At 42.2% G+C, this 69843-nt stretch overlaps 5 protein-coding genes across 5 annotated transcripts; all 5 read left to right on the plus strand.

The window, feature by feature from the left end:
- The first annotated feature begins 12470 nt into the window (after positions 1-12470).
- LOC143477389 (olfactory receptor 4B13-like) lies at positions 12471-13409 on the plus strand. Its single transcript, XM_076975969.1, has one exon. The coding sequence runs from the start codon at positions 12471-12473 to the stop codon at positions 13407-13409; it is 939 nt and encodes a 312-aa protein (XP_076832084.1).
- A 9121-nt stretch (positions 13410-22530) lies between these two features.
- On the plus strand, positions 22531-23469 carry LOC143477390 (olfactory receptor 4S1-like). The gene has a single exon (XM_076975970.1). It carries the CDS (start codon positions 22531-22533, stop codon positions 23467-23469), a length of 939 nt encoding a protein of 312 aa, XP_076832085.1.
- A 4992-nt stretch (positions 23470-28461) lies between these two features.
- On the plus strand, positions 28462-29346 carry LOC143477391 (olfactory receptor 4E1-like). The gene has a single exon (XM_076975971.1). The coding sequence runs from the start codon at positions 28462-28464 to the stop codon at positions 29344-29346; it is 885 nt and encodes a 294-aa protein (XP_076832086.1).
- A 7326-nt stretch (positions 29347-36672) lies between these two features.
- Positions 36673-37563, plus strand: LOC143477392 (olfactory receptor 4B13-like). The gene has a single exon (XM_076975972.1). It carries the CDS (start codon positions 36673-36675, stop codon positions 37561-37563), a length of 891 nt encoding a protein of 296 aa, XP_076832087.1.
- Positions 37564-47617: 10054 nt separating this feature from the next.
- LOC143477393 (olfactory receptor 4S1-like) lies at positions 47618-48556 on the plus strand. The gene has a single exon (XM_076975973.1). It carries the CDS (start codon positions 47618-47620, stop codon positions 48554-48556), a length of 939 nt encoding a protein of 312 aa, XP_076832088.1.
- Positions 48557-69843: the final 21287 nt, after the last annotated feature.

Below are 69843 nucleotides of genomic sequence, written 5' to 3' on the forward strand. Positions count from 1 at the left end.
CTCATAACTGCAGATTCAAGAATTTAGATTGATTCAGCAGAAAATGGGGAAGTTTATACCCAGAGTGGAAGAGCTACTATATGGATTAGCATAGTTCAGTTGTTTAATTGGGGGGGGTGGGGGGGCAGTATGTTACAATAGAGAAATTGCATGGCTATTTAGCTAGACAGTGCATGGGTTAATGTCTTAGAGCACAGTTCATCATGTACTATTCCAGTAGCTAATCGCATTGTTATATGGCTGATAGTTGGGAAGTATAGGGGGGAGATTGTTTTTTTTTTAGTTCAGTTGTGTGCTCGTTACCCCTTGGTGTGGATCGTTTAACCTCTACCACTGACCTGTCGTGCTTGTAATTTCTGTTAGTCCAAGTCTTCAGTAAATTCTGGCCATCCAGAGTATTCCAAGTTGTTGTGTGAGTCATTTCACGCCTCCAACACTCAAAGACAAACACGACAATATTAAGGGGTAAATGTTGGTTAAGGGTGATGTGTAATGATACATCTCATATAGTTGGTATGGAAAAATCCACTCAAATCTCTCAAGTTGTCATTGGCTCAGAACGCATTGAAACGCAGTGAGCCAGTGCCACACACTGAAAGACTATGAGCCAATGAAAAGCCTCGAAACATTTTGGATCAATGATGCGCAAAGCAAAACACACATGGAAACGACCGTATATGGACAGACAAACACATGGACCCACCTGGAGGTGAGGAGCTGTACCAAGACACCAGGAAGACAAGGCACTGAGAAACACAGAGAATGGGGAACATCAGGCTACGTACAAAGACCAGCAAACAGGAAGACAAAACAGAGTTTAAATATGCAGAGAAATTAAGCAGGGAACAATAATGAGAGGCGGAGTTACAAATATAAAGGGTGTGACAACTGGAATGAAAACAAAAACACACATGGAATACCAAAACAGATGGGAGGGGCTAAACAGAACATGGCAACAATGACAACAAGACTGACAGGTGGGGTGGAGCTAAATGTGACAATTAGGCTAAGATATGATGAAAATGTTAATGAGAAACCTCTAATTGAGACACAACATTGCTGATCATCTGGTTAGTGGTGATGTATTTGTTTCAGTCTAAAATGCTATAGCCTATATTTTAACAATAACTGTAACAGGATGGAGTCAGCAGAAGGCAAGGTGGGAGCTGACATGTTTTAATGTCCACAACAATTCAAACAAAAGGCAGCTTACCAACAAAATGGAGGTAGTTGGGTGACTGTGAATGGGGAAGTGACGCTCTGGAGGTGTGTCTGGTTGTGGACGTCTCCCCTCCCCACGCCTACTGTGACAAGAACAATTGGCATCCCTAAAAAATGTTGTCTAAAATTAGTGTAATAAGTCAAGCTTGCTTGATTTAAGATCTGATGTGTGAATTCAGATGCACATTGACTAAAAGGTTAGGGTTACAAAAACACTAAATAAGTAAAAAATAACACAACCTGTAATTTGAATCTATTTTAATAGGAAGTAAGAGACTATTGAATTATTATCTATTTACTGAGATTCCTTCCTGCATTTCTGGTCTCCACTCTATATCCCACATTATTGAATCTATAATCTGGTATGAATCAGGTATACACTGAGGAAAGTGCATGTCTTAGGTCATGCATATTCAATAGCCTTTGTATTCACAAATTATTCTTTAGAAAAAGAGTGAGACAGATCAGAAAGTCAGGTCAAGTGATAATACACCAGCTAAAACATTTTATTTGTTGCTTGCCATCCTGGTGCCAGAAGCATCTTGGTTCCTGTCTGTGATCTGTGGAAGAGAGAACATTCTGACCAGAGTTTCAGATTAAACTTTTTTTTTTTATCCGGTGATGCAAAGCCAAAGTGTTTATATATTTTCAATCAACATCATTATGTATTTTAACTTGTAGTAAGCTCATCTGTAAATTGCATCTTCAGGGAGCTGCTACATCATTGTCAACATCATTAAATAACAACACTTTGGATATATAAGCAAGGGTACCATGCATGGAAAGCAACTGACTATGGGAAGTTCAGCACTGCAATGTCCCATAAATGAACATCAGTTGGTTGTGACCATGTTATGGAGATATTTGTACAATGGAAAATGTTCATTCAGAGCATTGTTTTTTATTTGATTCTTGTCCTTTTTAAGTGCTTGCCGTCTGATTTTGTATCTAAATGGACTGAGAACGAGTGATGGAAAATACATCCACAGAGTTCATATTTGTACTTCATGGACTGAATGACACAATGACAAACAAACAAATTTACTTTGCAATTGGTCTTATTGTGTACATAATTACACTGTTTGTAAATTTGACACTAGTCATAACAATTATTCTGGAAAAGACACTTTGTGAACCTATGTATCTGTTTATATGTAGTTTGTTTGTAAATGGAATATGTGGTGCTTCTGCTTTCTATCCAAAGATCCTTGCTGATCTTTTATCAGACTCATCGATCATTTCATATATAGCTTGTCAGACACAAACAAATGTAATTTTCTTTTATACTTTGTGTGAAATAACATGTCTAACAGTTATGGCATATGACAGGTATGTAGCTATTTGTAAGCCTTTGGAATATCTCACCATTATGACACACCAGAAGGTTATGAAACTGCTGGTGTTTAGTTGGCTCTTCCCCTTACTGCAGATAACCATCATGACAGTGATGATTGCCAGTTTGCCTTTATGTGGTAATAACATTGACAAAATTTACTGTTCAGTAGTGAATATTGTCATGTTATCTTGCACAGATGTTACTATGATTGATGTGTATGGGAATATTTTAATATTTTATCTTGTTGCTCAAATGACATTTATTATTACATCATATATTTACATAATCAGAAACTCTTTACAATCCTATACAGGAAGGGTTAAATTCATGCAGACATGTCTTCCCCATTTAATCACTCTCACAAACTTCATTGTTTCTCTACTCTTTGATATTACGCATTCTCGCTATGTCAAAAGTCAATCACAGCAAGCTCTGCACAATATATTGGGTATGGAGTACCTTGTTTTGCCTCCACTCTTAAATCCTATAATATATGGAATTAATCTGACCCAGATGCGGCGCCAGTTTGTGAAACTCTATGTGAGCAAATTTAAAGCACTGAGACAGGGCTGATATCTGTGCCAAAAAGCCTTCTGCCATAATATAGGCATAATTTTCTTATCATTACAGCAGAGAACATTGTATTGATTTTCTTCCAAAGAAAATGTGGTCACCCTTGTGTGTTAAAACCAATCAATTGGAAGGGAATAAAAAAACTATAAGATGAAATCAAGTCTCAACAGCAGAACTGCATGATGTTATCTTGAACAATTTAACACGTGTATTTCAATTCTGAATTACTCAGATACTCAGAAGTTGGCTTGTAGGACTGAAGAACTGTTAAATAACTGTTTCTAAAATTGTTAGAATTGGAAAACTGAAAAATCTGGCCTATATATATATATATATATATATATATATATATATATATATATATATATATATATATATATATATAATATATATGTGTGTGTGTGTTTCATAATGAGCTTAGTTTGTTAAACTTAGTTTTGGAAAAGTGTTTAAAATGTTTTAAGATATTATCTACATGAAATAAAACTTAAGGTTTTAATGCTTACAAAACAATTTTACTGTTATTTGAGAGATGATTTTCCTGCTGTCTCTTTGACAGTGATGTTCAACGTGCGATTAAACAGAAAAACCACTAGTATTACATTATCAAAGTTATTAAATTATCACTTTTATGGGGTTGTTTAAAATGACAGTACAGGCAAGTGCTTGGATATCTGAGTAGCTCCATCTTTGTTTTTTTATTTGTGTTAAGCAAATGAAACGTTTACAAATGAAAAGAGTTGCAGTTAAAGTTCAATTTAAGAATACACCACCTTTTTTGAATGAATTAAAATTTCATTCAAATGAAACAGCTCCAGTTCCAATTTAGATTATTAGATAAAGTGTTTTATTTTGACTGTGCTACCAATCTGAATTTAAAAGATTTAGTGTTACTGTTTACTGTAGTTTAATTAAATATAATGTAAATAGTTAACCCTTAGCCAACTGCCTACATTTTGGTATGTGTGGCACACCATGTCACACTCCTAAAGCATTTTGTAATGCAGTCGTGGTTGTAGCAATAGCAGAGAAAATACACATATGTAGATGTCTACTCTTCGATTGGTTATATTCAACACACAAAACAGTCTATATCAGATTCTAAATAGCAATAAAAATTATTTCTCTTAAAAGAGAACTACAGAACTACACAGATTTGCGATAACTCTATTGCTCTTATAGAGGTACATAGTTATTGTTAGTAGAACAGGCTAGCGTTAGTAATGTAGCTCAGTCACACAGGCTACATCAACCATTATGGTTGATTCAATGTGTTACAGCACTCAACCTTTGTTTTGGTCCAATAAAAGTTGAAGTTTGGACTAACATAGAATTAAAAAGAACTTCTAGAATTCCTCTAATTCTGTTATATTTAATTCTGTTCTAGTTCTCAACACCAGCCTGTCCACTAGCTTCTATATTTCCTTCAAGTGTAGCAGGGGAGCGACGTTACATATTTAAACTAACGTGGTAAGTTCTTCAGTAAATTATATGTTTAGGGAGCCTCCACACCTTCCAGATCACAGAACATTATAGGATATTGTAACGCTGAGGAAGGCAGGCACGACGAGGCAAGTGCGTTGGGACATACACACGTTTATTTCAGCGCGGATAGCGCACAGTAAACTTATACATGAAACAGGAAACGCAGACATTTGCTTCTGACAAAATGAGCACGGGACGCTGCACGAACGCACATTAAATAGACAAACTACATAAGCCCCGAGTGATCACGATATGAGCCACAGGTGAGACAGATGAACTCACTCACATACAACCACACCCACGGAAATACATACCCGGGCATAACCAGATGTAGACAACATGAACACACGCCCAAAAAGGAGAGGTCCGGAGCTGTTCCATGATATATAAGCAATAGTTTGAAGCATTGGAAGTAAATGACTATGAGAAAGTCAGCATTACAGAAATTCATAAATGAACATCAACTAGAGATATTTATGCAAGAAAAACATTCAGAAAGACATTAAGAAGATTTTTCTTGTTTTTTTGGAGAATGATACTTTTTAAAAGCTTGCAGTTGGGCCTTGAATACAAATTTCCTGAGGAGTGCTTGAAATTTCCACTGAATGTTTGTGCTTCATGGATTAAATGACACATCAACAGACATATTTACTTTGCATTTGGTCTTCTTTTCTTTATTTTTTCTGTAAAGCACTTTGAGTTGCATGTATGTATGGAAGGTGCTATACAAATATATATTTGTAAATATTATTATTATTATTATTATTATTATTATTATTATTATTATTAACAGCTGTAACAGCTTCATCCACCAGGCAGTCAGGCTCCTCAACTCCCAGAGACGGAACTGACCCACACCAACACTGATCTGACCCCAGACATGCACAAAAAGACTGCACTGAACCCCCAACTTCTGCCCCCCCCACACACACAGCATACAATGACTGAAATGTCATCCTTCAAATATTTTCTGCTCTCCCACAGGATCTATTAACTACCGCTGTGTTCATGTATGTTCCATATGACACACTATGTCACTCTTCATCTCTGACACCACTCAGACCACATTGCACTGTACCAGCACTACACTGTCCTGTCTGTCAATTGTCTCTGGTCTGTTGTATTTATTGTAGTGTTTTGTTGTGAGATTGTCCCATGCTGCACATTTTGCACATTATACTGTTACCCTGCCGCACTTTATGTCGTCTGTTGTACTGTTGATTTGTGTTGCACCACGGTTCTGGAGGAACTAAATTTCATTACACTGTGTATCTGTACTCAGATGTACTGACAATAAAAAGCCACCTGACTTGACTTGACATGGAATGAAAGTTACCCAGATGCAACGCCAGTTTGTGAAAATGTACATCAATAAATCTAAATCAGTCAGACAAGGCTGATGTCAGTGCCAACAAGTCCGGTCTTCTTCTAGGCATACGTCTCTAAGTTTTAAGAGAAGAGAACACTCACAATTTTCTTCCAAAGACAACATGGTCACCCCCTTGTGCATCATTCTCATTCAAGTGGGTAAAGGGGGAGATAAAAGCAGGTGGTAAAAAGCTTCAGGATGAAATCACAACAGATAGATATGCACACAGCCCTTTACAACATGGTTATAAAACTGCTGGCTTTTAGTTGGCTCTTTGCCATACTGCAAACAGCCATTGTGGCAGTGCTGACAGTCAGACTTCCTTAATATGGTAATGACATTGATATGCTTTACTGCTCTAACTGGGATGTTGCAAAGATGTGACTATGATGGATGCATATGGGAACATCCTAATCATTTATTTCCCAAGTCATTTTTGTCATTGTGTCATATATTTACATCATCAGAATATCTTTACGGTCGAAGACAGAGAGGGTTAAATTTATGCAGACATGCCTTCCCCAGGTAATCTCACTAACAATAATTATATATTCTTATTATGTCAAAAGTCAGACACAGCAAGCTCTGCACTGTCACGGTACGGCAGGCCCCCTACTGGTCGCCCCCATCTACAGCAGCAGCTTGTCCTGTGGGTGTGGTGTTGTGTTCGTCCCTCAGGTGGGCGGAGCCCGCGATCCGTCTCACCTGTGGGTCGTTTGTTTGCCTATATATGTCTTGTCTTTGTACCAGTTGACCACTGGTTAATATATCCTTAATTCGGATCAGTTCACGGGTTTTGGTTTGCGCACTTTACATATTAAACCATCCTATTTCCCTGAGACTTGGCGTGATCGCTTCCATTTAATTTCGCTCACCCTACCCATCACAGAATAACCAGCCACCCTTCGGAAGCCGCCAGTCTCCTTTACTTTCTCCTTCGTTCGTGGTCATGTCTCGTGGTAAGTGTTTGTCTGCGTGGTGTTTTGTTTGTTGTTGAAGAGCCCCGCCGTGCTGAAACATTGTGTGTGTGTGCAGCACGGCGGTGACCAGGGCAGTCGACCCCGGTCGGGCTCTTCGTGTTGTGTGGTCACACGTGTGTGTGTAGGTGTGTGTGTGAGTGAACGGACGTATGGATCAGTGTGCGTCGCTCGCTTGTGTTATTTGCCTCGCTCCCCCGTGTGTCTAGTGTTTTTTGTGGGGAGCGACTGCGAACTCGAGCGGCACGTCACCATTGTTTGTATAGAGCGCGCATGTGTGGAGCATGTCCGTTTGCCGTTTTGCACCGTTTGTTTTGTCTAGTCTTTGCGTGTTTGTTTTGTCCTACCGTGTTGCGTGATTTGTTTTGTTTTGTGTAATTCCACGCATGCTCCTCCCCTTAAATGTGTGTTTGGGGGGGGACTGGCTGTGGTCCCATGCCGAGGGCGTCGCTCCCGAGGGAGGCCCTGAGCAGGGTAGTGCGCCTGAGTGTTTTGTGTATGTAGGTGTGCGTGTGCGTCATGTGTTGCAGGTTGCTCCTGGCGGTGGATAGCGGCCCTCCTGGACCTTGTGGGATCTCCCAAGTAGGCAGGAGCCCCCTTATGTGAGGGGGTGACAGGAGCCCGGTCTTAAAGAGCGGTGGGGCTTAAGCGGCCTAAGGCCGGTTAGGGCGCGAGGGCCCTGTGACCGACCGGGGCGTGGTTTTGTCTTGTTGATGGCCCAGTCGGTCCAGGGTCCCGCCCAGGGAGGTGAGCTGTTTAATGTTGTTTGTTTTTGTGTTGCAGCTCTAGGACTATAGGGGGTGTGCCCCTTGTCCCTGCCTTCCTGCTCCTTTGTTTTGTGTACTACCGCTGTAGGCCGCACAGCCGGTGGAGGGGAGTGCGGTTTGAAGGGGGGATCTGTCACGGTACGGCGGGCCCCCTACTGGTCGCCCCAGTCTACATTGAGACTGGCATTGAGGCATTGAGACTGGACTGCTATGAAGTTTTAGAGGAGAGGACAGTGTCAGGTCAACACACCCTTCCCCGACTTGCAAGATGGTATCATGTATTTTAAATCTGAAGTCTAACCAGAAGTTGACCTGTATACTGTCTAATAACTGTATTGTTAGAACTTTGCTAGAATTCACAATGAACTATCTGACCTAAACTAGATTGTTAACCTTTATTTTGGAAAAAAAAACATATTCTTGTGGTTTCTGTGTTTAGTGTTTAAAATGTTTAGTGTCTACGTTTTTAAAGCTTAACAGAGCAGTTTGCTGGTGGTTTCACTGATTTTTTCAGAAGTGATATTATGCACCTGTGATGTGGGGATAGAGGCAGCATGAGACAAAGGCTGTGGACTAAACACTTTATTGTCCATGGTGCACAGAACAGAAATTCTCAGACCAAACGGTGATAATAGAGATAAGGGTAGCACTCAGCAATTCCAGAGAGGCAGTCCAGTAGTGTCGGTGAAGTTCCAAGGAGCAGGCTACTCGTAGTGAACGGCGAAGGCTCAACAATGTGCAGCACTGGACTACATGGCCTGTGGACTCTTTAAGCTGAGGGCATTAGTGATGGCCAGGTGTTAATAATGTGGTGATTGAGACTGGAGGATTAAATGGGTGTGTAAGGGTGTGTGGTGCCCTGAAGTGGGTGTCAGTGCACACGCGCACTATCTAGTGCTTCCAGGCTCGTGACAGCAACATATAATGATTGATGATTTTCCTATATCTAAATCTAATGGTTTATTATCTCTATTACCTTGTTCAATGTGCTGCTAAACAAGAAAATCTAAATTAACAGTATTAAATTGTCAGTTTAATACTTTTTAAATAAACTTTTATGGTGTTGCCTAAACGGATAATAATGGTCAATGCAAAGTTGATACAGGAGTAATAACTTCCACCATGTTTTTCAATTAGCATGCAGGTGTAACATACTGCTCCTCTCTCTGCCCCTGTCTTGTGCCATTTGCCCTAACCCTGCCTTGTTTCTCCATCTCCGTAGTTTCCCTTCTGTTTGTCACACCCCCGTCCTCAGTGTTCCCTCCTGTGTCTCGTTTTACTTTCCCCATTTCTGTGCTCTGATCTCTCTGTGTTTGCGTGCCTGTTCTTACCCGTGCCCCGGTTTGGTTTGTTCAGTTTTTCCTCCCATATGTTCTATCCATGCTATTCCTTGCCCGTGTTACTTCTTGCCTCCCGAGGTCATTGTTGGTTGCATTGGTTAGTTTAGTCGTTTTCCCCTGTCTCTTATTTCTTGGTCTTGATGATTCATTCTTAGTTTTATGCTTCCATTCCGTCATTCCTGTCTCCCATTAGAAGTGTTTATGTTTAGTTGTAGTGCTAATTTCATAACCCTAGGTTCGTGTGTGCAGTACCGAGTGTGGTTAAACCTTATGTTGTTTAGTTCCTTTGTCCAGTTTAGGTTATGTTGTATTTATGCTATTCATGTTGGTCGTGTATGTCCTTCTTAGTGAATTAATGTTCTGGTTCTAGTAGCTTATATATCGGTTAGCCTTGTTGTTGTTTGTATGTTCCCTCTAGCGTTTATTCCCTTCTGCCTATTTTCCTTTGTTCTGTTCGCTGTCTGATTTACTTAATAAATTATATTAAAACCTGCATTTGTGTCACCCCCGCCCCATTGAAATGTAACATAATGACTGACCACAATATGACGCAGCAGGCAAAGCCAGCTCTCGCTAGCCTCGCAATGCCCCGAGTTAGCAAACATTTCCAGGACAGATTGACCAATCTCCAGTCGTTTCTTGTGAGGGACCCTATAGGCAATCGCATATGCCTACCCTCTCTTGCTCTCACCCCTGAAGTATATAATGGAGAAAAAAACATACGGACATATGCGGACATAATTTTAGCCACCCATATAGACGAGGCGTGGGCCATGGAGGGATTCTGCTGGAGTTGCCGCACAGTTCTCACACCCAAGACTCTGTGGGACCCCCCACAGCTGTGCTCCCCAAGGAAAATTTTGGGGGAAGCTGTGTCCAGACACACCAAACCCTCAAAGCCTAACAGGCTGAGCCTAACAGGCTGAGCCCAACAGGCCGACCCCATCGGCCGTGTGGGAAAGATATGTGGCCTGAGGGCTAGTTCCTCCACAGCTATTACACCTTCCAGCGTCATCCAGACCTCCACGCTCCCCAGCATCGTCCAGATCTCCTCGATCCCCAGTGTTGTCCAGGTCTCCATGCTTCCCAGCGTCATCCAGGCCTCCATGCTCACCAGCGTCACCGTCATCAGCCCCAACGCTCGCCAGCGTCACCTCGCCAGCCCTAATCCTCCCAAGGGTCACCTCACCGGCCCCAATGCTCCCTAGTGTCTCCTCGCTGGCCCCAGTGATCTCAAGCGTCTCCTCACTGACCTCGGCCCTTACAAGCATCTCCTCACCTGTCGCGCCACTCCTGAGCATCTCCTCCCCTGCTGCACCACTCTCTAGCAACTCCTCACCTACCACAATGCTCTCCAAGGTCCCCTCTGCCGCAATGTTCTCTAATGAGCCCTCAGCATCATCACTTCCCAGGGCCTCCCTAGCAACAATATTCCCCAGGGCCCTTGAAGTCAACGCATCTTCCAACAACGCCGTCTCCTCGGCCACCGTTCCTGCCTCCACGACCCAGAAGGGATCAGCCACTGTTCCTGCCTCCATGACCTGGAGGAGGCCAACCACCGTTCCTGCCCCCATGACCCAGAAGGAGTCAACTGTCATTCCTGCCCCCATGACCCGGAAGGGGTTTATTACCATTCTTCCCCCCATGACCCGGACGAGGTCTGCCACAGTCCCTGCCCCTGCTACCCGCAAGGGGTCATTGGCCGCTCCTGCCCCCGCGAACCAGTAGGTGTCAACCGCTGCTCCCAATCCCACTACCCGGCGGGGGATGACCAAGGCTCCTGCCCCTGCAACTCAGAAGATTACCCACGGCCCTTCAGCCGGTCCCCACGGCTGTCCACAACAATTCAAATAAAAAGGCAACTCACCAACAAAATGTAGGTGTTTGGGTGACTGTGTATGGGGAAGTGACGCTCTGGAGGTGTGTCTGGTAGTGGACGTCTCCCCTGAACACTGGGACCAGCCTACAAGGACAATTGGCATAATAAAAAATGTATTTTATTTCTCTAATAAATGTTTTGTCTAAAATCAGTGTAACAAGTCAAGTTTGTGTTAGAAACAGCATGTGATCCATCCTGGGAAGATTCAGTTCACCTGCTACTCATTACCCCACCCCTTTCACGACTACTTATACTTCCACTTCACAGTTCCGGATTGCGATTTATTATTGCTATGCCACATATTAAGCATTCTACTCAAGCCATTGTCTCTCCGTGTACTGACCTCTGTTCTCCTCCTAGACCTCATTCCCTGCCTAGCCCTACTGTACCTTCTGATCTCTGTCTTCCCAGCGTGACCCTTAACCGGCGTGACCATCCTGACCTAGTTTGCAGCACCCCTGTTTATCGTTCTCTAAATAGAGTCTTTCATCAGTTTAAGTGCTGTATATTCGCTCTATTAATAAAAGCGGCTATTCTCCGCATTTGGATCCTTGACTGCCTAGTTAATACATTACAGTTTGTTTGATTTAAGATGGGACAAGTGAATTCAAATGAACAAACACTAAAGGAATTAAGCAAACCAACAAAAACACTAATTAAATAAACAATAACGAAACATGAAATTTGAATCTTTTAATTGGAAAGTAAGAATATTGATTTATTGACTGAAATTACTTCCTGCATTTCTGCTCTGCACTCTATAACCCACACTATTTAATTTATAATCTGGTATGAATCTATCAGGTATACAGTGAGGAAAGCACAGGTCTTAGATCATGCATATTCAATAGCCTTTGTTTTCACAATGGGGCAAAGAATTCCTGTAGATCATTAATCCACCACAAATTTCCAAAACCTAGAAAGTGGGTTTACATGGTAATTTATTGAGTCTGATGGAATTTAGGGTCATGGTTTCTTAGTCAGAAACAACATGCTAGAAGGATAATACTTTCCTAATCTGTGGACTTTATGGAACTTACAGTTTGACACCAGGTAAACCATTTCATGGCTTTGTTGCTTGACATCTTGGTTCCTGTTTGTGGGCCATGGATGAAGGAATGTTCACTCTGACCAGATCAGAGAATCAGATTAAAGCTTTTTTTTATCCATTCATGCAAAGCCAAAGTGTTCATAGATTTTCAATCAACATCACTATGTATTTTAACTCTTAGTAAGCTCATCAGTAAATTGCATCTTCAGGGAGCTGCTACATCATTGTCAACATCATCTAAATAACAAAACTTTGTATATATAAGCATGGGTACCACACATGAAAAGCAACTGACTATGGGAAAGTCAGCACTACAATGCCTCGGAAATGAACATCAGATGGTTATGTACATGTTATGGAGATATATGCAGAAGGAAAAAAAATCACTCAGAGCATTCTTTTTTAAATTGATGCTTGTACATTTTGAATGATTGCAGTCAGATTTTGCATCTAAATGGACTGAGAGAGAGTGATGGAAAATTCATCCACAGAATTTATATTTGTACTTCATGGACTGAATGACACAATGACAAACAAACAAATTTACTTTGCATTTGGTCTTATTGTGTACATAATTACACTGTTTGTAAATGTGCTGCTAGTCATAACAATTATTCTGGATAAGACACTTTGTGAACCTATGTATCTGTTCATATGTAGTTTGTTTGTAAACGGAATTTGTGGTGCTTCTGCTTTCTATCCAAACATCCTTGCTGATCTTTTATCAGACTCATCGATCATTTCATATATAGCTTGTCAGATACAAACATGTGTAATTTTCTGTTATGCTTTGTGTGAAATAACATGTCTAACAGTCATGGCATATGACAGGTATGTAGCTATTTGTAAGCCTTTGGAATATCTCACCATTATGACACACCAGAAGGTTATGAAACTGCTGGCTTTTAGTTGGCTCTTCTCCTTACTGCAGACAGCCATCATGATAGTGATGACAGCCAGTTTGCCTTTATGTGGTAATGACATTGACAAACTTTACTGTTCAGTCGTGGATATTGCTATGCTATCTTGCACAGATGTGCCTATGATTGATGTATATGGGAACATTCTAATACTTTCTCTTGTTGCGCAAATGACATTTATTATTACATCATATATTTACATAATCAGAACCTCTTTACAATCCAAGACAGGAAGGGTTAAATTCATGCAGACATGTCTTCCCCATTTAATCACCCTCACAAACTTCATTGTTTCTCTACTCTTTGATATTACGCATTCTCGCTATGTCAAAAGTCAATCACAGCAAGCTCTGCACAATATATTGGGTATGGAGTTTCTTGTTTTGCCTCCACTCTTAAATCCCATAATATATGGAATTAATCTGACCCAGATGCAGCGCCAGTTTGTGAAACTCTATGTGAACAAATTGAAAGCACTGAGACAGGGCTGATATCTGTGCCAAAAAACATTCTGCCTTAATATAAGCAGAATTTTCATATCATTAGAGCAGAGAACATTGTATTTATTTTCTTCCAAAGAAAATGTGGTCACCCTTGTGTGTTAAGACCAATCAACTGGAAGGGAATTAAAAAACCATAAGATTAAATCAATTCTCAACAGCAAAACTGCATGATGTTATCATGAACGAATTAAGACATGCATTTTAAATCTGAATTACTCAGATACTCAGAAGTTGGCTTGTAGGACTGAAGAAATGTTAACTGTTAGAATTGGAAAACTAAAATATCTGGAATATATATATATATATATATATATATATATATATATATATATATATATATATATATATATATATATATATATAATATTATAATACATATATATAATGTTTCATAATGAGCTTAGTTTGTTAAACTTAGTTTTGGAAAAGTGATTAAAATGTTTATGATATCTACATGAAATAAAACTTAAGGTTTTAATGCTTACAAAATAATTTTACTATTATTTGAGAGATGATTTTCCTGCAGTCTCTCTGACAGTGATGTTCAAGGTACGATTAAACAGAAAAACCACTAGTATTAAATTATCAAAGTTATTAAACTATCACTTTTATGGGGTTGTTTAAAATGACAGAACAGGCAAGTGCTTGGATAGCTGAATAGCCCCAACTTTGTTTTTTTTATTCGCGTTAAGCAAATGAAACATTTACAAATGAAAACAGTTACAGTTAAAGTTCAATTTAAGAATACACCACCTTTTTTGAATGAATTAAAATTTCATTCAAATGAAACAGCTCCAATCCAGATTTAGATGATTAGATAAAGTGTTTTATTCTAACTGTGCTACCAATCTAAATTTAAAAGATTTAGTGTTACTGTTTACTGTAGTTTAATTAAATATAATGTAAATGGTTAACCCTTAGCCAACTTCCTAAATTTTGGTATGTGTGGCACACTATGTCACACTCCCAAAGCAGAACATTATAGGATATTGTAACACTGAGGAAGGCAGGCACAATGAGGCAAGTGCGTTCGGACGCAAACACGTTTATTTAAGCGTGGATAGCGCACAGTAAATTTATACATGAAACACGAAACGCAGACATTTGCTTCTGACAAAGACAAGCACGGGATGCTGCACGAACGCACATTAAATAGACGAACTACATAAGCCCCAACACGAGTGATCACGAGACGAGCCACAGGTGAGACAGATCAACACACTCACAAACAACCAGGGGCAGACTGGGGAGAAAAAGTGGCCTGGGAGTTCCTGCCAGACTGGCCCACTATATCCCGACAGACTGGCTCACTATATATATATATATATATATATATGTATATATATATATATATATATATATATATATTGGGTTGGGAACTGGGTCAAAATGGGTAAGCAAACTATGATGACTTTCACCTTGATAATTTAGCTTGGCTGTATTCCTAACCAAATTGCACAGTAGGGGCGAGAACGAGTGTTCAAACCTGTGAATTACAAATCGTTCGTGTGTTTACATGGATGCAGCCACGAAGTCGCCAGGTTTGCTTCATGGAAAATTCATTTTTAAGAACGTAAAGTGTTACCAGAGCGGAGCTCGGAGCGGTCATTTTCTGCATGGTCCTAGCGCTAGATTCGTTGCTATTTAAATATTTCTTTTTAATCGTTAAAACAGCAGAGGACCAAAACCAGCTTTTGAAAAAGTCCCCCCCCCCTTACGTCCGTGAGGTTAAATGTACTAAATGTTGGCTTACATTTCAAATATCATGTTTAGCTGAATAAAAATGTTATCAACTGTAACGATCTGCGCAGGGCAGAACAGGTAGACGGACACAAACGCTGAGGAGAGCGAGATTTATTACAGGAAATTCCAAAAGCAGCGTCGATGTAACAGGCATGGGTCAAACCGGGCAGGCAGTCAGGACATGAAATACAGACAGACATAGCGAACACAACAAGGAAGACTCACGGAACAGCGGTACTAGGGCGAACAGGCAAAACACAGCAAAAAACAAAAAGACCGACAACTAGACCTGGGAGACACAGGGACTAATATACACAGGACTAAACTAGGGACAGGTGATGACAATGACACAGGGGCGTGGTAACAAACAAGGAATCATCAAAATAAACGAGCAGGGCGGGACAAACAGGCAGGGAACACAGACATGAGGGAACCCAGAGTGACAGCTACGAGAGGGGGCGTTGCCCTACGTGACAGAACCCCCCCTCAAAGCGTGCCACTCCGGGGCACGCAAGGGCAGACAGGACAGGGACAGCGGACACAGGACAGACCGGAGGAACAGACAAGGGGAAAGCAGGGCACGGAGACCGGGGCACGGCAGGGACAGGGGAACCAGAGACGGGCCAGGAGCCGGGCTGGGGCATGGCGATACAGGCAGGGACAGGGCGAGGCATGGGAGCAGGACCGGGAACAGACACAGGAGACGGGCCAGGGGACAGGGCAGAGGCATACACGGAGGCAAACACGGCTTGGACGACTGAGACAGGCACAGGCACAAGGTGGGTGACGACTTGGGGAACAGACATGGGGACGGGGACAGAGACGACACCACAGGAAACAGACACGGGAACAGGAACACAGACCTTGACAGACACAACCACAGGGACAGGAACCAAAACAAAACCAGGGATGGAACACGGGAGCAAGGGGGACACAGGCATAGAGGCAGGAACACGGGGCGGAGCAGACAACACACTGAGTCCAAGCCCACACGTGGGCAGCACAGTCTCTGGGGCGACAGGTGCGGCCGGGCGGCAGGCAGCGGGAACAGGCAGGGTCCGCTGGCGTGCAGCGGGAACAGGCAGGGTCCGCTGGTGTGCAGCGGGAACAGGCAGGGTCCGCTGGCGTGCAGCGGGAACAGGCAGGGTCCGCTGGCGGGCAGCGGGAACAGGCAGGGTCCGCTGGCGGGCAGCGGGAACAGGCAGGGTCCGCTGGCGGGCAGCGGGAACAGGAGCCGGCGTGGACGACCTCTCCCGGGTCGCGGGGACAGGAACCGGCGTGGACTGCCGACGGGCAGCGGGGACAGGAACCGGCGTGGACTGCCGACGGGCAGCGGGGACAGGAACCGGCGTGGACTGCCGACGGGCAGCGGGGACAGGAACCGGCGTGGACGACCTCTCCTGGGTCACGGGGACAGGAACAGGCACGGACTGCCTACGGGCAGCGGGGACAGGAACCGGCGTGGACGACCTCTCCTGGGTCGCAGGGACAGGAACCGGCGTGGACTGCCGACGGGCAGTGGGGACAGGAACAGGCACGAACCGCCTACGGGCAGCGGGAGCAGGAACCTGAGGTGAGGAGATGCACTCGGGGGGTGGAGCCACCAAGCCGACGTCCTCGGGGGGCGGAGCCACCAAGCCGACGTCCTTGGGGGGCGTGTACGCCAAGCCGACGTCCACGGGGGGCGGAGCCACCATACTGACGTCATCGGGGGGCGTGTCCGCCAAGCCGACGTCGTCGGGGGGCGGAACCGCCATACTGACGTCATCGGGGGGCGTGTCCGCCAAGCCGACGTCCTCGGGGGGCGGAGCCACTATACTGACGTCATCGGGGGGCGTGTCCGCCAAGCCGACGTCCTCGGGGGGCGGAACCGCCATACTGACGTCATCGGGGGGCGTGTCTGCCAAGCCGACGTCCTCGGGGGGCGGAGCCACTATACTGACGTCATCGGGGGGCGTGTCCGCCAAGCCGACGTGGCTTGTACTCCCCCCCAAAAAATACTTGGGGGTGTCGTGATGTGTAGCAGGCTGGATCAGCGGTGGTAGGTCCTCCTCCTCAGTGTCCTGGGTGAGCCTGGAAGAATACACAGACACAAAAGCCCCTCGGTGGCTCTCTCTGCGACGGCTCCGCCTCCTCTGAGGCGTCGGGAGCTCGCAGACGCCATCGAGAGCCAACCGAGGGTTAAGCAAATGCCAGTCTGTGCACTCAATCCGTCTGCCTGCGACTTGTACTATAGGTTTCTCCTCCCTATAGTGATCAAGCCGGGCAGACACGTAGTGCTCAACAGGAGTCTCGACGCGAAAGCCAGTCGAAACCGAAAGTGACTGGGCTTTCGTTGGTGCGCGTCGAGACTTCCGTGTTCCCACAGCGCCAGGGGAATTTCTGTCTCTGGTTCGTTCACGCTGCGATATCGGAGAGTTGAACTGGACCGAACCAGCCAACATCTCATCACAGCGATTAAACTCACCAGAGTCTCGCTCCCTCGCTGTGTCCTTGTAAGGTCGGTCTTTATGTAACGATCTGCGCAGGGCAGAACAGGTAGACGGACACAAACGCTGAGGAGAGCGAGATTTATTACAGGAAATTCCAAAAGCAGCGTCGATGTAACAGGCATGGGTCAAACCGGGCAGGCAGTCAGGACATGAAATACGCACAGATATGACTTAAACAAAACCAGGAGGACTCATGGACAAGGGAGGAACACACAGTAGTCACGGGGAAACAATGAGGCTTGTAGCAGGAACACGATGAACATGAAAGCACAAGAGAATGCACAAACTAACAGCATGAACAAAACAACCGATAACTAGACCTGGGAGACACAGGGACTAATATACACAGAACTAACTGGGAACAGGTGATAATGATGACAGGGGTGGGACTAACGGGCAAGGAAACTACTGAGACATGAGGAACAGGGAGACTGGAGTGACAGCTAGGAGAGGGGGCGGGCGTAGCCCTACGTGATAATATGACAGCTTTTATTGTCATATGGACAATATTACTATATTACTTCCAGCAATAATATGGTTACAAAGCCACATAGTGGCATAACAAAATAACTAACAAACTTAACAGCTTGACCCTGACAAAATACAGGGGAAAAACAACTGGAAAGCTACTGAAACCTACATTGTTCACTCAGTGAGTAACCTCTGCAGCTTTTCTTTTTTTCTCTCTCAGCTTTTCAGTGCCACCTTTATATTTTGTAGTTTGTTTAGACCCTGGCTTAGACTGCTCCATCTTTACGGAAATGCGGACTTATTTTTTAACGTTTCAGTAGTGTCAACCGTGTCGCGGAGGGATCACATGATCAGTTAGACCCTCAGCAAGCATCTCTCTCTCATGGGATACAAACAGGGAGATATAATTAATGTGGCATTAGTATGGACAAGGCTTTTCCAGTTCGTGAGTACTTGTATTAATAAGTGACACAGCTGATGTATGTTTTCGTAGTCCGGCCCGTATTTTCTGGGACAAGTTGGGTTTTTTTCTGATCTACACTGCATACCGTCAGCCTGCATCAGCTGGCCCCAGTCCGCTGTTTTAATAGAAGAGAACACTCACAATTCTTTCAAAGACAACATGGTCACCCCCTTGTGCATCATTCTCATTCAAGTAGGTAAAGGGGGAGATAAAAGCAGGTGGTAAAAAGCTTCAGGATGAAATCACAACAGATAGATATGCACACAGCCCTTTACAACATGGTTATGAAACTACTGACTTTTAGTTGGCTCTTTGCCATACTGTAAACAGCCAATGTGGCAGTGCTGACAGTCAGACTGCCTTAATATGGTAATGACATTGATATGCTTTACTGCTAACTGGGAGGTTGCAAAGATGTGACTATGATGGATGCATATGGGAACATCCTAATAATTTATTTCCCAAGTCATTTTTGTCATTGTGTCATATATTCACATCATCAGAATATCTTTACAGTTGAAGACAGGGAGGGTTAAATTCATGCAGACATGCCTTCCCCCTTGAAATGTTATATTCTTATTATGTCAAAAGTCAGACACAGCAAGCTCTGCGCAATATTTGAGTAAAGAGGTTCTTGTTGTGCCTCCTTTCCTAGACCCCAAAATTCATGGAAGCTAACTGACTTAGATGCGGCAACAATTTGTGAAAATGTACATCAACAAATTAAAGTGCACTGACACACCCACACACACCCAATTCAGTGCGCCACACACCCTTACACACCCATTTAATCTCCCGGTCTCAATCACCACATTAATATGCTGTTATTATATATTATATATATATTATAACACCTGACCATCACTAATGCCCTCAGCTTAAGAGTCCACAGGCCATGTATTCCAGTGCTGCACATTGTTGAGCCTTCGCAGTTCACTACGAGTAGCCTGCTCCTTGGAACTTCACCAGCACTACTGGACTGCCTCTCTGGAAGTGCTGAGTGCTACCCTTATCTCTATTATCACCGTTTGGTCTGAGAATGTTTGTTCTGTGCACCATGGACAATAAAGCCTTTAGTCCACAGCCTTTGCTTCATGCTGCCTCTATCCCCGCTTCACAGGTGCATAATATCACTTATTATATTGACTATTATATACAATAATGACTGACCATAATATGAGGCAGTAGGCAGAGCCAGATCTCGCTAGCCTTGCAATACCCCTGGTTAGCAAACATTTCCAGGACAGACTGACCCATCTCCAGTCGTTTATATTGAGGGATACTATAGGTAATTGCATATGCGTTCCCTCTCTTGCTCTCTGCCCTGAAGTATAAAATGGAGAAATGGCGTGGACCTTGGAGGTATTCTGTAATTTAATGCGGACTAGGTTCGCTGGAGTTGCTGCACAGTTCTCACCCCCATGACTCTGGGAACCCCCCACAGCTGTGCTCCCCAAGGAAAATTTTGGGGGAAGCTGTGACCGGACACACCAAACCCTCAGAGCCCAACAGGCCAACCCCGTTGCCCGTGTGGGAATGATATGTGGCCCCAGGGCTAGTTCCTCCACAGCTCTTACGCCCTCCAGCATCGTCCAGGTCTCCACGCTCCCCAGCATTGTCCAGGTCTCCACACTCCCCAGCGTGTCCACGTCTCCACGCTCCCTAGCTTCATCCAGGCCTCCACGCTCGCCAGCTTAACACCGGACTCCACACTCACCAACGTAACCCAGGCCTCCACACTCACCAGCATCACCTCGCTGGCCCCAACGCTCGCCAGCGTCACCTCGATGGCCCCAATGCTCCCTATGGTCTCCTCGCCGACCCCAAAGCTCCCTACCATCTCCTCACCGGTCCCGGCCCTTACGAGCATCTCCTCGTCTGTTGCGCCACTCCTGAGCATCTTCTCCCCTGCTGCACCACTCCCTAGCAACACTTCACCTACCACAACGCTCTCCAGGGCCTCCCCGGCCACATCACTTCCCAGGGCCTCCTCGGCAACAAGATTCCCCAGGACCCTTGCAGCCAAAGCATCTTCTGACAACGCCGTCTCCTTGGCCACCGTTCCTGTCTCCATGACCCAGAAGGGGTCAGCCACTGTTCATACCTCCATGACCCGGAGGAAGCCAACCACCGTTCCTGCCTCCATGACCCAGAAGGGGTCAATTGCCGTTCCTGCCCCCACGACCCAGGTGGGGTCAATTTCCATTCCTCCCACCCCAATGCGGAAGTAGTCCGTTCTTCCCCCCATGACCCGCAAGGTCATTGGCCGCTCCTGCCCACGCAAACCAGATGGGGTCAACCGCTGCTCCCAATCCCACTACCCGGTGGGGGATGACCAAGCCTCCTGCCCCTGCAACTCAGAAGATTACCCATGGCCCTTCAGCCGGTCCCCACGGCTGTCCACAACAATTCAAATAAAAAGGCAACTCACCAACAAAATGTAGGTGTTTGGGTGACTGTGTATGGGGAAGTGACGCTCTGGAGGTGTGTTTGGTAGTAGACGTCTCACCTGAACACTGGGACCAGCCTACAAGAACAATTGGCATAATAGAAAATGTATTTTATTTCTCTAAAAAATGTTGTCTAAAATCAGTGTAACAAGTCGAGTTTGTGTTAGAAACAGCATGTGATCCATCCTGAGAAGATTCAGTTCACCTGCTACTCATTACCCCACCCCTTTCACGACTACTTATACTTCCACTTCACAGTTCCGGATTGCGATGTATTATTGCTATGCCACATACCGAGCATTCTACTCAAGCTATAGTCTTAGACCTCATACCCTGCCTAGCCCTACTGTACCTTCTGGCCTCTGTCTTCCCAGCGTGACCCATAACCGGCGTGACCATCCTGACCTAGTTTGCAGCACCCCTGTTTATCGTTCTCTAAATCTATCGAGTCTTTCATCAGTTTAAGTGCTGTATATTCGCTCTAATAATAAAAGCGGCTATTCTCCGCATTTGGATCCTTGACTGCCTAGTTAATACATTACAGTTTGTTTGATTTAAGATGGGACAAGTGAATTCAAATGAACAAACACTAAAGGAATTAAGCAAATCAACAAAAACACTAATTACATAAACAATAACGAAACATGAAATTTGAATCTTTTAATTTGATAGTAAGAGTATTGATTTATTGACTGAAATTACTTCCTGCATTTCTGCTCTGCACTCTATAACCCACACTATTTAATTTATAATCTGGTATGAATCTATCAGGTATACAGTGAGGAAAGCACAGGTCTTAGATCATGCATATTCAATAGCCTTTGTTTTCACAATGGGGCAAAGAATTCCTGTAGATCATTAATCCACCACAAATTTCCAAAACCTAGAAAGTGGGTTTACATGGTAATTTATTGAGTCTGATGGAATTTAGGGTCATGGTTTCTTAGTCAGAAACAACACGCTAGAAGGATAATACTTTCCTAATCTGTGGACTTTATGGAACTTACAGTTTGACACCAGGTAAACCATTTCATGGCTTTGTTGCTTGACATCTTGGTTCCTGTTTGTGGGCCATGGATGAAGGAATGTTCACTCTGACCAGATCAGAGAATCAGATTAAAGCTTTTTTTTATCCATTCATGCAAAGCCAAAGTGTTCATAGATTTTCAATCAACATCACTATGTATTTTAACTCTTAGTAAGCTCATCAGTAAATTGCATCTTCAGGGAGCTGCTACATCATTGTCAACATCATCTAAATAACAAAACTTTGTATATATAAGCATGGGTACCACACATGAAAAGCAACTGACTATGGGAAAGTCAGCACTACAATGCCTCGGAAATGAACATCAGATGGTTATGTACATGTTATGGAGATATATGCAGAAGGAAACAAAATCACTCAGAGCATTCTTTTTTAAATTGATGCTTGTACATTTTGAATGATTGCAGTCAGATTTTGTATCTAAATGGACTGAGAAAGACTGATGGAAAATTCATCCACAAAATTTATGTTTGTACTTCATGGACTGAATGACACAATGACAAACAAACAAATTTACTTTGCATTTGGTCTTATTGTGTACATAATTACACTGTTTGTAAATTTGCTGCTAGTCATAACAATTATTCTGGATAAGACACTTTGTGAACCTATGTATCTGTTCATATGCAGTTTGTTTGTAAACGGAATTTGTGGTGCTTCTGCTTTCTATCCAAACATCCTTGCTGATCTTTTATCAGACTCATCGATCATTTCATATATAGCTTGTCAGACACAAACATATGTAATTTTCTTTTATACTTTGTGTGAAATAACATGTCTAACAGTCATGGCATATGACAGGTATGTAGCTATTTGTAAGCCTTTGGAATATCTCACCATTATGACACACCAGAAGGTTATGAAACTGCTGGTGTTTAGTTGGCTCTTCTCCTTACTGCAGACGGCCATCATGACAGTGATGACAGCCAGTTTGCCTTTATGTGGTAATGACATTGACAAACTTTACTGTTCAGTCGTGGATATTGCTATGCTATCTTGCACAGATGTGCCTATGATTGATGTGTATGGGAACATTCTAATACTTTCTCTTGTTGCGCAAATGACATTTATTATTACATCATATATTTACATAATCAGAACCTCTTTACAATCCTATACAGGAAGGGTTAAATTCATGCAGACATGTCTTCCCCATTTAATCACCCTCACAAACTTCATTGTTTCTCTACTCTTTGATATTACGCATTCTCGCTATGTCAAAAGTCAGTCACAGCAAGCTCTGCACAATATATTGGGGATGGAGTACCTTGTTTTGCCTCCGCTCCTAAATCCCATAATATATGGAATTAATCTGACCAAGATGCAGCGCCAGTTTGTGAAACTCTATGTGAACAAATTGAAAGCACTGAGACAGGGCTGATATCTGTGCCAAAAAACATTCTGCCTTAATATAAGCAGAATTTTCATATCATTAGAGCAGAGAACATTGTATTTATTTTCTTCCAAAGAAAATGTGGTCACCCTTGTGTGTTAAGACCAATCAACTGGAAGGGAATTAAAAAACCATAAGATTAAATCAATTCTCAACAGCAAAACTGCATGATGTTATCATGAACGAATTAAGACATGCATTTTAAATCTGAATTACTCAGATACTCAGAAGTTGGCTTGTAGGACTGAAGAAATGTTAACTGTTAGAATTGGAAAACTAAAATATCTGGAATATATATATATATATATATATATATATATATATATATATATATATATATAATATTATAATACATATATATAATGTTTCATAATGAGCTTAGTTTGTTAAACTTAGTTTTGGAAAAGTGATTAAAATGTTTATGATATCTACATGAAATAAAACTTAAGGTTTTAATGCTTACAAAATAATTTTACTATTATTTGAGAGATGATTTTCCTGCAGTCTCTCTGACAGTGATGTTCAAGGTACGATTAAACAGAAAAACCACTAGTATTAAATTATCAAAGTTATTAAACTATCACTTTTATGGGGTTGTTTAAAATGACAGAACAGGCAAGTGCTTGGATAGCTGAATAGCCCCAACTTTGTTTTTTTTATTCGCGTTAAGCAAATGAAACATTTACAAATGAAAACAGTTACAGTTAAAGTTCAATTTAAGAATACACCACCTTTTTTGAATGAATTAAAATTTCATTCAAATGAAACAGCTCCAATCCGGATTTAGATGATTAGATAAAGTGTTTTATTCTAACTGTGCTACCAATCTAAATTTAAAAGATTTAGTGTTACTGTTTACTGTAGTTTAATTAAATATAATGTAAATGGTTAACCCTTAGCCAACTTCCTAAATTTTGGTATGTGTGGCACACTATGTCACACTCCCAAAGCAGAACATTATAGGATATTGTAACACTGAGGAAGGCAGGCACAATGAGGCAAGTGCGTTCGGACGCAAACAAGTTTATTTAAGCGTGGATAGCGCACAGTAAATTTATACATGAAACACGAAACGCAGACATTTGCTTCTGACAAAGACGAGCACGGGATGCTGCACGAACGCACATTAAATAGACGAACTACATAAGCCCCAACACGAGTGATCACGAGACGAGCCACAGGTGAGACAGATCAACACACTCACAAACAACCAGGGGCAGACTGGGGAGAAAAAGTGGCCTGGGAGTTCCTGCCAGACTGGCCCACTATATCCCGACAAACTGGCTCACTATATATATATATATATATATATATATATATATATATATATATATATATATATTGGGTTGGGAACTGGGTCAAAATGGGTAAGCAAACTATGATGACTTTCACCTTGATAGTTTAGCTTGGCTGATAGTTTAGCTTGGCTGTATTCCTAACCAAATTGCACAGTAGGGGCGAGAACGAGTGTTCAAACCTGTGAATTACAAATCGTTCGTGTGTTTACATGGATGCAGCCACGAAGTCGCCAGGTTTGCTTCATGGAAAATTCATTTTTAAGAACGTAAAGTGTTACCAGAGCGGAGCTCGGAGCGGTCATTTTCTGCATGGTCCTAGCGCTAGATTCGTTGCTATTTAAATATTTCTTTTTAATCGTTAAAACAGCAGAGGACCAAAACCAGCTTTTGAAAAAGTCCCCCCCCCCTTACGTCCGTGAGGTTAAATGTACTAAATGTTGGCTTACATTTCAAATATCATGTTTAGCTGAATAAAAATGTTATCAACCCCTTTTAATGTACAGTATGTAGGCTTACAAATTCATGTTTAACTGAATAAACCATTGAACAAGAGTACATTTTATTGAACATGTTTTTTTTTCTTCAAGTATCAAAGTAGAACAGCTTTCTCAAGCAGTCATTGATGCATTTTGGAAACAGGAGATGAGCCCCTGGTCTAATGCACCCTCTGTATTAAGAAACCCTATCTCAAAAACTGACTTTTAGTTATTAATTGGGTAGCACGCATATGAGCCATTTTGATGATGAGATTAATCTAGATTAGATTAATCTAGATTAATTTCAAGATTTCAGTGAGATTAATCTAGATTAAAAAAATTAATCTATGCCCACCCCTAATATATATATATATGTATATTTGTATGTGTGTCTGTGTATGAATCTATACAACGTTCCGCGCGGGGCAGAACAGGGAGGCGGACACAAACGCTGAGGAGAGCGAGATTTATTCAAGGAAATTCCAAAGGCAGAGTCGAGATAGCAGGCAGGGGTCATAACGGGCAGGCAATCCGGACATGACATACGCACAGACATGACTTAAACAAAACCAGGAGGACTCACGGACAAGGGAGGATCTCTATTATCACCGTTTGGTCTGAGAATTTCTGTTCTGTGCACCATGGACAATAAAGCCTTTAGTCCACAGCCTTTGCCTCATGCTGCCTCTATCCCCGCTTCACAGGTGCATAATATCACTTATTATATTGACTATTATATACAATAATGACTGACCATAATATGACGCAGTAGGCAGAGCCAGCTCCCGCTAGCCTTGCAATGCCCCTGGTTAGCAAACATTTCCAGGACAGACTGACCCATCTCCAGTTGTTTATATTGAGGGATACTATGGGTAATCGCATATGCGTTCCCTCTCTTGCTCTCTGCCCTGAAGTATAAAATGGAGAAATGGCGTGGACCTTGGAGGGATTCTGTAATTTAATGCGGACTAGGTTAGCTGGAGTTGCTGCACAGTTCTCACCCCCATGACTCTGGGAACCCCCCACAGCTGTGCTCCCCAAGGACAATTTTGGGGGAAGCTGTGACCGGACACACCAAACCCTCAGAGCCCAACAGGCCGACCCTATCGGCCCTGGGGCCACATATCATTCCGTCTCCTCGCCTGTTGCGCCACTCCTGAGCATCTTCTCCCCTGCTGCACCACTCCCTAGCAACACTTCACCTACCACAACGCTCTCCAGGGCCTCCCCGGCCACATCACCTCCCAGGGCCTCCTCGGCAACAAGATTCCCCAGGACCCTTGCAGCCAAAGCATCTTCTGACAATGCCGTCTCCTCGGCCACCGTTCCTGTCTCCATGACCCAGAATGGGTCAGCCACTGTTCATGCCTCCATGACCCAGGTGGGGTCAATTTCCGTTCCTCCCACCCCGATGCGGAAGTAGTCTACTACCGTTCTTCTCCTGCCCACGCAAACTAGATGGGGTCAACCATGGCTCCCAACCCCACTACCCGGCTGGGGATGACCATGGCTCCTGCCCCTGCAACTCAGAAGATCACTCACGGCCTGTCAGCCAGTCCCCACAGCCCCGCCGGTCCACTCGGCCCGTCTGCTGGCCCCTGCAGCCCGTCCACAGGCTCCACCGGTCCTCACGGTCTGTCTTCGGACTTCTCCGGTCCCCACAGAGACTGCAGTGCCTGCCTGTGGGCCAGGAACTGAAACTGAAATTTCCCTAATTTTTTTAACAATACCAATTGGCATAATAGAAAATGTATTTTATTTCTCTAATAAATGTCTAAAATCCGTGTAACAAGTCGAGTTTGTGGTATAAACAGCCCGTGATCCATCCTGGGAAGATTCAGTTCACCTGCTACTCATTACCCCACCCCTTTCACGACTACTTAAACTTCCACTTCACAGTTCCGGATTGCGATGTATTATTGCTATGCCACATACCGAGTGTTTTACCCAAGCGATTGTCTCTCCATGTACTGACCTCTGTTCTCCTCCTAGACCTCGTTCCCTGCCTAGCCCTACTGTACCTTCTGGCCTCTGTCTTCCCAGCATGACCCTGGACCATTCTGACATTGTTTGCAGCACCCCTGTGCATCATTCTCTAAATATTTAAGTGCTGTATATTCGATCTATTAATAAAAGTGGCATTTGGATCCTTGTCTGCCTGCTTAATATGTTACAGTTTGCTTGATTTAAGATGGGATGAGTGAATTCAGACGAACACACATTAAAGGAATTAAGCAAACCAACAAAAACACTAATTAAATAAACAATAATGAAACATGAAATTTGAATCTTTTAATTGGATAGAACGATACAATTGATTTATTGACTATTGATTGAAATTAATTCCTGCATTTCTGCTCTGCACTCTATAACCCACACTATTGAATTTATAATCTGGTATGAATACATCAGGTATACAGTGAGGAAAGCACATGTCTTGGATCACGCATATTCAATAGCTTTTGTTTTCACAATGGGGCAAATAATTCCTGTAGGACAGGAAGAATTTCCACACTAGAAAGTGTGTTTATCTGGTATTTTATTGAGTCTGGTGGAATTTAGGGTCATAGTTTCTTAGTCAGAAACAACATGCTAGCGGGATCGTACTTTCCTAATCAGTGGACTTTATGGCACTTTCAGTGTGACACTAGGTAAACCATTTTATGGCTTTGTTGCTTGACATCTTGGTTTCTGTGTGTGGGCCATGGATGAGAGAAAGTTCATTTTGACCAGATCAGAGTTTTAGATTAAAGCTTCTTTTTTTTTATCCATTGATGCAAAGCCAGTGTTCATGGATTTTCAATCAATACCATTATGTTTTTTTTAACTTGTAGTAAGCTCATGAGTAAATTGCATCATCAGGGAGCTGCTACATCATTGTCAACTAAATAACAAAACTTTGGATATATAAGCATGGGTACCACGCATGAAAAGCAACTGATGCGTGGTACCCATGCTTATAGTCATGTAGTCAGCACTACAATGCCACAGAAATGAACATCAGATGGTTACGTACGTTATGGAGATATATGCAGAAAGAAAAAAAATCATTAAGAACATTCATTAAGAACATGAATTCTTTGTTAATTGATGCTTATACATTTTAAATGATAGCAGTCTGATTTTGTATCTAAATGGACTGAGAACGACTGATGGAAAATTCATCCACAGAGTTCGTATTTGTACTTCATGGACTGAATGACACAATGACAAACAAACAAATTTACTTTGCATTTGGTCTTATTGTGTACATAATTACACTGTTTGTAAATTTGCTGCTAGTCATAACAATTATTCTGGATAAGACACTTTGTGAACCTATGTATCTGTTTATATGCAGTTTATTTCTAAATGGAATATGTGGTGCTTCTGCTTTCTATCCAAAGATTCTTTCTGATCTTCTATCAGACTCATCAATCATTTCATATATACCTTGTCAGACACAAACATATGTAATTTTCTTTTATACTTTGTGTGAAATCACATGTCTAACAGTCATGGCATATGACAGGTATGTAGCTATTTGTAAGCCTTTGGAATATCTCACCATTATGACATATAAGAAGGTTGGGAAACTGCTGGCTTTTAGTTGGCTCTTCTCCTTACTGCAGACAGCCATCATGACAGTGATGACAGCCAGTTTGCCTTTATGTGGTAATGACATTGACAAACTTTACTGTTCAGTCGTGGATATTGTTATACTATCTTGCACAGATGTGACTATAATTGATGTGTATGGGAATATTCTAACACTTTCTCTTGTTGCTCAAATAACTTTTATAATTACGTCATATATTTATATAATCAGAACCTCTTTAAAATCCAAGACAGGGAGGGTTAAATTTATGCAGACATGTATTCCCCATTTAATCACCCTCACCAATTTCACTGTTGGCCTATTCTTTGATCTTTCACATTCTCGCTATATCAAAAGTCAGTCACAGCAAGCTCTGCACAATATATTGGGTATGGAGTTTCTTGTTTTGCCTCCGCTCCTAAATCCCATAATATATGGAATTAATCTAACCCAGATGCGGCGCCAGTTTGTGAAACTCTACGTGAACAAATTTAATGCACTGAGACAGGGCTGATATCTGTGCCAAAAAGCCCTCTGCCTTAATCTAGGCATAATTTTCTTAGCTTTAGAGCAGAGAACATTGTATTGATTTTCTTCCAAAGAAAACATGGTCACCCTTGTGTGTTAAGACCAATCAATTGGAAGGGAATAAAAAAAACTATAAGATGAAATCAGTTCTCAACACCAGAACTGCATGAACAATGAACAACCATGAACAATGAACAATTGTTCAATCATGAACAATTTAACGTCTGTATTTTAAATCTGAATTACTCAGAAATTGGCATGTAGGCCTGAAGAACTGTTAATTGACTGTTTCTAAAACTGTTAGAATTGAAAAACTGAAATATCTGGCCTATATATACATATATATAATATGTTTCATAATGAGCTTAGTTTGGTAAACATTTTAGACACTTTTCCAAAACTAAGTTTAAGATATTATCTACATTAAATAAAACTAAAGGTTTTAACGCTCACAAAAAATGTTACTGTTATTTGAGAAATGATTTTCCTGCAGTCTCTCTGACCGTGATGTTCAAGGTACGATTAAACAGAAAAACCACCAGTATTAAATTATCAAAGTTATTAAACTATCACTTTTATGGGGTTGTTTAAAATGACACTATAGTCAAGTGCATGGATACCTGAGTAGCTCACACTAGGTTTTTCATTTGTGTAAAGCAAATGAAACGTGGGTCTCGCCCACCTGAGGGACGAACATCACGTGACCAAAAACAGGACATCTGCCGCTGTAAACGGGGGCGACCGGCAGAGGGCCCCCCCACAACGTGACAGACCCCCCCACCAAAGCCGCACTCCCCTCCGGATGTGCGGCTTACAGCGGCAGCAGACAAAACACAACAAAGGGGCGGGAGGGCGGGGACAAGACAGGGATCCGTTCCCTGCCGTCCTGAGCTGAAACAAAACACACATAAGCTCCTCGTCACAGGACGCAGACAAGGCAGGGACCCGTTCCCGGCAGTCCTGGAGCTGAAACAAAAAACACACATTAGGTTAGCTCGCCTCCTGGGCGGGACCCTGGACCGACTGGGCCGTCAACAAGACGATAACCACGCCCCGGTCGGTCACAGGGCCCTCGCGCCCTAACCGGCCCTAGGCCGCTTAAGCCCCACCACTGTGTGCGGACCGGGAGCACATGGCCCAACATACGTCACAGATGTGGATGTGTGCAGGCCGCCACACTGGGGTGCGGCCACGGCTTCTACCGACCACCTCCCGAACCTACCTCCTCGCTCGGAACTGACCCCTGCTCTTTTCGCTAGGGGTCACCCCAGACTCCTGGGGAGTGAACCCCTCCCGGGGCCCCTCATCTCAAGGTGGACTCCTCCACCCAACCCAGGAGCGCCAGAGACCAGGGCCCTGGCAATGCGCATCAGGGACACGCTGGTCACCCCGAGCTCGAAGGAGAGGGTCTCCTCCTGGAGACCCCACTAGGTCCGGGAGTGCCGCAGTCCACCACCAGGAGCGACCTGCAACACATCACACACACACGCACACAGACAACACAACACAAAACACTCACTGCTCTGACCACTGACCCCCCTTTTACACAGGGGGGAAGGGACCCCTTCTTGGCATGAGGAGACACCCTGTCCTTACACCCCAGGCATCCTCAGCCTATAAAGGGGTACAGGGGCTCCTCCTTGCTCAGGGGTCCCTCCCAACCGGTCAGGTCTCCTGATGGAGCAGTGCCTTCTGAGCCACATGTCGTGGCTCAGGAACCCGATAGCTCCCCCCCAAAAACATATTTAGGGGGGGGCCCTCCGGGGAATAACAAAACAAAAAACACAGACACAACATATAACATATACGCACCCAAGATGCCCTCTGTGCCCTCTAATGGGCCCCTCCCCACACACAGTGAAGAGGGGTGCAAGAGAGGAATTACATAAAACAAAGCACGCTACACTCTAGGACAAAACGAACACGCAAAGACAGAACACACACAAACGGATAGGACCCACCGATGCGCGCGCTCTGTGGAGCGTGACGCGCCTACTCCAGCTCTCTCTCTCACCGTTTTCCCAACGGGATCCGCAGATCCGCAGAGAGACGCCCACAGCGACGCGTCTCTCTGGCTCGCAGTCGCTCACCCCCGTCACCGCGGGATATCGGGTGAGCGAGGCGGAAGGAGCAGAGAGATTCGCGTCTCACGCGTTCTAGCGCGCAGCACGCATCGGTGGACCCGTCTACTTACACACACGAACACCACCAGCGAAACACACACACCACGGCACACTCACACACTCACTCACGTCCGCGTCGTTATTAAAACACAACACAACGTACATACACACACACACACACACACATACAGACGATAACGAACAACGGACGTGTGCAATGTGAGGCACCGGCAGTTTCGCTGGGCGAGAGCGGAGTCTACCGGTCCCCAGCTCTAGTCACCGCCGTGTGACTTACGGGTTTTAACACAATCAACATTTAAACACGGCGGGACGAGTGGGGACAGACTCAACATTCTCTCGGACAAAACACGACAAACACACAGCACGTAGACAAACACTTACCACGAGACATGACCACGAACGAAGGAGAAAGCAAAGGAGACTGGCGGCTTCCGAAAAGTGGCTGGTTATTCTGTGACGGGCAGGTGTGAGCAACTAAAAAGGAAGCGATCACGCCAAGTCTCAGGGAAAGAGGATGGTTTAATAGAAAGTGCGCAAACCTAATACCCGTGACATAGATCCAGATTAAGGAAATAATAACCAGCAGTCAACTGGTACAAAGACAAGACATATATAGACGAACAAACGACCCTCAGGTGAGATGGATCACGGGTCCCGCCCACCTGAGGGACGAACATCATGTGACCAAAAACAGGACATCTGCCGCTGTAAACGGGGGCGACCGGCAGGGGGCCCCCCCACAACGTGACAACTGTTTTCAATTTGAAACAGTTACTGTTTTCAAGTTCAATTTAAGAATACGCCACCTTTTTGAATGAATTAAAATTTCATTCAAATTAAACAACTCCAAGTCTGATTTAGATAATTAGTGTTTTATTTTGAGTATGCTACCAATCTGAATTGAAAAGATTTTGTTTTACTGTTCGCTGTAGCTTAATCAAATATAGTGTAAAGAGCTAGCTGTTAGTCAAATGTCACACTGCTAAAACATTCTGTAATGCAGGCCAGGTTGTAGCAAATGCATAGACAAGAGACTTTTACTTTTTCTTCATAATAACAGCGCTTAGTGCCAGCAAAAACATGTAACACTTACGTCACTTCAAACTAGAACTAACAAACACGTAGACTAACAAACACTTAATTACACACATGCAACCAGCCCCGTCGACAGGGGGGGACAACCGGGTCTGTTGTCCTGGGCCCCAGGGCAAGGGCTGCCATCAAAGAGCCCAGCAATTTATTTTTTATTTAAAGTCTATAATTTTTTAATAATCTTGAAATATTTCATTAATATAACCATATATATTTTTTACATTATTAATTAATAGCTTAAACCTAATTTTATTACATTTTGTTTATTATTGACATTGTTAAGCACTTGTGATGAGTAAAAATGCTGCATAACAATGCTTTATAAATAAAACTTTTATTATAACCAATTATTAAATTATCACAAAATAGAACGCAATACAGCTTGGTCAATTGCCTGCCGTTTCCACAAAAAAAGTGGAGACTTTTTTTTTCAGTGTTTTCCCACCACATTATTAACTGAAAGCTGCGTGTGATTGGTCAGATGTGTGGAGCACACGCTTGACATGCGGGCAGTGGAGACATTCTTTGCAGTGTTGTCCGAAACGATATGTGGTAGTATAAAGAAACACCCCTCAAAAACAGGGGAAGGAACATTTACCTGACGAAAATTAATGTTGCATTGTGTTCCAGGTTTGAAAAGTGCTAAAGTAGGCTAAAGTAGGCTACTTGAAAATGTAACTGTATTTTGTTTCACAACAAATAGATGTCTGAATCGATGTAATAAAAAAGTGAATTATTTCGAATAATTTCGAGTATATGTATAAATATTTAAGTTTAAGGTGCTGGGAAATATTGAAAATGGCCTTTTTCAATATTGAAAATTGACGTACAAGTGCTTAAATTCCACCTTGTAAAGGTGTATGAAGCCGGCATACACGACTTTGTTCATTGCGCTGAAGAGGTGCACGACCTCGCTTTGCACGGGGGTCCTCGCGCAGGGGCGGAGCAACCGCGATTGCGTCATTTTCGGCGCACGGACCCTCTCGCAGGTCGCGACGCGCCAAGTATGCTCTACCACTGGCAGAAACAGAGCAATACGCGCAAGGAGAGGGAGAGACAGCGAGGCACCGAAGGACAAATAAAAACGATGTTGGAAAAAAACTGTGGCACGTGCAGAGCACAAGCGCAATACTGAACGAAAAAGCGGCTCCCAAATAGGATCCTAAAACGGCTCCCATTGTGGAGCCGGTTCCAATCGTTCACTTCAAAGAGCCGGCTCTTAGAGCCGGATCGTTCGCGAACGACACATCACTAATACAGTGGTGGATAGTTAAAGAATACAGAAATCTGGAGCGCAGAAAAGAAAGGAAAAACATTTACCTGATGAATTTTAAAGTTGCATTGTGTTCCAGATTTGAAAAGTGCTGGAATTTAGGCTAAAGTACTTGAAAATGCTTGAAATTGTAACTACTTCGTTTCACAACAAATAGCTGTCTGACTGAACAGTTCTCTTGTATTACGTTGAGCCTCTTGTAATTCCAGGACGAAACATGAGAGAACGTGAAGACGTTAAGATTGGGTGTTTTGAAAATAAACCACCATTAAATAATGTGAATAAAAAGCGAATTATTTTGAATCATTTCGAGTATATGTATAAATATTTAACTTAATTAAGTTTACCGTGCTGGAAAATATTGAAATGGACCTTTAAAGTGACGTACAAGTGCTTTAATTCCACCTTATAAAGGTGTATGAACCCTGGAAATGTGACTTTGTTCATTGCGCTGAGGCGCGGAGCGCACGAAGTTACAAAAGTCGAGAGGTGCACGACCTTGTGAATCGACAGCGCGTCAGGCCCTCGTGCACGAACGGAGCCATTGCGATTATGTCATTTTCGCCTCGCGAACCCTTGCGCCGCTCGCGATGCGTCAAGTATAAACCAGTCAGCTGTCAGAAACAGCTTTGATGTGTGGCTATATTATATACTATATGACCTAACACAAGGATTGTCTGCTACAGAGGAAATTCAAATGACGTGGATGGGGGGGCTGGGGGGGGCACATTAAACTTTCTTGTCCCGGGCCCCAGCAAAACTGTCAACGGGCCTGCATGCAACACATACATGCACATAAGGGAACCTACACACCAACATAAACACATGTGGGCAGCACACACATAAAGACAGGTACACATGGACTTGAACAGACAAACACACACATACACACCTGAAGGGGGAGTCAGGACACAGGTGCTTGACAGGAGAAGGGAGAATTTTTTCTTTTCACAGTTAAAGGTATTTTACATTCAACACTAATTTAATTATATACTTAATTCCCAGAATTGATGTTACTTTTAAAGAGGAAAAAACCAGATCACAGTAATAATCAGATCACAGTTGGGTGGTGCTATTTCATGATCTAACAAGAAATTTATTACACACAGAATACATGGAGGCAGTAACAGCTGTAGTCCTGAAGAATATTAAAGCAATTTAAAAATATGGCACCGAAACTTACTTGATTTTTTCGGTTAGAAACACTTGGTTACATTCAACACTGAGTCACAAAACAGAAGCATTTACAATATAATGTTTCCATAACTGTAGAGGAATGAGACTGAAGCTCATTGTCTCATGAACCTCAATGAAGCAACTTTAGCCAGGCGACAGCACACTCACGGAACTCATAAGCCCACATTTTCTTCTTTGTCCCCCACATCTAAACAATTACAAAAATATAAGCAAATAAATTATTCAACCGTGTCTATTGAATCTGTGTTGGAACGTAAGGGGTTAAGTTAAGTGGAAGCCTGTGAGACTGTCTCCCCCTATCAGGACTGTGATGCCTCCACAGAATGTTGGTGATTGGTGTTCCAGCTGTTCATTTACAGAGGGCCAGGTAGTTATAATTCAGCACAATTCCAGTTTCAAATGACAGTAAAATTGACCAATCATATCTTCCCTCTTAGTGGGCGGGCTTAACTGTATGATAATTTCCACCTGCTGTGGCAACGCTAGCTAGCATCAGCATACCACCGCTAGCTTGTTTCGATTAATTCCTTTGATGCCCTCATGCGTGTCACTTACATATTCCGCTTCCGAGGAACACTAGAAGTTATCTTGTACAGAGGTTATTGTTCATTGCGTTTCTGAAGCTGTATTGTCATCTCAGATTTTTCTTTATTGCAGTTCATTATGAGAGGAAACAAATTTTTTTGGGGGGTGGTGGGGGGTGTTAGCGGGCCCAGGTTTAATGGTCACGATTCGTCACTGATATATACAGATTTGCCATAACTCTATACATATTAGATAGAATTATAATAAATATATATAAATAGCATTACATAGTTATTGTTAGTTGAACAGGCTAGCGTTAGTAATGTAGCTCAGTTAAACAGGCTAAGTTGCCATATTGCCAATTGTGATTTTCACCCCAGTCAGAATTTGTCCTTTACATTTACCCATCTATACAATGAGAACAACACAAACACACACAAGTGAGCATTAGAAGGCTGTGGTACACACGTGCACAGAGCAGTGAGTAGCCCTAGTCTGGTCCCTGGGCGGCAGTTGGGGTTAAAAGCCTTCCTTAAGGGCACTTCAGTTATGACCTAGGGCCTGGAAATCAAACCAACAACCCTCCAGCCATAATACCGGTTCCTTAACCACCAGACCATGACTATAAAAGCTATAAGTTGAGAAAAGAACTACAAGATTTACTCTAATTCTGTTTAAGCTTTGTGTTCACACTAGAAACACCAGCCTGTCCACTAGCTTCTACATTTCTTTCATGTGGAGAATGGGAACAACAATACATATTTAAACTCACGTGGTAAGTTCTGCAGTAAATTACGTCTTTAGGGAGCTCCCACAAAATCAACAACACATACCAGATCACAGAACATTATGGGATATATAAGCAGGAGTGTGAAGCATTGAAAGTAAATGGCTATGAGAAAGTCAGCACTACAGAAATTCATGAACTAGAAGAATTCAAATAGAATTCATGTAAGAAAAACATTCAGACAATATTCAGAAAGACATTCAAAAGATTATTCTATTTTTTTTGGAGAATGATACCTATGAAACTTTTTAAAATCTTGCAGTCTGGCTTTATATACAAATTTTCTGAGGAGTGATGGAAAATTCCACTGAAGAATTCATGTTTGTGCTTCATGGATTGAATGACACAGCAACAAACAGACATATTTACTTTACATTTGGTCTTCTTTTCTATATTTTGACACTTCATGAACCTATGTATCTGTTCATATGCAGTTTGTTTGTTAATGGAATATGTGGTGCTTCTGCTTTCTATCCAAATATCCTTGCTGATCTTTTATTAGACTCTCAGGTTATATCATTTAAAGCATGCTTGATACAAACATATGTAATTTTCTGTTATGCTTTGTGTGAACTCACAAGTTTAACAGTCATGTCATATGACAGATATGTAGCTATTTGTAAGCCTTTGGAATATATCTCTATTATGACCCACCAGAAGGTTATGAAACTACTGGCTTTTAGTTGGCTCTTCTCCATATTGCAAACAGCCATTGGGGCAGTGCTGACAGTCAGATTGCCTTTATGTGGTAATGACATTGATATGCTTTATTGCTCTAACTGGGAGGTTGCTAAACTATCTTGCAAAGATGTGACTATGATGGACGTGTATGGAAACATCCTAATAATTTATCATATTTCCCAAGTAATATTTGTCATTGTGTCATATATTCATATCATCAGAACGTCTTTACGATCAAAAACAGGGAGGGTTAAATTCATGCAGACGTGTCTTCCCCATTTAATTTCACTCACAAACTTCACTGTTTCCCTAAACTTTGAAATCATATATTCTTATTACGTCAAAAGTCAGACACAGCAAGCTCTGCGCAATATATTGGGTATAGAGTTTCTTGTGGTGCCTCCCCTCCTAAATCCCATAATATATGGAATGAAACTAACTCAGATGCGACAACAATTTGTGAAAATGTACATCAACAAATTAAAAGTATTGAGACTGGGCTAAGAAGTTTTCTCCCTACTTTCAGGCATATGTTTCTAAATTTTAGAGGATAGAGGATAAACAGCACACACCCTTCATACCCTCTCCTGGTTTGCAAGATGCTATCATGATTTGCTATCATGACCTGTCTTTTAAATATTTAAAATACCTGTTTTGTTAAAACTTTGCTAGAATTGACAAGTTCTGTATGAAGCATCTGCAAAACTAGGTGTCTAAATGCTTTATTTAAAATATATATATATATATATGTTTATGGTTTCTGTGTTTAGTGTTTAAAATGTTTAGTGTGGAAAAAAAATTTTTGCATGTGTTTTAAAATTTTAATAGAACAGTTTGCTGGTTTACAGTTACTGTAGTCCAAGGAAGTGTAATGTAAATTGTCAGTTGGATACCATTCCGGTATGTGTGTGGGACTCCATATTACACTCTTTAAACATTCAATGACTTTCACCCTCTCCCAAATGCAGCTGCCAAATAGTTTAACATACTTGGGTAAAGTGTCCAAATGAATATTATTAAATCACATTAAGACACACACATTGTTTGTTGGCCATATGTGGAAGCGACAGAAAGATGTATGGTAAGGTAATGGTATGGTGGTCCTGAAAGCCCATCGCAACGCACGCAAAAAACGCACTGCAAATACGCAAAGCAAATGCATCAAAATGACAACGCGTGCACTACATTTCAGAAACACACTGCAAATTCATAAATGCTGCAAAACCAGCTACAACACAACGGAAGTGGCCCACAACACCACGGAAGTGTTTCTGGATTTAATACTAATTCAATCATGTTTGACGTAAATGAGATACTAACACAACTCATTTCTTTTTTAAAACCTACAGTGTTATTCCCTTCGTCTCTTACCAGGTTATGTTTATATTTTGGTGAATCATTTTGACACATACTTCATAATTTTGCTCACCCATGATAAAACTGTTTACTTATCATTAGGTAGTCACTGCTTTTATCACGGGTAAAGAGCTAAATGCTCTTTAAATGTAGCTGGCTAGCTAGCTAGGTATTTAGACAGAAACCAAAGCTTAAAAATCCTGATTTAAGGATCCCATTTAACACAAATTAGTTTGTATCTAAATAGCTAGCTTGGTGAATTAATAAAACTCCTTCAATGTAGCTAGCTAACTACATTTAAAGAGCTTTACTACTTAAATCCCATTCAACATAATGAGACTAACACAACTGGTACAAAAACTAAAAACCTACAAGAGTCCCTGCTTAAAATAGTTAGTTGTAACATATTGACCAGACAGAGAGGGATCCAACTGCGGAAGTATACCGCTTTTATTCAAATGAGTCACGTTTACAGAAAACGGCACGAGTATCACTAGCACTGACTCTGCTGAGTATCTTAAACGGTCCGATGTAACGCGGGCTGAGTTTTTTGCTCCGGTGTTTCAGATTAAGGTCCCGTGTCGATAGCCATACCCTCTGTCCCGGGTGATAGATCAAAGCAGGAAGACGACGGCGGTCTGCGTTGAGCCGGCGCGTATGTAGGGCGCAACGTAAATGAACATGTGCAATCTCCCAGGTGCGGGCACTGCGCTTCAACCACTCGTCCAAAGCCGGAAAGTTGGCAGGTGTCTTGTCCCAGGGAAAGAACGCAGGTTGGTAACCATAAACACATTGAAAAGGTGTGAGTTTAGTGGCGGAGTGCACAATAGAATTCCGAGCGTACTCTGCCCATGGAAGGTACTTGTGCCAATCGTGTTGGGAGACGCAATACTGTCGTAGAAACCTCCCTAACTCTTGGTTGTACCGCTCTACTTCACCGTTGGATTGGGGGTGGTAACCCGAGGTTAAACTGACTGTGATACCAAGAAGCTTGCAAAACTGTTTCCAAACTTGGGAGGTAAACTGCGTCCCTCTATCAGAGATGATATCTTCAGGTAAGCCGTATATACGAAAGACATAATTAAACAGATCAAGAGTTGTTTCCATGGCTGTAGGTAGCCTTGGGCGTGGAATTAGACGACACATCTTAGAGAAATGGTCTACGATCACCATTATCACTGTGTTACCTCCTGATGTGGGCAAATCAGTGACGAAGTCGATCGCGAGGTGTGTCCATGGTCGGAGAGGAATGGGCAGAGGAAGAAGTTGTCCCGCGGGAAGAGTATGGGGAGTACGGGACTGGGCACAAACGGAGCATGCCAGCACGTAATCACGTATGTCATCCTCCCAGGACGGCCACCAGTAACGTTGTGAAATAAGATGTTGTGTGCGTGTGATACCTGGATGGCCATATATACTGCTTACACATACTGCTTACCCTCAGGACACTCGTCTGGACTAGGGTCAGTGCGTAGAGCTTCGTCCAGTTCTTCTTGTACGTCCCATCTTATGGCTGCGAGGAAGCAGGAATCTTGCAGAATTTTCTCCGGTGCTTTGACTGCCTCGTCCTTCTCGTAGATCCGTGAGAGTGCATCTGCCTTGACATTCTTAGATCCAGGTCTGTAAGATACAGTGAAGCAAAAACGGGAAAAAACAGTGCCCATCTGGCTTGTCGTGGATTCAGGCGTCTGGCTGACTTCAAGTACTCAAGATTCTTGTGGTCAGTATAAACTAGAAAGGGATGTTCCGCTCCTTCTAACCTGTGACGCCATTGTTCAAGGGCGAGTTTGATGGCCAGGAGTTCTCGGTTACCAACATCATAATTCATCTCAGCGGGTGATAATTTCCTGGAAAAGTAGGTGCAGGGGTATAACTTAGGTGGGTTCCCCTGCCGTTGAGAGAGAACAGCGCCTACTCCTACTTCCACGATGAACTGGAGCTGCGGGTCGGGAAGATACAGAATGGGAGCGGACGTGAAAGCTTTTTTGAGGAGTGAGAACGCTCGGTCCTCTTCGGCTGTCCAGGTGAAGCGCCGATTTCCCCCACCCTTCAAGAGATTAGTCAGAGGGGCTGCCAACTCACCAAAACCACAGATGAAACGGCGACAGAAGTTCGCAAACCCCAGGAATCTTTGTAGTTCTTTCGTGGAGCGGAATGTCGGCCACTTCGTGACAGCCTCCACCTTTCCTGAATCCATGGAGATCCGACCAGGGGAAAGAGTACACCCCAGGAACGTCATCGAGGAGCGATTAAACTCGCACTTCTCTGCCTTTACATAGAGATTATGTTCTCGCAGGCATTGTAGTACCGCAGAGACGTGTTGGACGTGTTCCAAGACAGAAGGGGAGTAAATCAGGGTATCGTCAATATAAACAAACACAAATTTATCAATGATGTCACGGAAGATCTCATCCATGAATGCTTGGAATACGGAGGGGCTGTTTGTCAGTTCATACGGCATTACTAAGTACTCGTAGTGTCCTCTGGGGGTAACAAAGGCAGTCTTCCACTCATCGCCCTCTCTGATACGGATCAGGTTGTAAGCACCAGCTTTGTGAACACATTAGCTCCCATAAGGCGTTCCTGTGACGCGGCGATAAAAGGGAGAGGGTACGCATACTTGGATGTAACGGCGTTCAGGGCACGGTAATCGATACAAGGACACAATCCCCCATCCTTCTTTTCGATGAAGAAGAAACCGGCCACTACTGGAGAAGTGGAGTGGACATAGGACTCCATCGCCAGATCTTCAGGACGTGACAGAGGGTAAGGTTTTGTCTTGCGAGGTAAGGGGGCTCCAGGTAGGAGGTCTATTGCGCAATCACAGGGACGATGGGGAGGCAGACGACAGGCGCTGTCTTTGTTGAAAACGTCAGCGAAGCTTTGATACTGCACCGGGACGACGTCAGACAGAGGAGAGTCGGGGCTTTCCACCAAGGAGGACCGGAGGGGTAGGTGCATGCAGTCACTGAGGCAGCTGGCCTTCCACCGTATGAGCTCGCATCTCTTCCAGGAGATTTTCGGGTCGTGTGTAGACAGCCACGGGAAGCCGAGTATGACGGGATCTCGGGGTGTGGAGATGAGGAAGAATTCCCGCATTTCGCTGTGGAACAAGCCTACTCACAGTTCGACGGGACAGGTACGAAGCGTTATTACACCCTCGCCTATAGGTTGACCGTTTAGCGAATTTACTTTCAAGGGAGGTTCTACAGGTAAGGTGGGGAGGCATAGGTGATAGGCTAGGTCCGGATCTATAAAATCACCGGCAGCTCCCGAATCAACCAAAGCTGACAGGTGCGTGACTATACCTCCCCAGGATATTTGTTTGGGTAGGTTTACTTGGTTATTTCTTCGGGTATCCAGTAAAGACTGACACATAAGTGGGGATCTGCCCAGCCGCAAGGACTCATCAGCTGCATGAAGGCTAGTGACACACGTCTGGGACGGTGGTGTGCAAGACGTGGCGAAGGGGGAGTCAACACTATTAGAACGGTAGGTTCTCAACTTGTCAACTTGTATGGCAGCTTGGATGAATTCCGCTAACGTGAGGGTTTCACTCCTGCAGGCGAGTTCAACCTGTACATATCTGCCTTCAGACCACGGCGGAATACCGTTTTCAGGGCCAAGTCACTCCATCCACTCCCTGTAGCCAGTGTGCGGAACTCCCTCGCATAGTCAGCTGCACTTCGTTGTCCTTGTTGGAGTTCGTAAAGTCGGTCTCCAACGTCACGGCCATCTGCGGGATGATCGAAGACAGCTCTGAACAAGGCAGTGAAATGATTTTCAGACTGGAGAGCTGGGTCGTTAAAGTCCCACAACGCTGTGCCCCAAGTACCTGCTACACCCGTGAGAAACAACAGGATGAAGTGAATCTTCTGCAGTTCGGTCTGGAATCGGGCAGGGTGATATGTGAAATATATAGAACATTGCATGAGAAAATTACGGCAGCAGTCAGGAGACCCATCGTAATGTTCAGGTTCTGCTACGGGGACGTTCATGGTCGAAGAAGTAGCAGCGGTGACCAGACGGACAGTTTCTTGGAGCGCAGTGATGTTTACCCCTTGATCCTGTATGATCTTCCTGTATGAGTTGGTGGATCGTCTCGGTGAGTGTTGTAACGGTAACTTCTGCTGGATCCATGTTGTAGGCGAAGTATTCTGTAACGTATTGACCAGACAGAGAGGGATCCAACTGCGGAAGTATACCGCTTTTATTCAAATGAGTCACGTTTACAGAAAATGGTACGAGTATCACTAGCGCTAGATGTAGTAACAACGATAGCATTTTCTTGGGATGGTCAGGACGGTCCAGGGTCATAACGAGAGGGCAGAATCCGGGAGGTACAGGAGGGCTAGACAGGAGGCGAGGTCTGAGGAGAAAGCAAGGGTCAGAGCACAGGAGATCGAACAGGCAATGGAAACGCTTGGTATGCTGCATGGAAACGGCAATACTTCGCGACGAGGAAGTGGTAGGAAGGTGTATATATGTGACTGAAAAGGGGGCGTGGTGATTAGCAGCAGGTGAATCTAGGAGGGACATATCAGACGGCATTCCTTACATTAGTCTAGAAACACGTCCGTTGTGTTGTGGGCCACTTCCGTTGTGTTGTAGCTGGTTTTGCAGCATTTCTGAATTTGCAATGCGCTTCCGAAATGTAGTGCACGCATTGTCTTTTTGATGCATTTGTTTTGCGTATTTGCAGCACGTTTTTCGCGTGCATCACGATGGGCTTTCAGGGCCACCGTATAATGGTCTTTCAGTGCCAGGAAAAGAGCCATGCAGAACTGTGTCTACTGTCTAGAGAAAGATATTGAAGTATTTTGGATATACTACTCCAAAATAATCAGTACTGCAAGACTCAGCATCTCTAGACAATCTTGAAAATTGCAGGAAGAGTAAATTAGTTTAATGAATGACTAAGAGGAGTTAGATGTAGAGAAGAGCAAGATTTATTCAAGGCAAATCCATAATCAGAGTTGTTGTAACAGTCCAGGGTCATATCAGGAGGGCATACTTAAATTCACGGAGGACAAGACACAAGTGCAGCACATAAAGATAATGAGTAAAGATAACGAGACAAGAGACGAATAAAACAAACGACACAGATGAACACACAAAGATCAAGACACACATGGAAACGACTGTATATGGACAGACATAAACACATGGACCCACCTGGAGGTGAGGAGCTGTACCAAGACACCAGGAGGACAAGGCACCGAGAAACACAGAGAATGGGGAACATCAGGCTACGTACAAAGACCAGCAAGCAGGAAGACAAAACACAGAGTTTTAATACACAGAGAAATGAGGCAGGGAACAATAAAGAGAGACGGAATTACAAATAAAAGGGTGTGACAACTAGAATAAAAACAAAAACACACACAGAATACCAAAATAGAAAGACAGGAGGTGCTAAAGAGAACATGACAACAAGTCTGACAGGTGGAGCTGGAACTAAATGTGACAATTAGGCTATAAAATGCTGAAAATGTTAATGAAAAACCTCTAAATGAGACAAGTTATCCTGATCATCTGGTGGGTGGTGATGTATTTGTGTCCATATGTGATCATTAAATGTTTTTAACAATACCAATTGGCATAATAGAAATTGTATTTTATTTCTCTAATAAATGTTGTCTAAAATCAGTGTAACAAGTCTAGTTGGCTTGATTTAAGATGGGATGAGTGAATTCAGATGAACATGCACTAATGGAATTTAGCAAACCTACAAAAACACTAATTAAATAAACAATAACATAACATAAAATTTGAATCTTTTAATTGGATAGTGTTATGATCTCCGTCGTATTGTGTCATAATGATGTCAGTTATGCCTGTGTCTGTTATGAGTCTGCCCCTTTAAGACAGGGGGCCCCTGTTTACAGTGGGCCGTCTGTTCTTCGCCTTCCACACCTGATGCGGCTTAACGTGACGACAGAGGGAGGAAGAAGAAGAGTATGACAAGTATAAAGGTGGAAGTGGACATGGACGAGGGGCGTTACGCCTCGGTTTTGTGCACATTCGGTTTCCCCTTTTTAGATGAGATTTGATAATTCGGTTGTTGATTCTTACTTTGTATGATTGAGTCTACATTTGTTGCACTAGTAGTAAGTAGTGATGGGCAAATGAAGCCTCATGAAGCAATGAAGCTTTCCAACCCTTTGCTTTGCAAAAAGGTTCATTACTCGAGGCTTCATTCATCACTCACTAGTGACATCTGCTGCTGAAACTGTAACAGCCTTGTCATTCAGTTGGATCATACTTTCAAAAATTTGTAAATGCAATATTGTCACAAAGTTTCCATCAAACTCATGTTTAGTAACAGAGAATCAATTAAATCATATTAATTGACATGTTTTAATTATTAAAATGATTTGTAGCCAATCTAATCCTTGACCATCAGTGGTTGTGTTGGGTTTTCTTGTATGTCATGGACTTATTTGACAATGAAGATATGTTGTACTTTACTATATTGGGAACTGAGTGATTGTTGAGGCAGACTGAATATTTTGAGTTAGAAACTGAGTAAAAAAAGAATGTGTTTAAAATAATTGCTTCTTGGGGGTTCTAGATCTGGTTTGGCAGTCATGGCCTGGTGGTTAGGGAAGGAAAGTGGTTAGGGAACTGGTCTTGTAACCGGAGGGTCGTGGGTTTGATCCCCAGACCTGAGGCCATGACTGAGGTACCCCTGAGCATGGCTCTTAACCCTCAATTGCTCACTTGTATAAAAATGAGATAAAGTGTAAGTCGCTCTGGATAAGGGCGTCTGGTACAGTGGGGAAAATAAGTATTTAGTCAGTCACCAATTGTGCAAGTTCTCCCACTTAAAAAGATGAGAGAGGCCGGTAATTGACATCATAGGTAGACCTCAACTATGAGAGACAAAATGTGAAAAAAAATTTGAGAAAATCATTTTGTCTGACTTTTAAAGAATTTATTTGCAAATAATGGTGGAAAATAAGTATTTGGTCAATAACAAAAGTTCATCTCAGTACTTTGTTGTATATCCTCTGTTGGCAATGACAGAGGTCAAACGTTTTCTGTAAGTCTTCACAAGGTTGGCACACACTGTTGCTGGTATGTTGGCCCATTCCTCCATGCAGATCTCCTCTATTAAAGCAGTGATGTTTTGGGGCTGTCGGCGGGCAACACGGACTTTTAACTCCCTCCAAAGGTTTTCGGTGGGGTTGAGATCGGGAGACTGGCTAGGCCACTCCAGGACCTAGAAATGTTTCTTACGAAGCCACTCCTTTGTTGCCCTGGCAGCGTGTTTGGGATCATTGTCATGCTGAAAGACCCAGCCACATTTCATCTTCATTGCCCTTGCTGATGGAAGGAGGTTTGCACCCAAAATCTCACAATACATGGCCCCATTCATTCTTTCATGTACACGGACCAGTCGTTCTGGTCCCTTTGCAGAGAAATAGCCCCAAAGCATGATGTTGCACCCCCATGCTTGACAGTTGGTATGGTGTTCTTTGGATGCAACTCAGCATTCACTGTCCTCCAAACACGACGAGTTGTGTTTTTACCAAATAGTTCTACTTTGCTTTCATCTGACCATATGACATTCTCCCAATACTCTTCTGGAACATCCAAATGCTCTCTAGCAAACTTCAGACGTGCCTGAATATGGACTGGCTTAAGCAGGGGGACACATCTGGCACTGCAAGATCTGAGTCCCTGGCGTCGTAGTGTGTTGCTGATGGTAGCCTTTGTAACTTTGGTCCCAGCTTTCTGCACGTCATTCACTAGATCCCCCCTTGTGGTTCTGGGATTTTTCCTCACCGTTCTTGTGATCATTTTGACCCCACAGGCTGAGATCTGGCATGGAGCCCCAGATCGAGGGAGATTAGTAGTGGTCTTGTAGGTCTTCCATTTTCTGATTATTGCTCCCACAGTAGATTTCTTCACATCAAGCTGCTTGCCTATTGCAGATTCAGTCTTCCCAGCCTGGAACTTGGACAATTGGTGACTGACTAAATACTTATTTTCCCCACTGTAAATGTAAAATGTTTTTAACATTACAAACAAGGTTTGCCTCTTCCAATGGTTTTTAGTCTGTTTTTGATGTGTGAATCTGATGTACATCCTGATCAAACAAAAAGAATTTAGAACGTTCCAGATTTTAAATTAAAATAAAAATTTAACCACCCACTACAACCCACGAAGCAACAGGGTTCATAGTGCTTTTATTTTGAAAAACGATACGCAAAATGAAGCAATGACGTGGCCGATGTTATCCGAGGCCTCGTTTGTTGCTGATCACGTGATTTTGCTCAATATGACACAAGCTCCGAAGCGGGGCTTCATCGGACACGCCCCCTTTTTACTCGGTACACGCCTCGAAGCCTCGCTTCAGATGTCCCATCACTAGAAACAATAGTAAGATACTATTGATTATTGACTATTAACTGAAATGACTTCCTGCATTTCTGCTCTCCACTCTATCATCCACTCTGTTATATTATCAGGTATACAGTGAGGAAAGCACATGTCTAAGTTCATGCATATTCAATAGCCCTTGTTTTCACAGTGGGGCAATGAATACCCGTAGGACATAAATCCACCATCAATTAGCAAAAACTTGGTGGATGGATGAGAAAGTGAGTTTACCTGGTAATTTATTGAGTCTGATGGAATTTAGGGTCATGGTTCCTTAGTCAGAAAAATGCTAGGTTTATGCTTTCCTAATCTTTGTACTTTATGGAACTTAGTGTGCCACCAGGTAAACCATTTTATGGCTTTGTTGCTTGACATTTTGGTTCCTGTATGTAGGCCATGCATGAGAGGAAGTTCACTCTGACCAGATCAGAGTTACAGATTAATACTTTTTTTTTCCTCCATTGACACAAAGACAAAGTGTTTGTGGATTTTCAATAATGTCATTATGTATTTTAACTTGTAGTGAGCTCATCATTAAATTGCATCTTCAGGGAGCTGCTACATCATTGTCAACATCATCTAAATAACAAAACTTTGGATATATAAGCATGGGTACCACACAAGAAAAGCAACTGACTATGTGAAAGTCAGCACTACAATGCCTCAGAAATGAACATCAGATGGTTGTGAACATGTTATGGAGATATATGCACAAGGAAAAAACATCACTCAGAGAATTCTTTTTTAAATTGATGCTTGTACATTTTGAATGATTGTAGTCAGATTTTGTATATAAATGGACTGAGAACGAGTGATGGAAAATTCATCCACAGAGTTCATCTTTGTACTTCATGGACTGAATGACACAATGACACACAAACAAATTTACTTTGCATTTGGACTTATTGTGTACATAATTACACTGTTTGTAAATTTGCTGCTAGTCATAACAATTGTTCTGGATAAGACACTTTGTGAACCTATGTATCTGTTCATATGCAGTTTGTTTGTAAATGGAATTTGTGGTGCTTCTGCTTTCTATCCAAAGATCCTTGCTGATCTTTTATCAGACTCATCGATCATCTCATATATAGCTTGTCAGATACAAACATATGTAATTTTCTTTTATACTTTGTGTGAAATAACGTGTCTAACAGTTATGGCATATGACAGGTATGTAGCTATTTGTAAGCCTTTGGAATATCTCACCATTATGACATATCAGAATGTTGGGAAACTGCTGGCTTTTAGTTGGCTCTTCTCCTTACTGCAGACAGCCATTATGACAGTGATGACAGCCAGTTTGCCTTTATGTGGTAATGATATTGATAAACTTTACTGTTCAGTCGTGGACATTATTATGCTATCTTGCACAGATGTGACTATGCTTGATGTGTATGGGAATATTCTAACACTTTCTCTTGTTGCTCAAATAACATTTATAATTACATCATATATTTACATCATCAGAACCTCTTTACAATCCAAGACAGGGAAGGTTAAATTCATGCAGACATGTCTTCCCCATTTAATCACCCTCACCAACTTTACTGTTGCAATGCTCTTTGATATTACACATTCTCGCTATATCAAAAGTCAATCACAGCAAGCTCTGCACAATATATTGGGTATGGAGTTTCTTGTTTTGCCTCCTCTTCTAAATCCCATAATATATGGAATGAAACTGACCCAGATGCGGCGCCAGTTTGTGAAACTGTATGTGAACAAATTTAAAGCACTGAGACAGGGCTGATATCTGTGCCAAAAAGCCCTCTGCCTTAATCTAGGCATAATTTTCTTAGCTTTAGAACAGAGAAAATTGTATTTATTTTCTTCCAAAGAAAATGTGGTCACTCTTGTGTGTTAAAACCAATCAATTGGAACAAAAAAAAAAAAAAAACTGTAGCCTAAGATGAAATCAGTTCTCGACAGCAGAACTGCATGATGTTATCATGAACGATTTATCGCATGTATTTTAAAAATGAATTACTCAGAAGTTGGCCTGAAGAATTCTTAATTGACCGTTTCTAAAACTGTTAGAATTGAAAAACTGAAATATCTGGCCGATATATATAATATGTTTAATAATGAACTTAGTTTTGGAAAAGTGTTTAAAATGTTTAACATATTATCTACACAGGGTTCGTACGGGTCCTGAAAAATCTGGAAAGTCATTAAAAATAAACATGCTAAAATCCAGTACTGAATAGTCCTTGAAAAGTAAAAAAAAAATGTAAAGTACTTAAAAGTAATTTATTTCATCATTTATGTATAATATATATTTATATATAATAATATAAAAGAAACTTAATAGCGGAGTCACATTTCTGATGACCAATCGTGGCCCATATTTCAAATGCTCGTGCAAGGTTTTGGGCTTGGTATCACAAACGTGCATCACGCTGTTAGCCAGCCTGAGTCTTTCAATTTCTAGCGTGAACTTAACATTTCTCACTGTCAAGATTCACTGAATGCCTCGTCAGCAGAGGTGGAAAGTGACTAATTACATTTACTCACATTACTGTAATTGAGTACTTTTTATGAGTAATTTGTAATTTTCTGAGTAGTTTTTGAAATATGTAATTTTTACTTTTACTTGAGTACATTTTGACCCAAGTAGTTTTACTTCACTACATTTGAATGCTCTCACATTACTGAGTAAAAAAATATTGATGGTGAAAAATTAAATGCGGGCAGAAATTTAAACTGAAGGCCAATTACATGCCCTTTCCATTGTCTCATAATCAGTTCGTAATCTGGTGCACTTTTTTTCCAAAAGGATGAGATTGTTCTATTTTTAAATCTTCTATCTATCAGGATCTGTGGGATCCTGTGGACATTTTATTGTGAAAAGTGGAATTCTGTGGGCACTGTATTTTGAATAGTTGGATTCTGTGAGCGTTTTAAATAGTGGAATCCTGTGCGCATTTTGGTTTATTTTGAGATGTGGGATCCTGTGGTCATTTTATATTTTATTTTGAGTTGTGGCAACCTGTGGGCATTTTATTGTGAATAGTGGGATCCGGTGGGCACTGTATTTTGAATAGTTGGATCCTGTGAGCGTTTTAAATAGTGGAATCCTGTGCGCATTTTGGTTTATTTTGAGATGTGGGATCCTGTGGTCATTTTATATTTTATTTTGAGTTGTGGCAACCTGTGGGCTTTAGAAAGAGCTTTAGAAATGTTGCCATGTGTAAAGGCATATCTTGGAAAAATCATTGAAAAGGAGTTCAAAGAGCCGAACACTGCATCATATGAAACGGTGAAAGCAATGACTAAAGACCCCTTGCTAACAGTCAAAATTTACTTTTTCCTTTCTGTAGCCAAACAAGTAGCTCCCTTTTTGACCATGTACCTGATGGATGCACCAATGATTTCGTTTTTGTGTGAGTATATGCATCATATGCTGAGGGGTCTAATGCAGCGCTTTATCAAGCCACAGGTCATGAAAGAATCTTTAACTTTGGCAAAGCTGATGAAGATTGATCTCTCTAAAAAGGAAAACCATCGTGATGTGAAGAGAATTGATGTTGGCTTTGTTGCAGAAAATATTTTGAAACAACTGTCACAAAATGGTAAAATTAGTGAACTGCGGGAACTGCAGTTTAAAACTGACTGTAGAAATGTCTTGAGTGCAATTGTAAGAAAGATGCTTGAAAAAGCTCCCATCAAGTACACACTTGTTCAGTGCATGTCTGCCTTGGACCCAAGACTCATTGCTTCTAATGGGGAAAAGTGTAAAGAGAACATGAAGAAGATCTTAAAGGTTCTATCTGATGCCAAGAAAGTGAATCCAGCTAAATGTGATGATATTCTACGGCAGTTTGACAAGTTCGCTGACACTGCAGCTAGTAACCCATCTGATTTCCGAGACTTTCAGTTAAGTGACAGAGTGGACATTCTCTTTCATCGGCAAATGGTGACTAGCTCCAAATACACAGATATATGGCCTGTATGCTGTGGGCTGTTGCTTCTGTCACATGGCCAAGCCAGCGTGCAACGTGCATTTTCTATCAACAAGGAACTTGAGGTTGAAAATCTAGATCAAGATCAAGATTAAGAACAGAAGGATTAACAAAGATTAACAAACACATATTAATTAAGTATTAATTAATTTGCAGTCATTATTTTTTGTCTGTATGTTTAAGGTTTTAGTGCATGCTGTATCTTATTCGACTTTATTTGTAGTACTATTTTATTCTAGCTGGTTTTATTTCACTCTGCATTTTAATTAAGGTTAATTTAATTCTACATATTGTTTTATTTCGCACTTTTTAACACGTTTTAAAAGGATACTTAATAAAACGTATTTTATCATCATCATCATCATCATGACGACAGCAAATGGAACTAATAATAAAGCAATAAAGATATAGTAAAGGGAAATTGGTTGTTAATATTTTGAGATAATTAACAGCTGTAACTATTTGCAGTAAATCACAGCTATATAAATAGACAAGATCGACTGATGCGCTGTCTGTCATAATGGCTTTTTTGGCATTACTCGAAGACCTAGCGAGCCGCCAAATAAGGCGACAACGTATTTTTCGAGATCATGAAGATTTTTTTGCAAATGATGATGACTGGTTAATGAGCCGATTTAGGTTTCCAAGAGCAATTCTCTTGACACTGTGTGCTGAGTTGGGTCTAGATTTGGAGAGACCAACACTACGAAATCGGGCAATACCTGTCCATTTACAGGTGTTAACAACCCTTGGATTCCTGGCAACTGGTTGCTTTCAGAGGGAATTAGCAGACAGGTCGGGGATATCTCAACCATCCTTAAGCTCCATGATGTCAGGCGTATTATCTGGCATAATAAAACTGACAGGTCGGTACATCAGGTTTCCTTACACTTTGAGTGAACAGGCTGACATTAAAGTGCAATTCGATTGACTATCTTTCCAGAGGTAAGTAACCTGCCATTCAAGGTGGATTCGACGAGGGGTTTTTCCAGCGGCACCAGGGGTATGTTAAAGGAAGTGACAAGGGAAGCGTCAATGAAGTTCCCCACCGTCCTGGAGTCAACCAAGGCTAGCAGGCGGTGTTCTGCAGACCCACTGCATGACATGACTACATGGGGAGTCAAGCTGACTGCAAGGCAGTAAATAGCAGGACCCGTCGGATCCAGCCCAACGGGTCTGCCCTTTTCCCTGTAACTCAGGGCAGTCTGCGATTTTATGTTCAACCCCACCACAATACAAACACTTCCCTTCACAGAGGCAGTTCTACCTCTCCTGCCTGGAAAGGTGTGTATACCCCAACTGCATTGGTTGCTCTTCCCTGTCCTCGGTTTCAGAGGACGCTAGCTGCAAAGAGTGTTCTCTCCAAAGGTGGTCGGCTTACTCTGTGGTCGCCGCTGCTTTTTTTGATCATGCAGTCTATTATCCATCTTAATTGTGAGCTCTATTAAACTTTCTAACTCCGTTAGGGGGATCCCTAAGGGAGAGCTCATCTTTGATCTCCTCACTCAAACCCTCAAGGGGTTAACCACCTTAATTGGAGTAATTTAACATGAAACATCCCACTATACCACCTGAAGGAGGGTGGTAAAAAGCTGAGAGAAGCACATGTGTCGGGCTGATTCTCCCAAACAGGGGTAGTCCATCTTAATGCCTTGCCCGAGAGAAGCGCAATGGCATAGGCAACTTTTGACCTCTCTGAAGGAAACCGTGAGGGTTGCTGCTCAAAAGATAAGTGAGCACTGCTGCAGGAACCCCCTACACTCATCGGGATCCCCACAGTAGCGTGCAGGAGAAGGTAAGACTGGCTCAGCGAGAACGACCATGGCCGGCTCAGGTGTAGCAGGTTGCACAGGAGGATTGGGGAGCACGCTTGGTGGGTTGGTCGCTTGGACAGTGGCAGAGATATTTTGCAGCTGTCCCAATATTTGATGTAGCGCTTGTTCGTGTCTCCCTATAGCCTGCCCTTGCATTGCCAGGGCGTTTGTCAATTCGCTACTTCCTTGTGGCATTGCTAAGTTCATGGTAGGCTGAGTTGTTTTGTAATGCGATCCTTCCAATGAAGAAAGAATCGCGGGGTTTTAATACTGGCAAAATCAAGTGAAATGCCAACAAAAAAAACATGGAACTGTGACCTCCATAACAAAACCACGGCAAAGGAGACAAAAGAAAATCACGCTGACCTACAGCAAAATGAGAAACAAAAAATACACAGGGAAAGCTCAACGTGTCAGTAAAACGGGAAACAAAAAATACACAGGATGAACTCAACATGAACTCAAACTGGCTCGCGAGAACCCCACCAACCCCCCCTCGAAAATAAGTCACACTATTGAATCTGTAATCTGGTATTCTGGTATGAATATTCAATAGCTTTTGTTTTCACAATGGGGCAAAGAATTCCCATAGGACATAAATCCACCACGAATTTGCAAAAACTTGGTAGATGGATGAGAAAGTGGGTTTACCTGGTAATTGTTTGAGTCTGATGGAATTTAGGGTCATGGTTCCTTATTCAGAAACAATGTTAGAGGGTTTATGCTTTCCTAATCTGTGGACTTTATGGAACTTACAGTGTGACATCAGGTAAACCGTTTTATGGCTTTGTTGCTTGACATCTTGGTTCCTGTGAGTGGGCCATGGATATGATAAGGTTCACTGTGACCAGATCAGAGTTTCAGATTAAAACTTTTTTTTATCGTTGACGCAAAGCCAAAGTGAATTTTCGATCAACATCATTATGTATTTTAACTCATGTGGTAAGCTCATCAGTAAATTGCATCTGTAGGGAGCTGCTACATCATTGTCAACATCATCTAAATAACAAAACTTTGGATATATAAGTATGGGTACCACACATGAAAAGCAAATGACTATGGGAAGATCAGCACTACGGTGCCCATTAAATGATCAATTGGTTGTGAACATTTTATGGAGATATATTGACACGAGGGAAAAATACATTCAGAGCATTCTTTTTTGAAACGTGTCTTTGAAGAATGATGCTTATACTTTTAAAAAGCTTGCAGTTTGGATTTCTATCTAAATGGACTGAGAGAGTGTGATGGAAAATTCATCCACAGAGTTCATATTTGTACTTCATGGACTGAATGATACAATGACAAACAAACAAATTTATTTTTCATTTGGTCTTCTTGTCTATGTTATGACACTGTTTTTAAATTTGACACTAGTCATAACAATTATTCTAGATAAAGCACTTTCTGAACCTATGTATTTGTTCATATGCAGTTTGTTTGTAAATGGAATTTGTGGTGCTTCTGCTTTCTATCCAAAGATCCTTGCTGATCTTTTATCAGACTCATCGATCATATCATATATAGCTTGTCAGACACAAACATATGTAATTTTCTTTTATTCTTTGTGTGAAATAATGTGTCTAACAGTCATGGCATATGACAGGTATGTAGCTATTTGTAAGCCTTTGGAATATCTCACCATTATGACATATAAGAAGGTTGGGAAACTGCTGGCTTTTAGTTGGCTCTTCTCCTTACTGCAGACATCCATCATGACAGTGATGACAGCCAGTTTGCCTTTATGTGGTAATGACATTGACAAACTTTACTGTTCAGTTGTGGGTATTGTTATACTATCTTGCACAGATATGACTATGACTGATGTGTATGGGACCATCCTAACAGTTTCTCTTGTTGCTCAAATAATATTTATTATTATGTCATATATTTACATCATCAGAACCTCTTTAAAATCCAAGACAGGGAGGGTTAAATTCATGCAGACATGTCTTCCCCATTTAATTGTGCTCACAAACTTCATTGTTGGCCTGTTCTTTGATATTACACATTCTCGCTATATCAAAAGTCAAACACAGCAAGCTTTACACAATATATTGGGTATGCAGTTTCTTGTTTTGCCTCCGCTCCTTAACCCCATCATATATGGAGTCAAACTGACACAGATGCGTCGGCAGTTTGTGAAAATGTGCATCAACAGACTTAATGCAGTGAGACAGAGATGATATCTGTGCCAAGTAGTCTTCTGCCTTCATCCATGTTTTATACATTTTAGAGGAGAGAGTTTTCTTGGAAAATCTTGTGATTTTCTTCCATAAAACAGAGGATCAACCCAAGGGGCGCAGATGGAAATTCTGAAGTGAGGAGGACCAAGCTGTACAATATATATATATATATAAATATATATATTTCGGATGGGGTCAATATAAATCTGGAGGGGACATGTCCCCACCGTCCCCACTGCCATCTGCGCCCCTGATCAACCCTGTGCATTCTGCCCACAGGGGTGGGATGTGTGACGGCTACTTTTTAAAATTAAATGTAGCTGTGGTCATTTTATACTATGAGTCATGCAGAATGAAATTGCAACAGCAGAAACAAATGCACAATGTCACCATTACACATGCCAAATTGGCATGTATGATACCTCTGGTTAACATGAATAACCTAACACATGGTTTTAAATCTAACATACTCAGAGGTTGGCCTGAGAAATGTTAAATAACTGTTTTGCTAGGAATTGAAAAGGTCTTCATAAAATGTCTGGCCTAAATTTCAGATCATAATGGCTTTGTTTGTTACCCTTAGTTATGGAAAACATGTTTTAAGGTTCTTTGGTCAGTGTTTAAAATGTCTAATATAGTATCTGCATGAAACACATTTAAAATGCTTAAATATTTGCAGATGTTTGTTGTTGGTTACACTGCTTTTAACACAAATTACTTCATGCCACATTTAACATGTTTGGTAATTTTCCTGCATCCTCTGAATATTTTAGTAGCATATTACCTTGATGTTCAAGGTGCTATTAAAGAGGAAAATCACCAGTATCTATCACTTTTATGTGGTTGCCTAAAAGGACAATAAATGCCAATGCTAATTTGTCACATGTGTATTTCCCACCGTGATTTTTTATTTGTATGAGGCAAATGAACATGTGAACAGAAAAGATCAGCATTTCTCATTTCAACTAATCATTAAATCGGTACATCAGCTCTTTGGATTGATTAAAAAGTAATGTTAAATTACTCAAATTAAGGTGGTTAAATAAGTATTTTTTACAGAGTTAACAATTTGCCTTTTAAAGATTTATGCTGGGCTTTTTGAGTGATAATAGACAGAAGGTAAAGGGTTTCTCTCATTGTTGGTCCGCTGTGATCTCATCAGGCAGCCTATGGCCCATCAAAATGAAGTGGTCAAAGAAGGAAAGGCTGAGACGGTGGACAGAAACACACCAGCAAGTATTAATATTGTCACGGAACAGCTCCGGACCCTTCCCTGTGGGCGTGTGTTTATGTCGTCTGCGTCTTGCCGTCTGCGTCGGTGGAACCTCGTGGGTGTGGTTGTGTCTGCGTGTGTTCATCCGTCCCACCTGTGGCTCGTCTCGTAATCACTTGGGGCTCATGTAGTCTGTCTATTTAATGTGCGTTCGCGCAGTGTCGTGTGCTTGTCGTTGTCTTTAGTCTGCACGTTATGTGTGTTTGTTAGTTTTGATGTGTTTCCGTGTTGCGTTGTCTTGCGCAACATATGAATAAAGCAGTGACATTGATGTCAAAGCCAAGGATTCATGTCTCGTCCTTCGTGCGGAGCCAGCGTTACAAATATAAGTAAAAAGTTACTTTGTCCTGGCCTCATGTACTTGGATTCCTAGATTTTTCACAATCATTCAGCATCTCAGTGCTTCTAATATTGAACTATGTGGTGTACTATGAAACAAAATGGGAAACATTGTGTAATTGTATATGGGTCAAGTGCTTTACCATTATCAAAAAAGAATCATGTCTTGCATTCAGTTGGAGTACCTCACCTTGAAGTGGGTGATAACAGAAATTCTGGGATCTTTGTATTTTGCACACATTTTCATTGTCTATAGTCCACTGACTTATGTTCCATCCTCCACAAAGTGCTCCTGTCTGCTAACATTGCAGTCTTCCATGTAACCTGTCTTGTGTGTTTTGCTCCGTTCCTGATCCTGTTCTTGTTTTGCTTCTCACTGTATGTGATTAGTTCCACCTGTTTCTTGCTCTTGTTATCCCTCATTAATACAGTGATCCTCACAATTCGGTCATGGTCATTTTTGTCAATTTTGGTCTCACTGTTTAATGTTTTTCACTGTGATTTGCTTCTGTGTTTCAGTACTTCCTTTTTTGTTTAGTTACATTGTCCTGTTTACCATTAATGTACTGAGCAGTGTTTTGCTCAGTATGTCTAGTATTCATATTGATCACTTACCAATTAATGGAAATTCTGATTTCTTGACTCTTGACCATTCATCACTTCTGGAATTATTATTATTATTATTATTATTAGTAGTAGTAGTAGTATATTAATAACAGAGTTGTATAGTAACGAAGTAGAACTACTTCACTACTGTACTTAAGTACTAAAATGCAGTATCTGTACTTTACTGAAGTATTATTTTTTTCTCCTACTTCCACTTTTACTTCACTACATATTTTCCATCAGTTTAATACTTTTACTCCGATACATTTTTTACGTGCTGTAGGCTATAGATACTCGTTACAATTATAAACATGTTAGCTGGCGCTGTCACCGGATCAAGCGATCAGGCTGTCTCATGAGAAAACTGCGCATGCTCCGGTCGCGTCTCGTTTACTCTGCTGCTGCCTTCACTGAACACTTGAGCTTCATAATCTAGGTTCACTTGACACGTCGTGACTGCCGCAAGGGTCCGCGCGGCAAAAATGGTGCAATCGCGGTGGCTCCGCCCATACGCGGGGTCGCGTGCACCTCTTGATTTTTGTGCGTGCGAAGTTACAAGGTGGAATTCATGCACTTGTACGGCACTTTGAAGGTTCATTTTCAGTATTTTCCAGCACCTTCAGCTTAATTTACATATTTATACAAATACACGTATACACGAAATTATTCCAAATAATTCGCTTTTTATCTCATTAAAAGAGATGGTACCGTGTTTGGTAACAGCAGAAGTGCTGCATAATAAGCTTATAGGTGTTTTAATGTACATATATTGGCACCTTCCACACCTTCAACATCGAGTGATTGTGGTGGTGACGATGAGGAGGGAGACCACCCTGGCCCTAGAGACATTGTTTGCGTTTGGAGTGAAAGTAAATTCCTATAGGATGAAGTGCCATCTCTGCCTCCCTAAAGAGGGTGAAATATTGGCCTTCAAACATTCACCTTCGAACTTGAAGAAACATCAATGTAAGTTACAAATATTACGCATATTACGCACAGAAGACACACCATAGCAGTAAGTAAGCGCTAGTTAGGTTAGATATCTTAGCTAACTAACCTAATTATGTTCATGACGTGCTGCAGTATTCATTTAACATTAGCTGGCAGTCATAAAGGCGCCGAGTTGTGTTTTTAGCAACAGTAAGCCGTGTCTCTTTTCATGCTGACTAATCATGTGCCCATTTTTATAGTGTAGTGTTTTATAGGGTAAGGGCATTTAGGGTAAACGCAGGGCAGTAGGCTCACCCTTAGAATCAGAATCAGACGGACCTCGTTTTCTCAGCTAAATTAAGGCGAATTTGTACTTCTGCGTCAAACCTACGACATATCGGGACATGTGTTATCTGGTTTTTGTGTATGAAGTGTTAAGCCCAGTTAAGTTGCTACTTGTTTGTACATACAGAACACTTGTATTTGTGGTCTTTGACATCTTTGATTTGTAAGTGATATATAAAAACAATTTATAATCAAACTTTGACGGCTTTCTTTAATTAATTCAAAACACAATAGGCCTACTTGTACTTTTTACTTTCAGTACTTGAGTAATAAATTTTAGAATAAACTACTTGCAATACTTAAGTACAAAAAATGCTGAATACTTCTGTACTTCTACTTAAGTAAAGTTTTTAAAGAACACTTCAACTTCTACTCAAGTCAATTTTTTTTTTAGAGTACTTTTACTCAAGTATGGGTCTCTAATACTTTATACAACACTGATTAATAAACATATTACATTTGTGGATAAGATGAGAAAATAGTGTGTTATATTTTTAGCAATATAACATTACTGGAAAAATGGGCCCAGATGACACCAATATGGTTGAAACACAGAAAGTGATGCTCAGCCTCTCCACTCATAGTAACATAGAGAGCAGACACATTTGCAAAAGAGAACTATTGTCTGAGTGAGCAGGGCTTATGGCTTTACAAAGAGCAGCTGCCTGAAGGCAGAGGGCACACGACCTATGCAGCATTTTGACTGAAGGTATATGATCACTACAGGTATACAGACATAGAACAAACCCACAATAAAATAAACAGACCACTTAAACAACAAATACTATGAACACACAGACAGAGGTACAAGAATTACTCACGGAGCCCAGGGAATAGCCTTACAGCACAATTACTTAGACAAGGGAACATAAGACTGAGAGAGCAACATAACAGAACAATCCATGCGTGACATGAATAAACAGAGTAACAAAAGGTTGGAACAATGAACATATGACTTAAAACAATAAGCATACGTCTTAAAACAAGAATGTAAACCAAGAAACATACAGAGCCTTAACTACCTTGCAACATAGCTAATTTCAAAATGGAGAGCAAACCAACACGTAGCAACCTTTAAACTTAGAAACAGAAAACAATGACCCGTGCTGAAAACCAGGAACTAAATACGGAACATAATGAATAACAAACACAGAACAGCTTTAACAAATGGGGCGTAGACAGACTAACAATGGAAATACCATGGAAACCAAAACAAAACGTGGAGCTAAAGGGAAACGACAGCAAGACTGACAAGGGGGCAGAGATAAATGTGACAATACCCCCACCCAAGCGTGTAAAACCGTGGCATCGAAACAAAACCCAAAGGAACCAGACCGGAGAGAAAAGCAGGACAGGTATCAAGAAACAGAAGCCAAGAAGTCACAGAAACACCAGGGAAGAGCACACAGGCCCAAGAACACAGGAAGATGCGATAATCAAAAGAAGAATTAACAGGATTGCAGACATATGAATGGAAACCAAATAAACCACATGACTACTGTAGGAACTGAGATAATGTCGGGAACTGAAACTCCAGACATAAATACAGACAACGGCATAAGCACAGGAAACGAACTGGAACTAAAAACCTGATCAGGGACTGAAGCAAGGAATATAGCACTGGAACACTTATGGCGCATTTCCACTAGGGCCTGCTTGGCGCGGTACGGTTCGATTCGTGACGGTTTGTGAGTGTTTCCATTAGTACCAGTTCCCAGTTAGCCGGCCCCTTCGGGTACTATTTTCGTACCGACTCACTCGAGGTTCTAACCGTTCCGAAGCAGTACAGTTCTGTGACGTGGAGGAACAGCATGACACTGATTGGCCAGGGAGTGTCGTCACAGGTTGCGTCAGGAGAGCGACTCCTCCGCTATGCTATGGACTCCTCAGCCATTTTTAAAACCCAAGGAGCGAAGTCTGTTCCCTGGTCAAACGCCGAGGTACAAACCTTTCTGTTAATAATCAGCGATCAAAAAATCCAGGGCGAACTGGACGGGGCCACTAGAAATGTAAAGGTTTTTAGCGAGGTTTGCGCGCTAATGGCCACTCATGGCTACCAGCGGTCCGTTCAGCAGTGCCGGTCGGTCCAAGCTAAAGAAGCTTAACGCGATTACCGGGCGGTGAAGGACCATAACAGACGCAGCGGAGCAAACCGCAAAGACTGGCAATGGTTCCAGCAAATGGATGCCATATACGGTCACCGGCCAGCCAGTAACAGAAGAGAAAATGTGCTGGACAGACACGGCAATGTCGGTGCTGGAGGCCACGGAGAATGGTGAGTGTATTGTGATTTCAGTTTTACTAGGCCCGTAAAAGATGTAATATGAACGTAATATGAACGCATCTATTATAAACGCAGGAATTTAGAGCTGTGTTTGTAGTTAATGTTACCACCACAGTCACTACTGTACAATAGCTAGCTCTTAGCCTTGCTAGTTGCTAGTTAGCTGTAGCCATAAACAAAGCATGCGCAGCGATGACGTGCTACAGTTTGTGCAGTTATGCTATATTGTTGTTGCTTTCACGGGAATACTTGTGTTTAATATTTGTTATTTTTTACGTTCAAGATTCCCCTTCCACTGACGAGGCGAGCGGAGTTGGCGGAAAGTGTTTCCTTCAACCGGGCTTTCCTCGGGGTGCTTGGCGAACTTGTGAACACCATGCGAGACAGACGCCAGTAAAAACACACAAAATGTTGCTTGTAGTACTATAAATATTTATTTCATATAAAGCAGGGGTGGCCAACCCGTCATAGACCAAGAGCCACTTTTCTTACTGTGTTACGGCAAAGAGCCACATCGTACATGGGCGAGTTTAATCTGTTGAGCGGATGGGGGGGGGGGGGGGGGGGGGGTTTGTGGCAAGCGCAAATTATTAGCTGTGAAGACAGTCAAATGCATGTTTTCCACTACGCCGGTTTTAAAAGTATTAGCGGCTCGCTAGGCTTGTAAACTAACCGCGCACCACGAAAATGTAGCAGTGTGTCGCCCCGTTTGTGCAGGTGAGCCCGCGGACCGGCTGGGGAGCCGCATGAAACCAGGCAAAGAGCCGCGGGTTGGCCACCCCTGATATAAAGCTATACGTTATTTTTAGGTAATTTGCTTTTTGCACTTTTTTAACTATAACTATATTATTTACATATGAAGAGTTTGGTTCCAAAACGCTATAAATCCATTTTGATCACTTTGAGTAAAAATGTGTTTTCTTTAGCAAGAAAGTGGTAAGCTGAAAACCACTGTTTTCTGTTTCAAACTTTCAAATACCATACTAAGGTTAAAAAAACACAAACAAATCAAATCAAGATTTTAATATTTAAAGATTTATTTTTAAAAAACAATTTGTTTTTTCGCAAAACACAATAAATCCATGCCATGTTTTTTTCAAAATGTCTTGTATATCCTTTGGCATCAATAGAATATTTTTTTGACTGAAAATGTGCAAAATACAATAACAAATAACTGTAAATTTTACATCTTAATATAATAGTTTGACCATTGGGCCTAAAAACACAAATTTCAAAACATTTCATTAACGAACAAGACATTGTCACGCTACAGCCCCGAACCCCTCCCTTCGAGCGTGTGTTAATGTTGTCCGTGTCTTTATATGTACGTCCGTTGGTGTGTGTGTGTGTGTGTTCACTTGTCTCGTTAAGACTAAAGTGTTTCACGCGGTACTTGTTAGGCTACGTGTATATAGTGTGTGTGTTTGTATCGTTTGGTGCTCGTCTTTAACGTGACATTCGTTGTGTGTGTTAAACCGTGTCAGCACGCCGTGAGCGTGTACTGTTTAGTGTATTCTACTGGTGTTATGATGCGCCGTGAGCGTTTACTGTTCAGTGTGATTGACAGCTGTTTCAAGACGCCGTGAGTGTGTCCAGCGTCAAGCTCAATAAACATAGCCTTTAACGCACCTCGTCTTTGCATCCTCGACTCCCTCGCACCCGTTACAGACATAAATAGTAAAATAGTATAACTATTAACATAAATAGTATAACTGCTATACGAACAGGCTCCTCTATACTATCAAAACCGTTCATTTTCGCGGATTTTGAGAGTGAAAAACGAGATTTTAACAAAGTAGGCTACAATAAATGCCGGGCGGCTCAACAGGTCGCGTTCTATGGTGTTTCCATATGTGGTGGTGCGCTGTGATTGGATGAGTGGAGATGTGGCGTTCTGCGGGAAATCAGGATTGGCGTTTGTTGCATTTTGGAAAGAAAGAGAGAAAACAGGGCAGTATTACACGGCGGATGTGTCGTTTTGATCAAAATTAAATATTGGCTTTTCAAGAGTGGTCACATACCATTCTGATTCTGGCTCTAACTCATTTTTTTTTTTTAATGGCGTTTATCGCGTTTTGGAACCAAACTCTTCATATGTTGTACTTTAAATATCTATATTTCATAATAAAGTTTGATTTCATTTGATTGTATGACTGATGCTTTTTATGCAGGGTGTGTTCAGCCTGTTTGAGTAATACCAAATTATTATCAATAATTAGAACAACCACATACAATAATAAAGATAAAGATAAATAAGATACTATAATGGTATGTGTTAAGGGACATCGACCGGTGTTGTGGTCGCATAGAAATGATGTCACGACACTACAACCCGCGCGCCAACAGCGACTCCACTCACATTGTGTTGGTCCACCATTGTAATGGAAACACAATGCGACCGTACCGTTCCGTTGCGAATCGATCCGTATCGAACCGTACCGCGCCAAGCAGGCCCTAGTGGAAATGCGCCAATAGAGCAGAATCCTTAGTCTTGGCAAACCCCATGTGTCTATGTACACCACTTCCTGATTCAGTCTTAGGAGTTGGCTGTGTAGTCTCAAGAGACCTCAGAAGGTCCCTTGGGACAGGCTGGGGAGCCTCAGGAGTAAGCCGGATATCATCAGCAGCCAGCTTCTGGTGGGCTTTCAAAGCAGGTCCCAGGCAGACCTCAAGGACTGGCCCGGGCCACAGGCGGGATTCAGGGACTGTCAAGGACCCCTATCGGGCTCTAGGGACTGGGACAGAAGTAGACCCTTCTTGGGTCTCAGGCACAGGAGTAGACCCTTCCACGTCGCAGGAACAGGAGGTGACCCCTTCCGTCCTGTAGGTACAGGCTGCTGGCGGGCCTCTGGGGCCGCCAGATAAGCGTCTGGGGTCGACTGTGCAACCTCCAGGGTCGTCTGGCTGGCTCATGGTGCAGCATTTGGAGTCAACTGTGCAGCCACTGGGACCGGCGGTGCAGTGTGACACTCATGAAGTCGTAGGCTGCATTCTGTTATCCTATAGTATTAATCCAACCATTCTATATAGACCACAGCACTTATGAGTTTGGAATGATAAACATTCCATTTGTGCTAAATTTTAATTCTCCATTGTTCATCAATTGATTACAATGTATTACATGAATAACAAAAAAAAACTGTTATTCATAGGGTTAAGCACTGGGATTTTGTAGAGATCCTTGATAATTATTCTACAAATAAAGTGATTGAACCTCCAGTGTTTCAGCATTCATCATTACATTGCGTCCTTAGGGAGCTGCCACACCACTACAAACATCTCCTTCCAGACCACAAAAAATTATATATAAGCAAGAGAACCAAGCATGAACAGCATCTGACTTGGGGACAGTCAGCACCACAATGTTCAATAAATAAACATCAGCTTGTTTTGTTAATGAGATATTCACACCAAGATAAAGACATTCAGAGGATTATTTTTTATTATTTGCTGTTGAAGAATAACAACTTGATTTGTATATAAATGGAAAATTCATCCACAGAGTTCATATTTGTACTACACGGACTGAATGACACAATGACAAACAAACATATTTATTTTGCATTTGGTCTTCTTGTCTATATTATGACACTGTTTTTAAATTTTACACTCGTTATGACAGTTATTCTGGATAAGACACTTTGTGAACCTATGTATCGGTTCATATGCAGTTTGTTTGTAAATGGAATTTGCGGTGCTTCAGCCTTCTATCCAAAGATCCTCGTGGATCTTTTATCAGACTCATCGATCATTTCATATATAGCCTGTCAGACACAAACGTATGTAATTTTCTTTTATTCTTTATGTGAAATCACATGTCTAACAGTCATGGCATATGACAGGTATTTAGCTATTTGTAAGCCTTTGGCATATCTTTCCATTATGACAGACCAAAAGGTTGGGAAACTGCTGGCTTTTAGTTGGCTCTTCCCCATTCTGCAGATAACCATCATGACAGTGATGATTGCCAGTTTGCCTTTATGTGGTAATGACATTGACAAACTTTACTGTTCAGTTGTGGGTATTGTTATGCTATCTTGCACAGATGTGACTATGACCGATGTGTATGGGACCATCCTAATAGTCTCTCTTATTGCTCAAATAATATTTATTATTATGTCATATATTTACATCATCAGAACCTCTTTACAATCCAAGACAGGGAGGGTTAAATTCATGCAGACATGTCTTCCCCATTTAATTGTGCTCACAAACTTCAGTGTTGCCCTGTCCTTTGATATTACACATTCTCGCTTTATCAAAAGTCAAACACAGCAAGCTTTACACAATATATTGGGTATGCAGTTTCTTGTTTTGCCTCCACTCCTAAACCCCATCATATATGGAGTCAAACTGACACAGATGCGTCGGCAGTTTGTGAAAATGTGCATCAACAGACTTAATGCAGTGAGACAGGGATGATATCTGTGCCAAGTAGTCTTCTGTTTTTATCCATGTTTTATACATTTTAGAGGAGAGAGTTTTCTTAGAAAATCTTTTGATTTTTTTTCCATAAAACAGAGGATCAACCCTGTGCATTCTGCCCACAGGGATGTGTGAGGGCTATTTTTTTATGTATTAAATGTAACTGTGGTCATTTTATACTATGCATGATATGACACCTCTGGTTAACATGAATAACGTGACATATGGTTTTAAATCTAACATACTCAGAAGTTGGCTTAAGAAATGTTAAATAACTTTTGCTAGGACTTGAGGCTTTAAAATTTAAAAGGTCTTCATAAAATGTCTGGCCTAAACTTCAGATCATAATGGCTTAGTTTGTTAGCCTTAGTTATGGAAAATGTGTTTTTAAGGTTCTTTCATCAGTGTTTAAAATGTCTAAAATAGTATATGCATGAAACACATTTAAATCTCTTAAAGATTTGAAGAAGTTTGTTGTTGGTTACACTGCTTTTTAACAGAAATGATTTCATGCCACATTTAATGTTTTGGTCATGTTTGATTTTATTGCATCCTCTCTGAATATTTTAGTAGCTTATTACCTTGATGTTCAAGGAAAATTAACAGTATCTATCACTTTTATGAGGTTGCCTAATAGGACAATAAAGACCAATGCTACTTCGTCACGTGCATTTCCCACCATGATTTTTTATTAGTATGAGGCAAATTAACATGTGAACAAAAAAGTTAGTGTTTTGAGATCTGCTGCATTCACATATTTACAAGGTCCTAAACTGACCTCGCTGGAGACACCAGCTGGTCTCCTAGTCTCAACATCAAAGTGGCCACGTCGGTTCTCAGACCATCATGAGATCACCAAGCATGGACGGGTCGTGCGAGGAGAAGCCAATATACAATTGTCAAATAATGTGTGATTTATGTCATGTTCATCCAATCATATGCTTTAATCATCTCATTTTCACCTCGTGAACATCTTGTGTGCTTATGAAATAGAGTATAAGAGATGAGAATTAGCTCTTACTGCCCTTACGCTGCAGTTGGAACAGGGGCGCAGCTATGCAAGAAAAGCCACGCATAAACCGTCTGTAATAGCATGCCAGCCCAGTGAAGCTTTTTAGCTCCCTCAGATTAGAGGGGGTCAGCCAATCCTTCACAACTTGCACCTTCTCCTCCATAGTCCTTATGCCCTCTCCTCCAATCCTGTGGCCCAGAATCTCCAGTTCTCTCTGCATCAGGAATCAGGAAATTCAGCCATTCAAAAGTAACTGGGGTGTTGCACAAACCAAAACAGAGCATGCAAAACTGCAATAGCCCTCTCCCGATGCAGAAAGCAGTCTTTGGCTTAGCGTCAGGGCTTAGGGGTACCTGCCAGTAGATCCTATGAGGAGAACCAAGACGAGCCAGACACCAAGTCCAGTGACTCATCAATGCAAGGCTGCGTGTACAAATCTTTTTTTGTGATGCTATTCAAAGGTCTGTAGTCCACAAAAAATCTCATTTTTGGGTTCTTCTTCTTGTTGACCATCACAACCCCTGAGGCCCAGGGGCTGTCAGAGGGCTCAATGATCCCCGTCCTTAGCATGTCATTGATCGTGCTGTCAGCAGCTGCCTGATGGGTGAGGGGAAGATGGCGAGGGCGCGTTTTGATGGGCCTTGCATCTCCCGTGCTAATTTCGTGCTGCACCAGGTGCGTCAGGCCCACTTCCCCCTCCCCCTTCCCGCTAATGCGAAAATGTCTTTAAACTCCCACCGTACTTCCCACAGCTCCTTTTGCTGCTGACAGTCTATCTACTCCTCTTCCCACAGATTGTAGGTCAAGGGCAGGGGGATGCACACTAGCTGGAGACTGGGGTGTGGAAGGCTGGGAGGTTGGGGATAAAATGGGGGCTAAACATCTGCTGCTCTCGTGGTAGCTGGGTGAAGGCATGAGGTCTGTGTGGGGTGTACCATTTCAACAGTGGGGCCTCCCGGAAAAGGTCAGTGTGTTCTTTCCCAGGTCTAAAACACAGCGGGTAGCCCGAAGAAAGTCTAGTCCTAATATGCATGGGTCTTGTACTGCTGCAACCCACATCTCAAAGTTCACTGACATTACCCCCACCCAAACAGTGACCACCCCTTTTCCAAGCATCGGGGCAAGCTCACCAGTCACTGTTCAAAGTTTTACTACAGTAGATTACAACCATGTTTCAACTGGGACCAGTTCAGGTCACATCAAAGTAGCAGTAGAGCTCGTGTTGACCAGCACCACACATGGGCTGATCAGAACATGGCAGAAATTTTCCGTATGCGTCCAGTCCACGACCCATGCAGACTCCACGATGTCAGCTTCCTCAGGGTGGATTTGAGATCCCCGACGCCTTGGTAGGGGTTTTAGTTATGAGATTTAACTAACCTACCTGCTTGCCTACAACCAAGGATGGAAATAGGTGTAAAAGAAGGATTGACGTGCACAAAACTTAAATATCTGACTCCAAATTATAGTTGGTAAGAATCTAAAAGTACTCACTTCTCAAATAAATCAGTACAGGTTATACAATATACCTAACCAACTTCATAAAGTACCTTGCTATAAATAACACATTATAAAGTTGGTTAGGTATATTGTATAACATAAACATGCACAGCAGATGGGATACTTTAGAGAGAATTGGTATTAGCATTGATTTACTTTTTAACTGATACTAATAATGAGCTCATCTGGCCCAGTATAGCTATAATAAAGGAAGACTGTGGCTACACAATTAACCAGATCTATTCAATAACCAACAAAATATAAAAAAATAACAACCATACTAGATTAAAATAACAAGAATAATACCTAATGGAAACAGAGATACCAACCGGTGCAGTCTGCCTCATGGAGAAGAACCCAGAATAGGAAGAAGAGCCCCGAAGAGGAAGAAGAGCCCAGAGGAAGAAAGAGGCCCCTGCACCCACAAACCTCTGCTTTGTGACGCGGAATCCTGAGGCCACCAAACCGAACCCCCTCCACCACTTGGAATTCTGTCCATAATATAGTTGGGCTCACCTCAACACGGTTTGGGTTCTGAAACCAGTCCTCTCTCGAGAGAGAGAGGCTGGACTTTATTCTTTTCTGGAGTTGCACAGCGTGAAAGGCAGAGGGTTGGAGTGGGTTTACTTATAGCTGCCTGTGTTTTGGGGTTTCCCCGGTAGACAAGAGGGTTGCTTACCTGCACCTTTGGGTTGGGTGTCCATAAGTACACATGACACCAGGACACCTTATGTCGCAGTTCGATATGATCAATTTTGAAATTGCGACCATATGTCTGGGACACTTGGGTAAAGAGAGGAGCTGAGCTGTCAACCAATCACCACCTAGTGGTGAGTTGGATCAGATGGCGGAGCAAGGATGCTGGACAGACCTGGCAGACCCAAATGTATCGTGAGGGTTTGCTGGGAACGTCTGGCAGAGGAACCTGTCAGAAATGTCTTTGACTCCCACATCCAGCAGAGCTTTATTGACATCCCAAGGGAGGCCAGAGACATTGAGTCAGAGTGGGCTTTGTTCCATGCCTCCATTGTCAGTCCAGAGCTGTGGCCAAGGTCGTCGGTGCCTGTCATGGCGGCAATCCTCGAACCAAGTGGTGGACTACTCGGGTAAGGGAGACCGTCAAGCTGAAGAAAGAGTCTTACCGTGCCTTAAGGGACTTATGGGACTCTGGAGGTAGCAGATGGGTACAGGTGGGCCAAGCAGAACGCACCTACAGTTTTTTTTTTAATGTTAAATGTTTTTCACAGAAACATACTGTCACCCAGAGAATTGTTGGTAAGGACGTTTGTACTGCCACTCACTCACATTTTCTTCTGAATGTTCAGTTTTTATCTTAATGTTGCTCTTAATTTAATATTTATTTTGCACTCAGTTGTAAGTTAGTTCATACTTATATTTTGTATTATGTTACAGTGATCCTGTGCCACTTCGCGCTTCAGCTTTTGCGAATTCACTCTTTCACAGGTTTTTATAGATATTAATGGGGAAAAATAATTTGTGGGTCTTCACTTTTTTGCCGGTTGTCTGCGGAATTTGATTGGCGGAAAAAATATATATTTTATGATTTTTTACATGACAAAATCCCAAAATGTATAAAAATATATTATAAGTATTAATTCTAACAATTAACAAGGAATGTTATAAATAATAATATAGTACGAATTACAGTAAATAGTGCATATTTACTCTCGGAAACGAGAACCAGTATCGCTTGCCTCGGATGCTTGTAATGCAGCATGCGCTGCGGAGTGAGGAGGCAGACAGAAACGCTGAGGAGAGTGAGATTTAATAAAGGGAATTCCAAAATCAGGGTCGAATAGAAAGGCAGAGGTCAGATCAGAGAGGGAGTCCGAACACGAAACACTGAGAGGCATGATGGAACGAATACTTGAAAATCAAACAGGTAGACGTAGAACAAATGAAACAATCAGGAAACCGAAAACACAAGGCGACTGGGCAGCGAAATGAGAAGTACTCACAGAAACCGGATCACACAGGAATAAGTACTTGAACAAACTTGAATGCATACAGGAACACAAAACCACCGATACAGACATGGGAGACACAGGGACTAATATACAAGGACTATAATGAGACACAGCTGATAACGATCTTGACATGGGCGTGGCAGACAGACAGAAATCAGGGCAACAGACAAGCAAGGCAGGGCTAACGGGCAAGGAACAACAGAGACACGAGGAACAGAGACACTGGAGTGACAGCGAGGAGAGGGGGGCGTAGCCCTACGTGACAACGCTACTCGCCTACATGAGATTGTATACAACATGACTGCTCGCTGGACAAGCACACATGCACAGAACAGTGTGGGAATGATCACTGTGTGTGCAGTCGATTGCTCCG

The sequence above is a fragment of the Brachyhypopomus gauderio genome, chromosome 16 (assembly GCF_052324685.1).
Source record: "Brachyhypopomus gauderio isolate BG-103 chromosome 16, BGAUD_0.2, whole genome shotgun sequence".
NCBI classification, from domain to species: Eukaryota; Metazoa; Chordata; class Actinopteri; order Gymnotiformes; family Hypopomidae; genus Brachyhypopomus; species Brachyhypopomus gauderio.

Excerpts from the sequence above, each read along its gene's own strand:
- LOC143477393 (XM_076975973.1), top strand. The coding sequence starts at position 47,618 with ATGGAAAATTCATCCACAGAGTTCATCTTTGTACTTCATGGACTGAAT.
- LOC143477391 (XM_076975971.1), top strand. The coding sequence starts at position 28,462 with ATGACAAACAAACAAATTTACTTTGCATTTGGTCTTATTGTGTACATA.
- LOC143477392 (XM_076975972.1), top strand. The coding sequence starts at position 36,673 with ATGGAAAATTCCACTGAAGAATTCATGTTTGTGCTTCATGGATTGAAT.
- LOC143477390 (XM_076975970.1), top strand. The coding sequence starts at position 22,531 with ATGGAAAATTCATCCACAAAATTTATGTTTGTACTTCATGGACTGAAT.
- LOC143477389 (XM_076975969.1), top strand. The coding sequence starts at position 12,471 with ATGGAAAATTCATCCACAGAATTTATATTTGTACTTCATGGACTGAAT.